The sequence below is a fragment of the Salvelinus namaycush genome, chromosome 5 (genome assembly GCF_016432855.1).
Source record: "Salvelinus namaycush isolate Seneca chromosome 5, SaNama_1.0, whole genome shotgun sequence".
Classification (NCBI taxonomy): Eukaryota; Metazoa; Chordata; class Actinopteri; order Salmoniformes; family Salmonidae; genus Salvelinus; species Salvelinus namaycush.
The window spans coordinates 9,657,633-9,729,721 of record NC_052311.1 but is presented as its reverse complement, the minus strand read 5'-3'; the positions used below and the strand labels follow the sequence as shown (position 1 = coordinate 9,729,721).

Genomic DNA, 72,089 nt, shown 5'->3' with positions numbered 1-72,089 from the left:
AATGACTGCCTCGCCTGGTTCACCAACTACTTTACAGACAGAGTTCAGTGTGTCAAATCGGAGGGCATGTTGTCCGGACCTCTGGCAGTCTCTATGGGGGTACCACGGGGTTCAATTCCCGGGCCAACTCTTTTCTCTGTATATATCAATGATGTCGCTCTTGCTGCGGGCGATTCCCTGATCCACCTCTACGCAGACGACACCATTCTGTATACTTCTGGCCCTTCCTTGGACACTGTGCTAACTAACCTCCAAACGAGCTTCAATGCCATACAACACTCCTTCTGTGGCCTCCAACTGCTCTTAAACGCTAGTAAAAACCAAATGCATGCTTTTCAACCGTTCGCTGCCCGCACCCGCCCGCCCGACTAGCATCACCACCCTGGACGGTTCCGACCTAGAATATGTGGACAACTATAAATACCTAGGTGTCTGGTTAGACTGTAAACTCTCCTTCCAGACTCATATTAAACATCTCCAATCCAAAATCAAATCTAGAATCAGCTTTCTATTTCGCAACAAAGACTCCTTCACTCACGCCGCCAAACTTACCCTCGTAAAACTGACTATCCTACCGATCCTCGACTTTGGCGATGTCATCTACAAAATAGCCTCCAATACTCTACTCAGCAAACTGGATGCAGTCTATCACAGTGCCATCCATTTTGTTCCCAAATCACCTTATACCACCCACCACTGCGACCTGTATGCTCTAGTCGGCTGGCCCTCGCTACATATTCGTCGCCAGACCCACTGGCTCCAGGTAATCTATAAGTCTATGCTAGGTAAAGCTCCGCCTTATCTCAGTTCACTGGTCACGATAACAACACCCACCCGTAGCACACGTTCCAGCAGGTATATCTCACTGATCATCCCCAAAGCCAACACCTCATTTGGCCGCCTTTCCTTCCAGTTCTCTGCTGCCAGTGACTGGAACGAATTGCAAAAATCGCTGAAGTTGGAGACTTTTATTTCCCTCACCAACTTTAAACATCAGCTATCTGAGCAGCTAACGGATCGCTGCAGCTGTACATAGTCCATCTATAAATAGCCCACCCAATCTACCTACCTCATCCCATACTGTTTTTATTTACTTTTCTGCTCTTTTGCACACCAGTATCTTTACTTGCACATCATCATCTGCTCATTTATCACTCCAGTGGTAATCTGCTAAATTGTAATTATTCGCTCCTATGGCCTATCTCCTCATGCCTTTTGCACACACTGTATATAGACTTTCTTTTTTCTACTGTGTCATTGACTTGTTTATTGTGTTATTGGCTTGTTTATTGTTTATTCCATGTGTAACTCTGTGTTGTTGTCTGTGTCACACTGCTTTGCTTTATCTTGGCCTGGTCGTAGTTGTAAATGAGAACTTGTTCTCAACTAGGCTACCTGGTTAAATAAAGGTGAAATAAAAAAATAAAAAATTGTATCTACATCTCCCCTTTATCCCATACAGTATCACCATGGGGTGGGCTGCCAGAAGGGTGACGGTTGCCATCCCACTTATGTCTACCCATCAGAGCTGAAACAGTTGATGCGCGCTGTGTTCCCAGAGGACGTCTGTGACTACCCTGACCCATGCCACGCACAGGTCAGACACAGAGGTTGAAGGTCAAATATGTATTTGAAGCAAACACCTTTGCTATGGGTTCTGCTCTTGACTTGGGTTGATATTCACACAAAGTTTATAATGGGTTGTATCAGTATTGATTGCCTTTACTATTTAAATGTTATTATACATTATAGAATTCGGCTTCTGGCTTCTAAAAGTGCTCTGTTGTGTTCTGAGTATAAACACTCTTCTTCATGACCTATGTGTATAGGTGGTGCAGGTGACTATGGAGGACCTTCAGGGAATTGAGTCCTCTTGACTGAAGAGGGCACTTACATAGTGACAGCATAGCTGCATAGCGACAGGCCTTGGTTTGTTTGTTAAGGGCCTTTAAAGTTGTTACCACAAGCACTGTTATTGAAGCATTTTATCCCTCATTTTCAGACATCCATGTACTATGTGTGTTTTCACTTTTGATGCATTTGATTCCAACAAAATAAAAAAAATAGGAAGTACTGTGGTTTTTAAGCAAATATTTACATATTACACATTGATCCGACTAAATAAACCAGTTTTAATGACATTTAACAAGATGAATACGTTTTTGTCAGGTCAAACAGAGAGATTTGATCCATCCTGATCTGTGATAATGTGATAATGATGTTAGTAGAGGACAACACTGAACTGGAGAAATATGTATTCAGTTACAGCTTGATGTCATGTTGGGTCCTCCTTGCCTGTCACACAGAGAGCATACTACTGTTTCAACGTAGTGAAATCATGTTTAAATACAACATGCAAACACAACTAACCACACAGGCATTATTACTTTATCTTTGGATAAGTTTTATATTTACCAATAGAGCAGTCAGCATTAGGGACATAGTAGTAATGTTCAGAAGTCTGTAAACAACTTGGGAGATAAAAATTTAAAATCAAGATGTGTTCTTTCAATTTCTCTATTCTTTCAATTACATAAAATGCTTTTTGATAAAAAATAGTGACGATAGATAGCAGGCTTTTATGTTGGGATATACTTGACTTCCTGTCTTGAGCACATATGTTAGCGTCTGTGTGCAAATCAAAACCAAACCTCCATCACTGTATATAAGACAAGTATGAGGAACTTGCTGTGGGTTTGAGGCTATTCCTCTAGCTACAAAATCTAATGTACGTTAATCAACATCATACTGACATTTCATATTTTTCAATTTCCAAGCCAATAGATGCAGCGATCACTAAATTCCACTATGTTTACCAATCAGTCTCAGACGAGGATCTTTTACGGTGCCCCTTTACGCTAAATTATTGGAGAGGTTAATAATGGAGAATACCCACTCAGGGATTTGATAAAAGGCATTTCACCATCATGCAAAAACACACACACACACACTACATGATTTGGAAAGGCACACACCCGTCTACGGTACACAATATGTACGATAACACTCATTTCAACCATCAGGCAAACCCAGGGGTTTCCCCTTTATGTCTATGGGATGTAGATGTGTATCACCTGGATAAGCCCTATGTGCCACAGTGCAGCGGTACGGGTTTGAGGAAACTCTTACTGAAGGTAATAAGCAGTGCAAGCCTACACGGTAGAGGTAGAAAATGAGAAAAGTGGAGCTCTATGGGGAAACACTGTTAAAAAAAAAAAAAAAACACAAAACAAATTGTACAATCTTTATTTTAAAACATAGAACACATCTGTAATAACAAATAAAAGTTGCAAAAAGGCAAGTGATGAAAAATGTAATAAAAAATACACTAGCAATTTCATGTTTCAGCAGAATGTGAGCATCATTAGTACATTTTTATGCTCTGCTTTCATAATGCAGGTTAATCGTGCGACTTATCTCCCCTCTTTCTCAGACCACTCCTGGTATCCTCCGGCATAGTTGACGGCCCTGAAACGAGATTAGGAAGATGTCATCATTTACACAAATTTCCCAAGGCATCAAACACAGTATACAGAGAAGTATTGTCAAAATGTACACTCATACTTTTGGAATCCAAGGCCTCGTGCCTTGTCTGTGGCCACGCCTCCTCGCCGGCCCATCTGACAGTGAAACACCAGCTCAGGGGTAACCAGGGAGGGTTTGGGCACCCCGTATTTGGCCTGGAACTCAGCAGGGTCCAGCGCTAGGGCACTCTCCACTGTGTCAACTGGGAGAGAAGACACAGGAAGTTTGCAATTCGACTCCATTTAGAACGCAATAAATATACCAAAATAGCTGGCGCAATGACAACAGTAAATCAAACCTTTCTTGCTTATATTTGGCTGAATTACACCCATATAAAATTGGGGTTCATTATGCTTCCAAAGGTTTGGACTCTGGAGAGCAAATTCCAATTGAACCTGAGAGTGTAATTTTACTACAGGACTCCAACTGAAGCTCACCTGGAATATGGATTGATCCTGGAATGTGCCCTCTGTCTACCTCCTCTTTTGTCCGTACATCAACCACCAGAAGACCCTTGTTGCTCTTGGTCAGGAGGACCTTAAAGTCAGAGTAGGAGATATCCTTATCTGTGGAGAGGTGATTCACAGCTAACTTCATGTTGCTTCCTGGCACTGACCATAACCTCTCTTTGAGGAAACAAACTTGTAAGAAAATAACATTTATTCTACTACAGAGTCAGACAGTGAGAATGCAGAAGTTGCCCAAAACAATTACTAGAAAAGTGCTGAGTCACTGTACCATGCCCAGCCACTTTCAAACCCCACATAGCCTATCAAATCAGCCTGGCGTTACACTGACAAAAATCAATGATTGAAATTTGATCCAATGTATTGTCGTATTATGATTCACAAAGACAGATGATCAGTAACGATCTAGCAGCACTGCGACCTACACAAAGAAGGTAAATGCAGAACACAATCGTGGCATTCGCACTTACCTGAGTTTGCCATCTTGTTTACTGGTGCGCATTTGAATGCAATAATGATTGTCATGTACCAGATTATTTCCTCATTCGTTCCAAGTTTGAGCGGTAACCATTGGACGAACTTCTTAAAAAGGAGGGACTTATGACAGTATTGTAGCTATAGCCAATCAAACCGATTCTTTATCTTCAACGGTTCATTTTACTCAAGTTTCAAAATAAAAGTTGCATTACTGTTATAGGACATCACTTTTATTGCTTCCAGCAATATTCATTAAGTTTCATCAACCAATTATGTTCCTTCCATTAAAAACAATTAGTAACACAAACTCAGGCAACATTATGTAAACACTTTTATTCTAAAAACAATTGCTTTTGTTATTCATAAATCAGTTTAATTTATTCTACACATGAATCCGACTGCCATAACTCTTCCCTGTCATGATCGAATGGTACACAAGCAGTGGCTACCCGTCATTCAGGGCAGGAGCTCCACCTGTTTTGAACCCCACATTTTTAGCAAAATAATTGACTTTCCTGTTTTGCATGTTATTTTAATTAATTAATACGTGTCACATATCAGTCTGCAAACAAGGTAAAAAAAAAAGATCTAGGATTGAGTTAATAAACTTGCATACAAACATGGTCTCTTTTTTGTTTTCTTGAGTAAGGCAGCTCCAAAATGCAGGTGTTTTAGTCTAGCTCAGTGCTTTCTGTGGTGGTGGGGCAAGCCAGCAGAAAATACGGAGCGTTGAGCCGTGATTGGCTCAGTGTTCTGTCACTCATGGGGAAACTACGTCACCGCCAAGTCTAAAGGTAGAGCTAGAAAATTCTAGCTCCTTGGGTGCTGCCATAGAGCTACATTAGAAGTGCCCATCCAAGAAGGCTCAAGGTCATTGGCCACAGTCATTGGCCAAAGTCATCCCCTTAAAATTAAGTCAAATCACGTTATATGTACAGTAGCTTTGATTGGACTGATCATGTCAACATCATACTTTCAAAATCTTAGGTAGCAGTCATCATCATGAATCAAGTTGATAACCTTCTCAACGGCCATTGGCAATTGGACATAAACATTACACAACAAGTTGGAAATCGCAAATTCAACTATGAGTGGTTTGGAAGGAATCAGTGACAGTGGCTAACGGCAAGCATTACAAAGCAATCACTAGCCTGCTATTCAGTAGAGTGGCTGTGATAAAATGATAAACATTCAACATTAGCCATGCTGTCAATGAAATCTGGAATTAAGGGGCTCTTTTCCAAGTTTAAAATGATAAACATTCAACATTGGCCATGCTGTCAATGAAGCATAATTTGTGCCACGCTCAAAACGTCTGTTAACTCGGATCTGCGAAAACTTGACTTCAGTGAAATCAAGACAACTGGGAAATCGGGAATAAACAAGCATCCGACTGGGAAAATACGTTTTGAATGGTCATCCAACTCAGAATTGTAAATCCGTCATCTTTCATGAACTTGAAAATCAATGACGTCATCATGATTCAACCTTATTTTTTTCAGAGTTGCCAGTAGTTTTGAAAGCATCATAAATCCAGAGAATGCCAGACTTTGATAGCAAAATTTGCCCACGAAGGACCGCCGCACCACCTTCCTGTTCAATTGGGCACAGTATACAAAAATGTATTGTATGCTGCTGGATAAATTATGTAATATGCCAGGGAGATATGTATACTGTAGCTAAGAAGGTAATACTAAGTGTATGTTTTGTAGTAAGATGTTAGTAGCCCATGTGCCTCACCCTAATAATTTGGTCCATTTACACCTCTTAATTTCGCCTACTGTTCTGGTGATGCACATGTAGCCTATAACCTATTTTAGAGAAATGTAATCATTGAATATTGTAAGAGCTTTCACTGTCTGCTTATACGCCCCCTATATTTATACTATGGTTCTGAATTGGTGTACAGGGAGAACACTGTCAGAACAGCCTATGTTCTGAATTCTGTCGCTGTACATTTCAAAAGTGCTAAACAAAGAGTTATATTAACTACGTCCGTCCCTAGCTCGCTCATTAATGTCTTAATCGAAATTACGGATTGCCTCTTATCCTCTTGTCATCCCCTTATGCCATAGTTTGTACATCTCAATTGTCATTAGAAACCGCATTTGTTTAAGCAAGTCAGCCATATCAGCTATGTTTTTTTTAAGTCAGTAAATGAGGCTGAATGAACTGTTTCGCTGCCAGACAAGGCTTCGCTGATAGCCAGGTGTAGCAGTGATGAGATGTTGGGACAGCTTTATGTAGGCCCTAACAGTTTGTGGCACCGTTTGTCACCGTTATAGTGCAATTAATGTATTGTTCAGTGTTGTGTAGTGTAATGGCTTTGCTGGCATGCACATCCCATTTTTTTGCCCCACCAAGATTTACATGTTAAAATCACCACTGTACACAAGTTAATTTGCCAGCAAACAACCTGCAGTCTCTTTAGTCACAAAGCTTCTTAAGCTTTTGTTAGGGTTATTTAGTTCACAAAAGTCAAAAGTTATTATTTAATTTCCATATTCCTAAGTGCAGGATTCTGAACAACCTGAGCACTGTGCTGGTGAGTCACTGGTGAGGGAAGCCATTTTGTCGCTGTCCCATCCCAGTTACTTTACTCTTACATTCTCTGCTACACAGAATTGCATCACAGCGTTCCCTCCGTGCTGTAGGAGGGGTTCCCCAGCCCCTCTGCAGAGTTTTCCCCTGTTTTACACGTCTGTCGCCTCCAGAGGACCAGGGCGACCAAGGAGAGGAGCAGGAGAAATCCCAGACCCCCTCCGATGACCCCCGCCCTTAGGGCCAGGTTGGTGGCCTCAGGGGGGTCGTAGCGCAGGCAGGAGAGCTCAGAGGGGGCGCTGGTTCCCGCTATGTTCACTGCCTCCACACACACCTTGACACCTGCCTCTAGTTCCCCCAGCACCCCGCTCCGAGAATCACCCCGGAACTGGAGAGGCGCTCCCTTTCGATCTTCGATCACGACCCGGTATCCAGATACCACAGAGGCTGGAGCGCACCACCGTACCTCTGCCCCTCCATCAGTGCCTGGCACTAGCTTCTGGAGGTGTGGAGCGTGAGGGGGCTCGTCTACCCCGCTTAGCCCAGGGCAGAGGCACCCGGTCTGGGCAGAGAGCTGGGAGCAGGGTATCTGGTTGTCCTGGCAGGGGTGGTAGTCACAGGGCTTGGGCTGCATCGGAACCAGAGTAGAAGCTGATGAGGTTTTGCTGTAATTGGGAGGGGAATGGGAAGCATTCTCTTCAGTGTAGTCATCTTCGTCGTAGTCAAAGCCCACGCCAGTAACATATTGGATCTTGGGGTGTGTGACCGTCGGGGAGGTGGGGATGGCATGTGTGAGGAGGGGTCGGGTGTTGATGAGGTGGGTGGGAAGCAGGTCAGGGGTCAGTACTAGTAGAAGGAGCAGAGCTGCCCAATTCCAGCAGAATGACATCATCTCTGTGGGACAAAAATGGAAAGATTATAACCACAAGTAGGAATTAACTACCACATTATTACTGTGTGAACCCGTACAGGAGGAGACAACAGACAGAAAGATACAGAACAATAGTTTACTGTAGGACAACTGGTTCACAGAGAGATAATGTACTGTAGGAGAACCGGTTTACAGAGAGATAATGTACTGTGAAGACAACTGGTTCACGGAGAGTTAATGTACTGTAGGAAAATCGGTTCACAGAGAGATAATGTACTGTGAAGACAACTGGTTCACAGAGAGATAATGTACTGTGAAGACAACTGGTTCACAGAGAGATAATGTACTGTGAAGACAACTGGTTCACAGAGAGATAAACTAATAAGGCTGATTCTCAAGGAGTAAAAAAAAGTATCCACCAGCTAGTGCTCTCTTCTCAGTTGGCAGGGTGCCACACAAATCTGTTGGAACCCAAGCTGAACTCTCAACACATGCTAGTCCTCCTTTTAGCTTCCACATACTTTCATCCATAGAATAACACATCATCAATCTAAATTATTAAAGTTGTGTATGGCTTTATCTGAGTTGATGTTGACTATGTTAATCAATCATTCATCATATTGTCTCATTGTTGTGAGAAAGTGAGAAAGATTAGAACAGTCATGCTCTCAAATTTATCACCATAGCAACCAATTGAAAGAAAACTAAAACAAACCAATGCGAGTAGTGATCTTCTACTATACCTGAATGGAAGAATAATAGGATATCTAATGTCTCTTTCCACTCTTCACTCTTCTTTGTTCTTCTCTTAACTCACATTCTCTCTCTCTTTCTCTCCACATCAGCGTCTTCTTTTATTCTCACCAAACTTTCCCCTCCTTTTTAACACACCCTCATTTTCTCCCCTCTGTGCCCCTTTCTCTCTCTCTCTCTCTCTCTCTCTCTCTCTTTCTCTCTCTTTCGCTCTCTCTCTCTAGGTCTCCTTGGCTCTTTCAGGAGGGGGGAGGGTGTACTGTTCGTTTGTGTCCCTCCTTTCATACCAATTTACTCATCAGTAGCAGTAGGTAAGCTTGAGCTGGCTTGTTTGTGTGTATGTTTCTGTAGGTATATTGTGTGTTGGCTGTTCATGACATCATTGTATGACAAAGTGCCCATGTATTTCTATGTGTAATGTATGTGAATAGAACACGAGTTTGGCATCAGATCATATTAAAGCATGTGACCCACATACTCACATTCAGGTGTGTATGAGAGTGTCAGCGTGTGTGAGGGTGAATGCTTGTGTGTGTGTGTGTGTGTGTGTGTGTGTGTGTGTGTGTGTGTGTGTGTGTGTGTGTGTGTGTGTGTGTGTGTGTGTGTGTGTGTGTGTGTGTGTGTGTGAGAGAGAGAGAGAGAGAGAGAGAGGGAGTGAATGTTTGAGCATGCGTGTTTATTTTCACAATCCCCATGGTGTGCATTGTTGCAGACCTGAAGGAGAGGAGGAGGAGGACAGAGATTTGACTCCAGTCCTTATACGGAGGAGAGCTGGCAAGGTGGACAAGCTGGGACATGATAGAAGTAATAGCATCTGATTGAGTAAGACAGAGAGCGAGACAGGAAACCAGAATCAGAGCAGGAATCACCTAGCTTCCCCTTTGTCCCGTCCTACACCCCAAAACACAATACTTCCCCTTTGTCTCGTCCTACACCCCAAAACACAATACTTCCCCTTTGTCTTGTCCTACACCCCAAAACACAATACTTCCCCTTTGTCTCGTCCTACACCCCAAAACACAATACTTCCCCTTTGTCTTGTCCTACACCCCAAAACACAATACTTCCCCTTTGTCTCGTCCTACACCCCAAAACACAATACTTCCCCTTTGTCTTGTCCTACACCCCAAAACACAATACTTCCCCTTTGTCTTGTCCTACACCCCAAAACACAATACTTCCCCTTTGTCTTGTCCTACACCTCAAAACACAATACTTCCCCTTTGTCTTGTCCTACACCTCAAAACACAATACTTCCCCTTTGTCTTGTACTACACCCCAAATACTACTGCCACACAACACTTCACCATACCCTGAAGTGCTATTGTTATCTAGTACTACTACAATCCACAACATGACACTTCATCTTGACTATAAGTTGTCGTTACCTAATACTACCCCCAACATGTTACCTTAAGCCCAAAATATTACAAGTTGTAACTTTATTAGTGGGCGTTATGCAGGGGCTTATCTGAAGTTCAAGTAAATAATTGATGTATGAAGAAATGGAATGTATCAGTGGAGGCTCCTCAGAGGAGGAAAGGGAGGACCACCCTCCTCAGTTAATTTCATAAAAATGTACATCTTAAAGCATTTAAAAATGTATACTTTTTTGATAAAACTATACTAAATATAATCACATGTCACCAAAGAAGGTCTACAGTAGCCTGTACAGCACTCTGTAGGGTAGCACCATGGTGTAGCCGAAGGACTGCTAGCTTCGGTCCTCCTCTGGGTACATTGACTTCAATACAAAACCTAGGAGGCTCATGGTTCTCACCCCCTTCCAAAGACATACAAAGTAATTATGACAACTTCCAGAGGACGTCCTCCATCAGAGCTCTTGCAGCATGAAATTACATGTTGTCCACCCAATCAAAGGATCAGAGAATGAATTTAGTACTGAAAGCATAAGCTACAGCTAGCTAGCACTGCAGTGTATAAAATGTGGTGAGTTGTTGACTCAAAGAGATAGAAAGACAATAGTTGAACAGTTTTGAACAAATTAATTTCTTCCAAAATGAAGGAGAAGCAAGAGAGAAAGAGAGAGATTTAGTCTTTTTTTTCACTTTCAGTTTCACTTGCTTAGCTAGCAAATGCAGCTATCTAGTTTAGCCTACTGAAACACCCTGCTCAAACAGAGGGATGCTATGTTAGCTAGCTGGCTTTGATTTTCCAAAACAGCACTGGAACTCTTCCAAGTCAAGGTAAGCTTTTGGTATTACTCACTTATTGCCACCGGGGCCCACCAGTGTAACTGCTTACTGACTCTACACTTATGTTACTGCATGATTATAGCGAGTTTATCTAACGCGTTAGTTCTATTAGCTATGCTGACTATGACGTTAAGCTAATATGGTGACAACGATGTAGGCTGTGTGTAGCGGTTTGGCTTGGAAAGTTTTTTTCACCTGTTCACATACAGCTGATGTGTTGTGCATTGAAGTCCACAAGTGAAGGGAAGAGAAGGAATACAACGTGGCTGTTATGAGAGTGAACTGTTTTTACGGTGATCAGGGCTATATTCATTCCCTGATTCTGTTGAAAAACGTTTCTTAAACGAAAGCAAATGGAACAAAATGGTGATAAACATACCTGAATTTGTTCAATAGAAACTCTTGTTTCCAACTGTTGAACTAATGATTACACCCCTTATCAGCTAGATGCAGGCAAGAGTGGCGGTATTGAATGTCACTGTCTGTCACCTCAAATTTTTTTCTCAACCTGTATGCACCTATTTTGTAAACTTTCATTCATAGGCTAGGTTGTAGCAATCTCATGATGGGTATAGGAAAATTTGAGTATCATGTAGTAGCCTAAACCTATCGATGTTACATTGAACTGGGAGAATGGAATATGAATGAGTCATCCAATATGCTGTAATAGGAATAAGGTCATACTCATGAAAAAAAAATCTTAAACAGCACTGATCGCCAATGGAATGTATGTATCATGAAGTGAGACTATAGGTACTAACATGACATAACATAAATCATACTAACATGACATAACATAAATCATACTAACATGACATCACATAAATCATGCTAACATGACATCACATAAATCATGCTAACATGACATCACATAAATCATGCTAACATGACATCACATAAATTATGCTAACATGACATCACATAAATCATGCTAACATGACATCTCTCACTGACAAGAATGGAAGAACACTGACAACATACACAAACATACTTTACCTTCAGTATTTCCTCATGTTTGTTTTGTTGTTAACTTCTACTTGAGTCTGGTTCTAACCAGATGGAAACAGGGACCCGATGGAAACAAGGGAACAGATGGAAACAGAGAACCAGATGGAAACAGGAGAGCAGATGGAAACATGGAACCAGATGGAAACAGAGAGCAGATGGAAACAGAGAGCAGATGGAAACATGGGACTAGATGGAAACAGGAGAGCAGATGGAAACATGGGACCAGATGGAAACAGAGAACAGATGGAAACAGGGGCCCAGATGGAAACAGGAGAGCAGATGGAAACATGGGACTAGATGGAAACATGGGACCAGATGGAAACAGGGGCCCAGATGGAAACAGGCTACCAGATGGAAACAGGAGGCAGATGTGAACAGGAGCGCAGACGGAAACGTGGCACATGTCAGACAATATCTACCAGCAGGGATCACTGGATATGTGCATGTTGGTACTGCTAATGTAGCAGGCCTTGAACACTTCCTTAAAAACATAAACACTTATTCAGTCCATTTGTTTTCACATTGATGAATAGCCAACAAGTACTTTTAAGTGGATAATTTATCATGTACATTTCAATGAGTCTAGACTGTCAGGGACAATCATTGCTAGATGCTGTCTGGTCACGTACCCTGAGATGAAACCATGCATGTCCCCTCAGGAGACTGTCTAGCACAGTGTGTCACACAAAATATTGTTTTGTCTGAAAGTATTTTCCCCACTGCGTCACCGTGTGCCAATGACTACAGGTATGAGGGTGAGGGTGTCACCTTTCGATAGAAGAAGTTTGCTTCCAATGCAAACCACACCAGGATCACAGACATCAGCTATGGAATACAGACAGGGATTATTGATTTGTTTTTGATCTACTGACAGGCATAAACCAGTGAATTGAATTACATAGAACAAACTGTAACTTTCAGAACCCTGAGGGAAAAGAATGGGATGTGAGTCACAGCAGTATGATAATGGTTCTGCCAGCGCCACCCCACCCCCCACTGGCTGCTGCATGTTCAGGCATGCTGAACACTACTTACATTACCTCTCTCATCCTCTCTCTCTCTCACACTCACTCAACCTCTCTTTCTTATCCTCCCTCTCTCCCACTCACCCTCTTTCTCTTTCCCACTCACCCACGCTCTCACCCTCTATCTCCCACTCACCCCCTCTCTCTGCCACTTACCCCCTCTGTCACCCACTCACCCTCTCCCACCCTTTCTCAATCAGTTCCAGTCTGATCCAGACAGCATGCATCATTTAGCCCTGCTGACGTCTCAGTCTTTTCTCTGCTGGGAGACCACCCGACCCCAGTCCCTCAGTTCCTCTGTGTTCTTGAGCCTGGATCCCCCGCCTCCACCTCTCAGGGAAATTAAAGAATCCCAGAATCAACAGGAAATCATTGATCATCTTTCTCCTGGGCCCCCTGACCTTTGACCCCTTACATGTGTGAACTGCCGGAAAGTTCTAGAAACAGAACTCCTCAATCATCTATTTATAGGCCTCATTAAGGAGTGGGATGATGCTCCCACAGAGATACATCCTATAATATAGGGATCTATGATTATAAAACAAAGCCATCAGTGCATTGAGCCAGAGGGACTGTAAGATCAGGAGAGACAAAGGACGCTTATCTATAGCCATACACTGAGATAGGTCAACTGTTGCATGTTGGCCCCATCCAATGGTGAAAGTTAGCTATTGCGTCACAGCTGTGGCCTATGATTAGGGCTAGTTGTTTTTTTAGTTTTTTACTGTTATTTTCAGCATTGTCCACTAGGATTGCTGCAGGTAGAAAATCCTAGGAAATCCTTTGTAATTGACACAAGCTGTCTTCAATCAATCAATCAATCAATGTCTGGTTGTGTGAGTATTTGGTGGGGAGGTGTAGCTCTAATAATTTTAATTGCACAAAGCCTATTATTTGGTAGGGAATACCATTTGTAGATCACTGATTCTACACCTCACTTTGCTCAAGCTGATCCTCTCCAATGGACTTGGAAGTTGTAGCTAAAAATATGTCAAATAGGGTAAGTTTAGAGCCACAATGAGCAGTAGAAACAATAACAAAGCGTACTCCCCGCACCTGTTTCAGTAAAAAGCTGAGGGATAGGGCTGGAGAAATGTAACCACTCTCAAATTCATAGATAGCTATGGATGCAAGGACGGACCATCCATGATTTCAAAATTATAGTTTACTTTTAACCATGTTTTGAGGCTGTATAATGTTTGTTTACATTTACTTTGAAAAACAAGCTTATTTTGGGTTCTGATGGTGTATGACCGTTGAACTAAGCTCATGAGACATTTCTAAGTTATATTCTTGAAGAATTTGGGGTACTTATCATTAATTTATTAGTCCAAAAATGGATATAGCAACTGCTAATTGCCCACTTCAAGGGAAGAGTCAATGAAACCAACTATGGAAGTATGTTGTAGCGAAATCGAGGCCTCGAGCCCAGATCTATTGACTGTCAAGCCAACACATTAACCATTACGCCAAGAGGTTTGACAGGGGCTACCTCTTTAAATGCAGTCATAGAAGAAGCCTGCTTTACAAGTCTCAATTTCCGTCACTAGACCTAAATCGCACGTTTTAACAGCATTTTATTCTGGTCTAAAGTGCAGATGTATGGGATGTGATGGATACTGTGCATATTTTCCCTTAACACAGAGGCCGCACAGGGTTGTGTGCTTAATCCCCTCCTGTACTCCCTGTTCACCCACGACTGTGTGACCACGCACGACTCCAACATCATTATCAAGTTCGCTGACGACACGACGGTGGTAGGCCTGATCATCACTCATCGGCGACGATGAGTCAGCCTACAGGGAGGAGGTCAGTGACCTGACAGTGTGATGCCGGAGCATCAACCTCTCCCTCAACGTCAGCAAGACCAAGGAGCTGATCATGGACTACAGGACACAGGGGGGCGAGCACGCCCCCATCTACATTGACGGGGCGGCAGTGGAGCAGGTAGACAGCTTCAAGTTCCTCAGTGTCCAAATCACTAAAGACTTAAAATGGTTAAATCACACACGCACAGTCGTGAAGAAGGCGCGACAGTGCCTCTTCCCCCTCAGGAGATTGAAAAAGTCTGTCATGGGCCCGCAAATTTTGTTGTGATGGCGCCGGAGGGGAAGGCTGCTGTCTTATCGGCTCTTAACCAACCATGCTATTTTGTTAGTTTTTTAGCTTTGTTCGTAACTTGTTTTGTACATAATGTTGCTGCTACCATCTCTTTTGACTGAAAAGAGCTTCTGGACATCAGAACTGCGATTTCTCAATTCAAACTGGACGAAGAGTTCTTCTTCAGTGAGTCGGACGGGAGGGATATACTACAGACACCTGACCAGGCCCAGATCCCCGTTATTCGCTGGTGAAGGAAACGCAGATTTCGCGGAAAGAGATCAGGGTGCCTTGTGAGGATTACGCGATGAGTGGCTAATCTGCCCATGCCTTCTGTCCTGCTGGCTAACGTTCAATCGCTGGAAAATAAATGGAACGAACTGAAAGCATGTTAATCATACCAACTGGACATTAAAAACTGTAATATCTTATGTTTCACCGAGTCGTGGCTGAACGACGACATTAAGAACATACAGCTGGCGGGTTATACACTCTATCGGCAAGACAGAACAGCAGCCTCTGGTAAGACACGGGGCGGGGGCCTATGCATTTATGTAAACAACAGCTGGTGCACGATATCTAAGGAAGTTTCGAGGTTTTGCTCGCCTGAGGTAGAGTATCTCATGATAAACTGTAGACCACACTATCTACCTAGAGAGTTTTCATTTGTATTTTTCATAGCTGTACTACCACAGACCGATGCTGGCACTAAAACCGCACTCAATGAGCTGTATACCGCCATAAGCAAACAGGAAAACGCTCATCCAGAGGCGGCGCTCCTAGTGTCTGGGAACTTTAATGCAGGGAAACTTAAATCAGTTTTACCTAATTTCTATCAGCATGTTAGAGGGAAAAAATTCTAGACCACCTTTACTCCACACGCAGAAATGCGTACAAAGCTTTCCCTCGCCCTCCATTTGGCAAATCTGACCATAAATCTATCCTCCTGATTACTGCTTACAAGCAAAAATTAAAGCAGGAAGCACCAGTGACTCGGTCTATAAAAACGTGGTTAGATGAAGCAGATGCTGAACTACAGGACTGTTTTGCGAGCACAGACTGGAATATGTTCCGGGATTCTTCCGATCTCATTGAGGAGTACACCACATCAGTCACTGGCTTTATCAATAAGTGCATCGAGGACGTCGTCCCCACAGTGACTGTACGTACATATCCCAACCAGAAGCCATGGATGACAGGGAACATTCGCACTGAGCTAAATGTTAGAGCTGCCACTTTCAAGGAGCAGGACTCTAACCCGGAAGCCTATAAGAAATCCCGCTATGCCCTCCAATGAACCATCAAACAAGCAAAGCATCAATACAGGACTAAGATCAAATCGTACTACCCCGGCTCCGATGCTCGTCGGATGTGGCTGGGCCTGCAAACTATTACAGACTACAAAGGGAAGCACACCCGAGAGCTGCCCAGTGACACGAGCCTACCAGATGAGCTAAATAACTTCTATGCTCGCTTCGAGGCAAGTAACACTGAAACATGCATGAGAGCATCAGCTGTTCCGGATGACTGTGTGATCACGCTCTCCGCAGCCGATGTAAGACGTTTAAACAGGTCAACATTCACAAGGCCGCAGAGCCAGATGGATTACCAGGACGTGTACTCCGAGCATGCGCTGACCAACTGGCAAGTGTCTTCACTGACATTTTCAACCTCTCCCTGTCTGAGTCTGTAATTCCAACATGTTTCAAGCAGACCACCATAGTCCCTGTGCCCAAGAACACTAAGGTAACCTGCCTAAAGGACTACCGACCCGTAGCACTCATGTCTGTAGCCATGAAATGCTTTGAAAGGCAGGTCATGGCTCACATTAACATCATTATCCCAGAAACCCTAGACCCACTCCAATTTGCATACCGCACAAACAGATCCACAGATGATGCAATCTCTATTGCACTCCACACTGCCCTTTCACACCTGGACAAAAGGAACACCTATGTGAGAATGATATTCATTGACTACAGCTCAGTGTTCAACACCAATAGTACCCTCAAAGCTCATCACTAAGCTAAGGACACTGGGACTAAACACCTCCCTCTGCACCTTGATCCTGGACTTCCTGACTTGCCGCCCCCAGGTGGTAAGAGTAGGTAACAACACATCCGCCACGCTGATCCTCAACACAGGGGCCACTCCAGGGTTGCGTGCTCAGTCCCCTCCTGTACTCCCTGTTCACTCATGACTGCACGGCCAGGCACGACTCCAACACCATCATTAAGTTTGCTGATGACACAACAGTGGTAGGCCTGATCACCGACAACGATGAGACAGATGAGACTACAGGAAAAGGAGGACCAAGCACGCCCCTATTCTCATCGACTGGGCTGCAGTAGAGCAGGTTGAGAGCTTCAAGTTCCTTGGCGTCCACATCACCAACAAACTAACATGGTCCAAGCACACCAAGACAGTCGTGAAGAGGGCACGACAAAACCTATTCCCCCTCAGGAGACTGAAAAGATTTGGCATGAGTCCTCAGATCCTCAAAAGGTTTTACAGCTGCACCATCGAGAGCATCCTGACGGGTTGCATCACTGCCTGGTATGGCAACTGCTCAGCCTCCAACCGCAAGACACTACAGAGGGTAGTGCGTACGGCCCAGTACATCACCGGGGCCAAGCTTCCTGCCATCCAGGACCTCTATACCAGGTGGTGTCAGAGGAAGGCCCTAAAAATTGTCAGACTCCAGGCACCCTAGTCATTGACTGTTCTCTCTGCTACCGCACGGCAAGCGGTACCGGAGCGCCAAGTCTAGGTCCAAGAGGCTCCTAAATAGCTTCTACCCCCAAACCATAAGACTCCTGAACAGCTAATCAAATGGCTACCCAGACTATTTGCATTGCCCCCCCCCTCCCCCGAACGCTGCTGCTCCTCTCTGTTATTATCTATGCATAGTCCCTTCTATAGCTCTACCTACCTGTACATATTACCTCAACTACCTCGACACCGGTACCCTCGCACATTGACTCTGTACCGGTACCCCATGTATATAGCCCCGCTATTGTTATTTACTGCTGCTCTTTCATTATTTGTTATTCTTATCTCTTACTCTTTTTTTAGGTGTTTTCTTAAAACTGCATTGTTGGTTAAGGTCTTGTAAGTAAGCATTTTACTGTTGTATGTGGCCAATAAAATTTGATTTGATTAGATTTGAAATCCTGAAAAGGTCACACAGCTGTAACATTGAGAGCATTTAGACTGTTTGCATCACTGCTTGGTATGGCAATAGCACCGCCCTCGATTGCATGGCGCTACAGAGGGTTGTGCGGACAGCGCAGTACATTACTGGGGCCGAGCTCCCTGCATCCAGGACCTCTATATCAGGCTGTGTGAAAAGAAGAGCCGGAAAATCGTAAAAGACCCCAACCACCCAAGCCATAGACTATTCTCTCTGCTGCCGCATGGCAAGAGGTACCGGTGCGTCAAGTCTGACACCAACAGGCTCTTGTACAGCTTCTATCCCCAAGCAATACGACTGAAAAATAGCTAACAAAATAGCTACATGGACCGAGTTACCTTGTATCTTTATTGACCTTTTATTTCAGTATTTGCACTGTCTCTATGTGTAGGCCCTATGCACACTCATAGGGCCCTACACACTCACACACATTGTCACTCCAACACACACAAACACTCCATAATTTGCTCACTCACACATAATATGCACATACATTTATACTGACTCTACACACCTGCACTTATATCCTGTGGCCTAGTCTCCTTACCCCTATACATATCTACCTCCATCACTCCAGTATCCCTGCCATGTAAATATGGTATTGGAACTGACTTTTTAAATATTTCCTGTATATAGAATGCTTACTTACTTATAGTTTATTGTGAATTTCACATTTCTTATTCTTATTTTCTAGTAATACAATGCTATTGTTTATTGTATTTTGGGGCTTTGAGTTTGCAAGAAAGGCATTTCATTGTACTTGTGCGTGTGACATTAAAACTTGAAACTTGATAAAATAGGCTGCATCATGGCTGAGTGAAGTTAAATCAGTTGCGATTTACCCGATCCAAAATTGCGCCTAGAAATTGTTACATTGACACTTTTTCGCGGGAAACTGTAGCCTTCGACAATTGCAACATTGTAACAATAGACCAACGTTGCTATATTTTGATGGAAAATGCTGGCCCATTCCATCAACATCATTCATTCAGTTGCGGCTGCGCCTTCCAATATAGTTCGAGTAGTGTATGGCAGAGACAGCAGAAGGGGTGGGGCGACATTCGAGTCTTTCCGTAATCTCGTACTGCAGGAATCTTTAATCCATCCCTGAGCTCGGTCATTGGTGACGGAGGTCGTGGAGGCGGGGGCAATTGTTGAATGAATGTTATTTTCTGTGTTGACACCGTGGTCCTGAAAACCCCGGTTCGAGAGATTCACATATTCCAATGTAACATTAAACCCATGAAAGAGGAGGAGCCGACACTCATTTGTTTACAGATTAGGCTACACGATGTGGACAGCGGTGACTCTGTGCAGCGCGAGGACAAGATTGAGTTGAGGTTGGCGAGCAGCAGACGTTTTCACAGGTTGATTTACATTTTTTACGGAGCAGGAAAGCAAAAGTGAAATATTTTCTGGCGTCATCATTTCCCCTGTAAATAGGCTTCGTGGACACCTGCTTTATACCATGATAAATAAATAAGACGTGCCTGTCCTTTCATTATACAACCGATTTTATAGCAGCACTTCGGATACTGAACTTGGTGCTGTGACTTGACTTTGCCTACAATTACTGGAAGAGCAGAGCAGAAAGAATCCTACTTTTTATTTTCTATAGACAGTCCTTGTCAATCAATAGGCTACTGTCGCTGTCTGATGCATGAGCGATGCACTCAGAACACAACAGTAACCCCTCTACTGGACAGGATAAAATGGGGGTCAACGGGAAAGGAGAAAATCGGACCGAGGAGGAAGTATCGAGCGGCGAGCCGCCGACCGAAAACTGTGATGAGGCTACAGCTGACTCTGAAATTGAGCAGAACGGTGGTTCTCCCCAAGACCAAGAGAACCAGCAAGCACAGAAGAACCAGGGACAGGACCTGGGAGATAACGAATGCAAGATCCCACATGAGGACAGTACTATCCAGCTCATCGAGGCTGGATGTCTCGATTGTAAACCCGGTGTGTCCCCGGATTCTCAGTCCCCGGCACCGATGCCAGGGCAGAGCCCCGGGTTCGTCCCACCCGAGGGCGGGTTCGGCTGGTTAGTTGTTTTCGCTGCTACCTGGTGTAATGGATCCATCTTCGGGATACAGAACTCCTTTGGTATCCTCCACATGATGCTGGTGAAAGACCACGCAGACCCCAATGACAAAACGTCGCAGTTTAAAGTAGGTGAGTCTGTCCTGTAACTGTTGCACCTGTTAAAGTTAGTCTACTGATGGTGACTTACTGTCGAAGGTAAGCGAGAAGGGTCAAATTAACCCAGTCATACTGAACGAAAATATAAATGCAACAATTTCATCAATTTTGGCCAATTGCATGCTCGCTCAAAATTTTAGACATCTGTGGCATTGTGTTGTGTGACAAAACTGCACATTTTAGAGTGGCGTTTTATTGTCCCCAGCACAGCACAGCTTCTTGATATGCCACACCTGTCAGGTGGATGGATTATTTTAGCGAAGGAGAAATGCTCACTAACAGGGATGTAAACAAATTTGTGCGCAAAATTTGAGATACATTTTGTGCATATGGAACATTTCTTGAATCTTTTATTTCAGCTCATGGAACATGAGACCAACACTTTAACATGTTGTGTTTATATTTTTGTTCAGTATAGAAGAATGCCCAGCATTGTCTCAAGAAGATATTGAAGTAAAACATGAATGACATTTTTGATTATTGATCATATCCGTCTTTGCTCTTCAGATGTGTCAGAGAATTTAGGCTACTACTTCAGTCTCAGCATCATGTGTCTGAAGACTCTTCAGCCTTCTACAGTCTACTTTAGCCTACTTCAAGTTAATGTATAGACTATACCCAGGCCATATAGCACCAGAGTTGCCTTACATTAACTTTCTGGTCACGGCTCTAATTCTTTCATACTGCTGGATAACATGCGTCCTTATGTTCTCCGCTCATGTTGTTAATTTATTTTCCATGTGACAAAGGCACTAGTGTGTGCCACTATATTGTGGCCTCAATCTTCACCCCCAATCTGTTTAGGATTACTATCAGGCTTTGCTTTTATAACACACACACACACACACACACAGCTCTTTGCCTCACTACATCAAGGCCGTCACAAAGCGTGTCAGAGTAAGAGTGCTGATCTAGGATCAGGTCCCATCCTGTTCATGAGATCTAATTCATTATAATCTTTAAGGGAAAACTGAGGCTATTAGTGTATACAGGCCCTGATGCAGGCCAGGGATGATCTACAGTATAAGGGGTAGCTCTTTAGTGTATACAGGCCCTGATGCAGGCCAGGGATGATCTACAGTATAAGGGGTAACTCTTTAGTGTATACAGGCCCTGATGCAGGCCAGGGATGATCTACAGTATAAGGGGTAACTCTTTAGTGTATACAGGCCCTGATGCAGGCCAGGGATGATCTACAGTATAAGGGGTAACTCTTTAGTGTATACAGGCCCTGATGCAGGCCAGGGATGATCTACAGTATAAGGGGTAACTCTTTAGTGTATACAGGCCCTGATGCAGGCCAGGGATGATCTACAGTATAAGGGGTAACTCTTTAGTGTATACAGGCCCTGATGCAGGCCAGGGATGATCTACAGTATAAGGGGTAACTCTTTAGTGTATACAGGCCCTGATGCAGGCCAGGTACGTGCGGTTAGTTTGCACTTCTATAAATGTTTCACAGTGGGTGAGGAGGGATGAGGGACAGGCATTGTGGTATAGGTGAGGCTATAGTCTGTCCACGGCTCAGTTATCATTGAGCTGCAGCTCAGTTAGTGTTTCAATGTTTAACTGCTTAGGTGCCACCACAGACACTCACCATGAGACCTTGAGTTGTCTCAACCACTTATATTGTTAGGATTTAACGTTTGTGGCTTTAGGGTGAAACATGTTTGTGGCTTTAGGGTGAAGCATGTTTGTGGCTTTAGGGTGAAGCATGTTTGTGGCTTTAGGGTGAAGCATGTTTGTGGCTTTAGGATAAAACATGTTTGTGGCTTTAGGGTGAAACATGTTTGTGGCTTTAGGGTGAAACATGTTTGTGGCTTTAGGATAAAACATGTTTGTGGCTTTAGGATGAAACATGTTTGTGGCTAAAAAGAAAGCCAATTGTCTTTTCTCTAACGCTCTCTCATTTCTCAGAAAGGGTCTGACGATGGCCTAGGTTAATTTTTAGGACCGAGATATGTTTACCTCTGTATACATTCTTGCTATGGAAGTGTACATGTTCTCAGGATTTCAACTGAAACTTTTAGGCCATCATCCAGGGGAGAGGTCTTTCCTCTCTCCCAAAACAACGACCCCAGTTTAATCGGATGACGAGTGTCAAGACATCTCCCTCTCTTATTTTACTTTCGTTAAGACTTTAAATGTTTGGGTCCAGTCAGGAACCTGATTTCTAATCTTGAAAAAGGCGTCCACTGTTCTCATATCAAAAGGAATTAGACTAGTGAGCTGTAGTCAGATCCCCCAGCTCCACTAGCTCGCCCCGGGAAACAGTACGGTGCAGAAGGGGCTTCTGAGGGGAGGACGGCTCATAATAATGTCTGGAACGGAGCAAATGGAATGGCATCAAACACAAAGAAACCATGTGTTTGATGTTGTTGATACCATTCCACCTATTCCACTCCAGCCATTACCACATGCCCATCCTCCCCAATTAAGGTGCCACCAACCTCCTGTGGGGCTTATTGATTGCCTGGCACAGAATCACATCTCTCAGCTGAGCCCACCCTGAGTGCAGTGCCCAGGGCAGTACCCACTCCAAATACCTCTCTAGAGTGAGACATGAAGGATAATTTACATTGATGTGAAATCAGTGCCCAGTTAGATCCCAGGCCCAGTTAAAAAAATATCCACACTAAGACACACTAGTTCTCCTCATAAGAGCTATGAGGAGGGAAATGAGGTACCAATCACTTCCCAGTGGTGCTTGTTTTGATCAATGATTCCGGATCTCTACAAAACAGACATCATGTCATGTTTAGATTATTACTATGTAATTACACAGGTACAAATAATGGCCTGAGATTATCTGGGGGTATCAACAACAGTAGGTTAAGTGTGTAGAAGGATCCACATGTCAAGATGGAAGAAATCCTTTCATCAAAACAATAGTTTCATGATCTGAACCAGGTGGGTGAGAGGGGAATCAACAAAGGAGTGCCTGAGGCGGCGAGTTATGAAGGTATCACGGTGAAGCGAAGGGAGTGAGGGAGGGACATGTAAGAAAAGAGAATGAGGGGTGGAAAGAGTGAGGGAACATCCAGTTCCATGAAGTTAACACCGTTTGCATCCCAAATGCAGGTTGGCATTTATTGTCATGAATCTTGCCCTGGAGGCAGCTCTGAAGAGTGTTCACTAGCTGGCACAGCCACAAAGTCATAAAATCTGATTTTAAACCTAACCCTAACCACACAGCTAACCCTAACCTCAGGCACATTTTTGGTTTCATAAATTTTTACCATATAGCACATTGCTAATTTCTGCCTCCAGGGCAAGATTAATGCTAATTTATATCAATATGTGTCCTAAATGGCACCATATTACCTTTGTGATACAATACTTTAGACCAGGGCTAATAGGGCTCAAGTCAAAGGTAGGGCACTGAATAGGGAATAGTGTTTCATTTGGGACGTACCCACTGTAAATCTGAGAGCATTGTCTTGGTGAATGCAGAATGGTGGAAACTTTGCTTTCACTTATCAAATCGCAAACTGACCAGTGATTAATTACCTGAAGGAGAGAAGGACGGGTTAGGAGAGAAGGAAGGAAAGGGGAGTGAGGGGAGGAAAGAGATTGAGAGGGTGATGGACATACAGTATGGGGTGAGTGATCCCAGGTCAGGGAGTTGCTAAAAGAGATACAGACTTAGGCCTTGTGACTCACAAGGCTTGGAATGGCTATGGGTTCCAGTGAAATAGAGAGTCAGGGATTTATTGAGGGGGTGTGTGTCCTGTTATTGTAGCTTTCTGGATTCTAAAAGAACTGTTATGGCCATGCTCATAAGGGTTATTTACTGTTAGCACCTTATGTCTTTATTCAACCACCAGAAATTAATTTTATGTTGGCTGTATTTGGGGAGTTGATGCCCTTGAGATGTCCTACGGCCTGAAACATGAATAGAGAGCAAACATGACAGTCTGGCGCCATTCATTTACAGAAAAACAAACAAGAATCCTCTTACTCCATCTGTCTGGACCTGCTGGCTCAGCGCATTTTACTACATTTTATTTGCCATGAAAAAGAAATAGCTCATCTGGCTTACAGACTGAGGGAAACGTTTAAAATGCCTCAGATATCTGGCGCATGTTGACCAAGATTTAAACACTTAATGCTTAAAATATCGACACTAGTTTGTACATAACATTCCTGCGTACAGTACACTACAGCAGTGGTTCCCAACCAGGGGTACTAGGACCCCTGGGGGTACTTGGCCTATCCACAGGGGGTACTTGAAAAGACTCCTGAGTCCATAGGGTTAGTGGTAAAATGCACATGAGGGGGTACTTCAGGGGTACTCTGGACAGAGCAAAATTCAGTTGGTGGTCCAGTAACCAAAAAAGGTTGTGAACCACTGCACTACAGCACAGTATTATGGTCAGTTAAATAGGAATAGAATACAGTTGTATGCAGTAGTGGAACTATCCCTAAAATTGGCAGTTGGTCCATCATTTCAAAAAGAAATCTATTCAACAGCCATCTGTATGCGGTCTCCAATCCTTCTAGGCCGTAGAAATATTCCCCTCGATGCTCCTTTTGAACCCGATTGAAGGTTCTGTTTATGATTTATATGTTCATTGGGACCTGACAAACATATTCCACTTAAAGGAAATTAGATTTCAGATTTCATCTCCATTTTGTATGTATAGTTATCATTTGTTTCCATTATTGAACAAGATACTGTTGTTAAAGTACTGTTCGATAGACTAGCGTCCTGTCCAGGGGGTTTAGCTATACATCAAGCTGCCTCATGCGAGCAAAATAAAAAATAACAGGCTCCTGAGCCTTATGGCCCGTTCTTACCATGCCTGATCATTTACCCATGAGTAATTAGCTTGTTCCGATACTTCACCCTCTCTGTAGTCTCTCTAGACTAGAGCAGCGACCAGCTACATTATAAATCCTAACAACTTGCAGCTTAAGGAATAATGTAGTGTGTTTGGCATTCCAGAAGGCTGTGGAATAGAATAGATCTCAATTGGATCAGGGCCCTTTGTCCAGTCCACTCCCTCCACATTTTAGACCCAATCAAATACTTGTTGTGTTTGTACTTTAGGCCTCTTAATTGTGCACAGAAGCTGCAAGGTAGTTTCACTCCTCATAGTGTATTTAGGCCCATTGAACAACCTGTTTCTGAGTTTACTATACTGTAACTGTGCTTATACTCCAGGCCTAGGACTGCTTTTTGTGTGTTGAAGCTAAGCTAAGCAACAGATTAGACCCATTGAGCAATTTGTTTAAAAAGCACACTTTAGTGTGCAGCTGTGCATATAGCCTACTCATGCATACAGAAAATAGTGTGTATACCCAGCAAACCAAAATTGGTTCTGTGAACATTCCCAGAACATTCATTAGGTTGTCCAAAAAGTTATAAAACACAAAAGCTGTCCAGTTGTGCTGAAGATTATACCATTTTTGTATAAAGCATTTGTCTGATGTTGCAAGAATATTCCCAGAACACATTCTGTTATTACATTACCTGGAAATCTAATAAGAACCTTATGAGAATGTTCTGTGGTGGTTGTGCACAACATTTTAGTAAATGTTAGGAGAACATTCCAATGATATTTCATAAAACAACAAAAATGTTTTTGGGATGTTATCCAGGGGTTAGAACCAGTTCAGGGAACAGAACTGGTTCCAGAAACAGAACTGAAAACTGGAAAATAATGTACATTTTCAAGGAACAGAAATGGAACCAGGAACGAAAGTGATCCATACTGTTCCAGAACAGAACCATTATTTTAAAAGCATGGCAACAGGTTAATAACATAATTTTATATTCCAGGCATATTTTTCTAGTCCCACAAAAGAACACAACAAAGCACCTATGCAAAGCCCTCACTCTGTCACTCAGAAACGTATTCCAGTGTTTGCCTGCAAGCTGAAAATCTTTGCCTGTGTGTTTATGCTTCTCCCCCTTCCGAAGCATACAATAGGCTACTGTACTGACGTTACAAGGTTGATTCAGAAGATGGGAAGAGATATTTTTAATTAGCTAGAGAAGAATGGATAAACTTTTTCAATGCTAGTTAAGGGTACTATAGGCCTAGTGATCACGTTTCACATTGGATTTATTAACTACAAAAAGGTTTGACATGTTTTTAATTCTCTGCCTGCTCTATCCACACTGATTGGTGAAGTAATTTATTGAGCTTAATGTAAAAAAAACGAACAAAAAAAAACTTGATTTCAAAGGTTAAAAATGGAACAGAAGTTAACAACAATATAAACATATGTTTTTTTGTTTCGAACTGGCTCAGACCTTTCTTTAGCTGGTCGGAACAGTGGAATGGAATGTAAAAAATAGGGGTTCTGTCAAGAACAAACAATTGGAAAATACACTACATGACCAAAAGTATGTGGACACATGCTCATTGAACATCTCATTCCAAAATCATGGGCATTAATATGGAGTTGGTCCCCCTTTTGCTGCTATAACAGCCTCCTTTCTTCTGGGATGGCTTTCCACTAGATGTTGGAACATTGCTGCGGGGACTTGCTTCCATTGAGCCACAAGAGCATTAGTGAGGTTGGGCACTGATGTTGGGCGATTAGGCCTGGCTTGCAGTCGTTGTTTCAATTCATCCCAAAGGTGTTCGATGGGGTTGAGGTCAGGGCTCTGTGCAAGCCAGTCAAGTTCTTCCACACCGATCTCTACAAACCTTTTCTGTATGGACCTCGCTTTGTGCACGTGGGCATTGTCATGCTGGTACAGGAATGGGCCTTCCCCAAACTGTTGCCACAGTTGGAAGCACAGAATCGTCTAAAATGACAATGTTTTTGATTTAGAGTTAAGATTTCCCTTCATTGGAACTAAGAGACCTAGCTCAGACCATGAAAAACAGCAACAGACCATTATTCCTCCTCCACAAAACTTTACAATTGGCACTATACATTGGGGCAGGTAGCGTTCTCCTGGCATCCGCCATACTCAGATTTAGTCCGTCGGACTGCCAGATGGTGAAGTGTGATTCACCACTCCAGAGAACGCGTTTCCACTGCTCCAGAGTCCAATGGTGGCAAGCTTTACACCACTCCAGCCGATTCTTGGCATTGCGCATGGTGATCTTAGGCTTGTGTGCAGCTGCTCGGCCATGGAAACCCATTTCATAAAGCTCCCGACGAACAGTTATTGTGCTGTCTTTGCTTCCAGAGGCAGTTTGTAACTCTGTAGTGAGTGTTGCAACCGAGGACAGATTTTTACGTGCTACGCGCTTCAGCACTCGGCAGTCCTGTTCTGTGAGCTGGTGTGGCCTACCACTTTGCGGCTAAGCCGTTGTTGCTCCTAGACATTTCCACTTCACAATAAAAGCACATACAGTAGACCAGGTCAGCTCTAGCAGGGCAGAAATTTGACAAACTGACTTGTTGGAAAGGTGGCATCCTATGATGGTGCCACGCTGAAAGCCACGGAGCACTTCAGTAAGGCCATTCTACTGCTAATGTTTGTCTATGGAGATGGCGTGGCTGTGTGCTTGATTTTATACACCTGTCAGCAACGGGTGTGGCTGAAAACCGAATCCACTAAATTGAAGGGGTGTCCACATACTTTTGATGATGTAGTGTAATTTTGGTTCCAACCCTTGATGTTATCATCCTAATGTTGGATAAAACCCTAACTAGAACTTAATGGGAATGTTAGCTAATGTCCTGGGAATGTTCCCGGTTTGCTGGGACCAGTTAATGCCTTGAGCAGAAGCTGCAAGGTAGCTTACGTCCTCACATTGCATTAAGGCCAATTGAACAACACATTGAACAACCTGTTTACACTATACTGCAACTATGCTAAGCCTAGTAGGACTGCTTTTTCAACGAGGGGGAGAGAACAGTGTTGCACAAAGGATAATAAGAAAGTGGACTCTTTGTTTTCAGTTTAGCCGAGCAGCAATACTCTGATCATTTAAATTCAACAATTGCGAATGCTATTATTTACATCACAGTTGTAATAATGAATATGATATCATGAGATGTTCATTATTTAGTAGTTAGTTATAGGATTCTAATAGAATAACAATGTATTGCTGTTTGCTGCTCCACTTTCATTCCTTTCATCATTGTTTTCTCTTGTCTTTTGTGAGTGTGTTCAGATACCCATAATGCATACCAAAAGTAGTGCACTAAATAGGGAATACGGTGTCATTTGGAACTGTGATTCTCTTAATGAGGCCTCGTAAACAATGTTGTCATCACCGGCTTATCTCACACAATTAGTGTCTTCCGTGGGGTCACTGTCTCTTTAAATAGCTAACAGCCTCCCCCCTGGCATCTGAGGAACAATCATGCAGTCAGGGGCCTGAGAGGAGGGAAGGGGGGAGAGAAGGAGAGCCTGTCACTATACGTCTGTCACTGCTACTGGATCATGCTACTAGAAAGTGTTTCTCTCTCCCTCTGTGTGTTTCCTCTCCCCCTCTCTCACTCTCTTTCTTTCTTGTTTTGAAGCGTTCATACCTAATTCTTTATGAGTGCACTCTGGCTGTTTTATTATTAAGACCCTGGGCTGCTGGGAGAGAAGTGGGGGATGAGGGGAGAGAGGTGGAGGGATGGGGTGATGAGATGGAGGGGTGGAAGGTGGGCGAGTGAAGATGTTGAGAAGATTATAGGGCTCAGGCTGGATGGAATGAAGGGCTGTGGAGTTGGTCAAGCAACAAGGGTTTCTACTATATGCTTTCTGTGCCTGCCTCTGAAATGGCACCCTATTCCCTATATAGTGCACTACTTTTGACCAGGGCCTTGGTCAAAAGTAGCACACTATAATAGTGATTAGGGTGCATCTTCAAATGCAGTCTGTCTTTATTCCTCCACTGGTCCGTTCTGCATGGTTTGCTTCCTTTTGGCTGATGTGAGTTAGTTAGCCATTTGTCTTAAAACAAACACCAACTAACTGGACGTTTTATTGTAAAACAGCATGTTGTATGAATAATAGTCTTTCTTCTCATGTTCTATCATCAGTAACCCCAGAGAGGTCTAACATTTATATTTTTATCAACTGTACTTTCTCCAAGTCTCCTACATTGTAACAAGTTAACTGATCTATATTTTACTTTAACCTGGGTCGCGGTCCAGTGTCACCTGTCATATCGACAAATATCCAGCTGTCATGTTTGCTTACTGCTTTGGCCGGGGAAGAAGAAACATTGAATGGCTGCCAAGGGCAATATGGGGTCTGCTCAGATTTCACATCATCCCGACTGTCCGTTCTAATGTGCAACCAGTGGGCATGTTCAGTGACCCAGGACACGTTCCAAATAGCACCCTATTCCCGATATGGTGGACTACTTCTGACCAGAGTCCTATGGGCCCTGGTCAAAAGTAATGTACTATATAGGGAATAGGGTGCCTTTTGGGATGCAGTCCCTTTCTGTTGGACCCAGAACAGACTGGAGACATTAAAGCTACCTTTGGCCCTTAAGACCCAGGGATGGTTTGCCCTGGAGGGTAAAGCATGTCTCTGCACAGTAGTCTGAACACATTAACCCCACTGGGCACAGTAGCACCGCATGTTATTATCATTGACCAATTGTTATTTTCTAAGTTAAATAAGGAGGGTGGTGTACAGCATGTTTCTATTCAGGTCAGGTTAACCCTGCTGGGTACAGTAGTACAGCATGGACCTGGATCTCTATTCATGGCTGAGTTTGCTGTCTTAGCTAATAATAATAATGGATTTTATTTTATGTAGTGCTTTTCATTACAAACAGAATCTCAAAGGTGATTTAAAAAAACATGGTTATTTTTAGAGCTGGGACGATAAACCGAAAATTATCGACACCGATCACTTATTGCAGGCATTTTGGTGATATTGTTCATTTAAGATAAGTAGCCTATACTAGAGAAATATCTAGTTTGAATTGAAATAAGTTTGCTAATATGGGGGATTGTCAGTGGTGGAAAAAGTAACCAAATGTCATACTTGAGTAAAAGTAAAGATACTTTAATAGAGACTCAAGCAAAAGTGAAAGTCTCCCGGTAAAATACTACATGAGTAAGTCTAAAGGTATTTCATTTGAAATATGCTCAAGTATCAAAAGTAAATGTAATTGCTAAAATATACTTAAGTATCAAAAGAAAGTATAAATCATAAAAAATTCCTTATATAAAGCAAACCAGACGGCACCATTTTCTTGTTTATTTATTTATTTATTTACTGATAGCCAGGGGCACACTCCAACACCCCGATATAATTTACAAATGAAGCATGTGTGTTGAGTGAGTGTGCCAGATCAGAGGCAGTAGGGATGACCAGGGATGTTCTCTTGATAAGTCTGTGAATTGGACCATTTTCCTGTCCTGCTTAGCATTCAGAATACTTTTGCGTGTCAGGGAAAATGTATGGAGTAAAAAGTACATTATTTTCTTAAGGAATGTAGTGAAGTAAAATTTGTACAAAATATAAATAGTAAAGTAAACTACAGATACACAAACTACTTAAGTAATATTTTAAAGTAACATTTTTAATAGGACAATTGATGGCCACAACAATTCAAACTAATAGTAGTTGTTTAAAGGAGAATTTAAAAAAAACTGTGGTGCACTTTGTTATACATTTATCGTTCTATTTATCCTTATTGCATCAATTCAGGCAATTTATCACAATATGGATTTTTGTCAATATCGCTCAGCTCTAGTTGGAATACAGTACAGGTTACATAAGGTGGGATACAACATGTTTATATTCAGGTCAGGTTAACCATACTGGCAAAGTTTGAGTTGTATTCATTTTTACAGGGACAGTGCACATTAATCAACGTTTCAGTAAAAGTGCCGGTTTTAGCCAGCCGGCTAATTTTCAACCGCAGTCCCTGGGCAGGTTATTAAAAACAATTACACTATAGACAATCATTGAGCAGTGAGCACACGCAGAGCAACATAGGACAAGCAAGACGTAGCATACAGACAGAGCAACATAGGACAAGCAAGACGTAGCATACAGACAGAGCAACATAGGACAAGCAAGACGTAGCATACAGACAGAGCAACATGGCACAAAAAGCAACAAGACAAAATCCATAAAAGCAACAAAGTGTTTCCACACCTCACAAGCTACAGACAACAGACAACATGGAAAGCGGCAATACACAGCTAGGGATTATGTTCACAAATCTGATTGACCTTTAGCCATGTCTTTATGTTTTTTGTGAAAGTGTGATAGATGGTGCAGTTATGTGTGTCTGATGGCAGTGTATTCCAGACATGGGAAGCTCTCACAGAGAAAGCGGATTTACTAAAGGTGCTTTTCCTTAAGGGAACTATACATTCACCTCTCATGGCAGACCTTGTGGATCTGCTGCCATATGTTTGGGTTTTCTGTTTAACAAAAATACTGAGTGGAGGGGGAACCAGGCCATTTAGGATCTTGAATACAAGACATGCGTCGGTGTATTGCACAAGATTTTCCCAACTCAGGAGCTCATGCTTTCTGAGGATGTAACAGTAATGATGGCTATTGGGCTTCCTATCAATCCCTTTGAGAGCCTGTTTGTAGACAGACTGAATGGGTTTTAATGTTGTACAGCAAGCTTGGGCCCAACTAGTCAAGCAGTATGTTAAGTGGGGGAGTATCATAGATTTGAAGTACAGTTTTGCTACCTCTGTAGTCAAACAATTTTGTATAAATCGGAAATTAGCTAGGTTGAATTTGGTTATTTGAATTACCTTTTTCACCTGCTTTTTAAAAGAGAGGTTGGAATCAAGTATGATGCCAATGTACTTAAAATCAGATACCACCTGGAGCTTCTCCCCTGACATATAGACATCTGGCTCAGTAGCATCTGTTTCCCTCTTTGTGAAAAACATGCAGACAGTTTTTTTCACATTGAGATGCAAACACGAGTCACTGAGCCACTTTGTAACCTGGACCATTACAGTAGTGAGTTCTTGTGCAGCTTGTTGTTTGCTCTTTGCATGCACATATATCACTGTATCATCTGCATACATTTGAACTTCAGACCCAGTACAGACAGAAGGCAGATCATTAATGTACAGGCTGAACAGGAGGGGCCCCAGTATTGACCTTTGGGGCACGCCCACATCATAGCTAAGAGTGGTCAACAGCTCATTGCTCACTCTGACACACTGAGTTCTGCCTTCAAGGTATGATTTCATCCATCTCAAGGCATCGGGGGAAAAGTTGAACATGGACAATTTTGTGATGAGAATCTCATGGTTAACAGTATCAAAAGCCTTCCTTCGGTCCACAAACACAGCCCCAACAACGCCCCCTTTGTCCATCTTGGACTTCACATTTTCCAGAAGAAAGCAGTTGGCCGTTTCTGTGGAGTGTTTCGCTCTGAAGCCAAACTGCATGGAGTGTAATGTGAAGGGGCTGTTGTTGAGGTGGGCAATCAGCTGTTCTGCTACACACTTTTCAACAACCTTCGACACCACAGGTAGTATACTAATGGGCCTGTAGTTACTCACATCAGCAGGGTCACCCGATTTAAAGATGGCCGTTATTATGTCGGACTTCCATACCCTTGGAAACACCCCCAGACCAATAGATGTGTTGGTAGTACAGCATGTAGTACATCATGTTCTGTTATTATTATCCCAGATCAGTGGTTATTAAACAGGTTACATAAGGTGGGGTACAGCATGTTCTGTTATTATTATCCCAGATCAGTGGTTATTAAACAGGTTACATAAGGTGGGGTACAGCATGTTCTGTTATTATTATCCCAGATCAGTGGTTATTAAACAGGTTACACAAGGTGGGGTACAGCATGTTTCTACATGCAGATAAGCCATATTGAGAAGCCTACTGCATGTTTTATACAGGTCAACTAAGGATTCTGCATGTTTCTATGCAGTGCAGGTAACCCTACTGTGCACAGATGTACAGCATGCTATTATTATAGATCAATGGTTATTCTACAGGTTATATAATGAGGGTACAACATATTATTATAGATCAATGGTTATTCTACAGGTTATATAATGAGGGTACAACATATTATTATAGATCAATGGTTATTCTACAGGTTGTATAATGAGGGTACAACATATTATTATAGATCAATGGTTATTCTACAGGTTATATAATGAGGGTACAACATATTATTATAGATCAATGGTTATTCTACAGGTTATATAATGAGGGTACAACATATTATTATAGATCAATGGTTATTCTACAGGTTGTATAATGAGGGTCAGCATGATATTATTATAGATCAATGGTTATTCTACAGGTTATATAATGAGGGTCAGCATGATATTATTATAGATCAATGGTTATTCTACAGGTTGTATAATGAGGGTACAACATATTATTATAGATCAATGGTTATTCTACAGGTTATATAATGAGGGTCAGCATGATATTATTATAGATCAATGGTTATTCTACAGGTTGTATAATGAGGGTCAGCATGATATTATTATAGATCAATGGTTATTCTACAGGTTATATAATGAGGGTCAGCATGATATTATTATAGATCAATGGTTATTCTACAGGTTGTATAATGAGGGTACAACATATTATTATAGATCAATGGTTATTCTACTGGTTATACACTGCTCAAAAAAATAAAGGGAACACTTAAACAACACAATGTAACTCCAAGTCAATCACACTTCTGTGAAATCAAACTGTCCACTTAGGAAGCAACACTGATTGACAATAAATTTCACATGCTGTTGTGCAAATGGAATAGACAAAAGGTGGAAATTATAGGCAATTAGCAAGACACCCCCAAAAAAGGAGTGATTCTGCAGGGGGTGATCACAGACCACTTCTCAGTTCCTATGCTTCCTGGCTGATGTTTTGGTCACTTTTGAATGCTGGCGGTGCTCTCACTCTAGTGGTAGCATGAGACGGAGTCTACAACCCACACAAGTGGCTCAGGTAGTGCAGTTCATCCAGGATGGCACATCAATGCGAGCTGTGGCAAAAAGGTTTGCTGTGTTTGTCAGCGTAGTGTCCAGAGCATGGAGGCGCTACCAGGAGACAGGCCAGTACATCAGGAGACGTGGAGGAGGCCGTAGGAGGGCAACAACCCAGCAGCAGGACCGCTACCTCTGCCTTTGTGCAAGGAGGTGCACTGCCAGCGCCCTGCAAAATGACCTCCAGCAGGCCACAAATGTGCATGTGTCTGCTCAAACGGTCAGAAACAGACTCCATGAGGGTGGTATGAGGGCCCGACGTCCACAGGTGGGGGTTGTGCTTACAGCCCAACACCGTGCAGGACGTTTGGCATTTGCCAGAGAACACCAAGATTGGCAAATTCGCCACTGGCGCCCTGTGCTCTTCACAGATGAAAGCAGGTTCACACTGAGCACATGAGCACATGTGACAGACGTGACAGAGTCTGGAGACGCCGTGGAGAACGTTCTGCTGCCTGCAACATCCTCCAGCATGACCGGTTTGGCAATGGGTCAGTCATGGTGTGGGGTGGCATTTCTTTGTGGGGCCGCACAGCCCTCCATGTGCTCGCCAGAGGTAGCCTGACTGCCAATAGGTACCGAGATGAGATCCTCAGACCCCTTGTGAGACCATATGCTGACACATGCACATTTGTGGCCTGCTGGAGGTCATTTTGCAGGGCTCTGGCAGTGCACCTCCTTGCACAAAGGCGGAGGTAGCGGTCCTGCTGCTGGGTTGTTGCCCTCCTACGGCCTCCTCCACGTCTCCTGATGTACTGGCCTGTCTCCTGGTAGCGCCTCCATGCTCTGGACACTACGCTGACAGACACAGCAAACCTTTTTGCCACAGCTCGCATTGATGTGCCATCCTGGATGAACTGCACTACCTGAGCCACTTGTGTGGGTTGTAGACTCCGTCTCATGCTACCACTAGAGTGAGAGCACCGCCAGCATTCAAAAGTGACCAAAACATCAGCCAGGAAGCATAGGAACTGAGAAGTGGTCTGTGGTCACCACCTGCAGAATCACTCCTTTTTTGGGGGTGTCTTGCTAATTGCCTATAATTTCCACCTTTTGTCTATTCCATTTGCACAACAGCATGTGAAATGTATTGTCAATCAGTGTTGCTTCCTAAGTGGACAGTTTGATTTCACAGAAGTGTGATTGACTTGGAGTTACATTGTGTTGTTTAAGTGTTCCCTTTATTTTTTTGAGCAGTGTATAATGAGGGTACAACATATTATTATAGATCAATGGTTATTCTACAGGTTGTATAATGAGGGTCAGCATGATATTATTATAGATCAATGGTTATTCTACAGGTTATATAATGAGGGTCAGCATGATATTATTATAGATCAATGGTTATTCTACTGGTTGTATAATGAGGGTCAGCATGATATTATTATAGATCAATGGTTATTCTACAGGTTGTATAATGAGGGTCAGCATGATATTATTATAGATCAATGGTTATTCTACAGGTTATATAATGAGGGTACAACATATTATTATAGATCAATGGTTATTCTACAGGTTATATAATGAGGGTCAGCATGATATTATTATAGATCAATGGTTATTCTACAGGTTATATAATGAGGGTACAACATATTATTATAGATCAATGGTTATTCTACAGGTTATATAATGAGGGTCAGCATGATATTATTATAGATCAATGGTTATTCTACTGGTTGTATAATGAGGGTCAGCATGATATTATTATAGATCAATGGTTATTCTACAGGTTATATAATGAGGGTCAGCATGATATTATTATAGATCAATGGTTATTCTACTGGTTGTATAATGAGGGTCAGCATGATATTATTATAGATCAATGGTTATTCTACAGGTTATATAATGAGGGTCAGCATGATATTATTATAGATCAATGGTTATTATACTGGTTGTATAATGAGGGTCAGCATGATATTATTATAGATCAATGGTTATTCTACAGGTTATATAATGAGGGTACAACATATTATTATAGATCAATGGTTATTCTACAGGTTGTATAATGAGGGTCAGCATGATATTATTATAGATCAATGGTTATTTTATAGGTTGTATAATGAGGGTACAGCATTTTTCTACATACAGATGAGCCCTATTGAGAAGCCTACTGCATGTTTTATACAGGATATCAGTTACAGCATGTGTATAAATAGGTGAACCTTACTGCTGTGGTCATGAGCACCATGTCGAAATTAACAGGTTAGATCGCGCTGACGTGTTCTTCTGCAGTACACACACGTGGGCTTCTGGAGGTTGTCAACGGGTTCGTTGTGAAAGTTTGAGGTTGTACACGGGTTGTAAATATGTTGCGGACAGGGCATAGACAAGTAGCAGACATGTTGTACTTTAGATAGACTGTCCAGACATCACAGACCTTCAGAAAGTATTCAGACCCCTTGACTTTTCCCACATTTTGTTATGTTACAGCCTTATTCTAAAATAGATTAGATGTTTTTTTCCCCCTCATCAATCTACACACAATACCCCATAATGACAAAGCAAAAACCGTTTTTTATTCATTTTTGAAAATGTATAAAAAAAACTGTATTCAGACCCTTTACTGAGGACTTTGTTGAAGCACCTTTGGCAGTGATTACAGCCTTGAGTCTTCTTGGGTAGGACGCTACAAGCTTGACACACCTGTGTTTGGGGAGTTTCTCCCATTCTTCTCTACAGATCCTCTTAAGCTCTGTCAGGTTGGATGGGGAGCGTTGCTGCACATCTATTTTCAGGTCTCTCCAGAGATGTTCGATCAGGTTCAAGTCCGGGCTCTGGCTGGGTCACTCAAGGACATTCAGAGACTTATCCCGAAGCCACTCCTGCGTTGTCTTGGCTGTGTGCTTAGGGTCGTTGTCCTGTTGGAAGCCGAACCTTCACCCCAGTCTGAGGTCCTGAGTGCTCTGGAGCAGGTTTTCATCAAGGATCTCTCTGTACTTTGCTCTGTTAATCTTTCCCTCGATCCTGACTAGTCTCCCAATCCCTGCCACTGAAAAACATCCCCACAGCATGATGCTGCCACCACCATTTATTTTTTTATTTCACCTTTATTTAACCAGGAAGGCCAGTTGAGAACAAGTTCTCATTTACAACTGCGACCTGGCCAAGATAAAGCAAAGCAGTGCGACACAAACAACAACACAGAGTTACACATGGGATAAACAAAAGTACAGTCAATAACACAATAGAAACATCTATATGCAGTGTGTGCAAATGGCGTGAGGTGGTAAGGCAATAAATAGGGCATAGTAGCAAAGTAATTACAATTTAGCAAATTAACACTGGAGTGATAGATGTGCAGATGATGATGTGCAAGTAGAAATATTGGTGTGCATAAAAGTAAATAAAAACAATATGGGGATGAGGTAGGTAGTTGGATTGGTTATTTACAGGTGGGCTGTGTCCAGCTGCAGCGATCGGTAAGCTGGTCAGATAGCTGATGCTTAAAGTTACTGAGGCAGATATAAGTCTCCAACTTCAGCGATTTTTGCAATTCGTTCCAGTCATTGGCAGCAAAGAACTGGAAGGAAAGGCGGCCAAAGGAGGTGTTGGCTTTGGGGATGACCAGTGAGATATACCTGCTGGAGCACATGCTACGGGTGGGTGTTGTTATGGTGACCAGTGAGCTGAGATAAGGCAGAGCTTTACCTAGCAAAGACTTATAGATGACCTGGAGCCAGTGGGTCTGGCGACGAATATGTAGCGAGGGCCAGCCGACGAGAGCATACAGGTCGCAGTGGTGGGTAGTATATGGGGCTTTGGTGACAAAACAGATGGCACTGTGATAGACTGCATCCAGTTTGCTGAGTAGAGTGTTGGAGGCTATTTTGTAGATGACATCGCCGAAGTCGAGGATTGGTTGGATAGTCAGTTTTACGAGTGTATGTTTGGCAGCGTGAGTGAAGGAGGCTTTGTTGCGAAATAGGAAGCTGATTCTAGATTTAATTTTGGATTGGAGATGCTTAATATGAGTCTGGAAGGAGAGTTTACAGTCTAACCAGACACCTAGGTATTTGTAATTGTCCACATATTCTAAGTCAGAACCGTCCAGTAGTAGTGATGCTAGTCGGGCGGGCGGGTGCGGGCAGAGATCGGTTGAAGAGCATGCATTTAGTTTTACTCACATTTAAGATCAGTTGGAGGCCACAGATGGAGTGTTGTATGGCATTGAATCTCGTTTGGAGGTTAGTTAACACAGTGTCCAAAGAAGGGCCAGATGTATACAGAATGGTGTTGTCTGCGTAGAGGTGGATCAAGGAATCACCCTCAGCAAGAGCGACATCATTGATATATACAGAGAAAAGAGTCGGCCCGAGGTTTTGAACCCTGTGGTACCGTACCCCCATCAAGACTACCAGAGGTGTGGACAAGAGGCCCTCCGATTTGACACACTGAACTCTATCTGAGAAGTAGTTGGTGAACCAGGCGAGGCAGTCATTTGAGAAACAAAGGCTGTTGAGTCTGCTGATAAGAATGCGATGATTGACAAAGTCGAAAGCCTTGGCCAGGTCGATGAAAACGGCTGCACCGTACTGTCTTTTATCAATGGTGGTTATGAAATCGTTTAGTACCTTGAGCGTGGCTGAGTTGCACCCGTGACCGGCTCGGAAACCGGATTGCACAGCGGAGAAGGTACGGTGGGATTCGAAATGGTCAGTGATCTGTTTGTTAACTTCTCTGGGATATGTGGGACGCTAACGTCCCACTTGGCCAAAAGCCAGAGAAAATGCAGAGCGCCAAATTCAAATAAATTACTATAAAAATCAAACTTTCATTAAATCACACATGAAAGATACCAAATTAAAGCTACACTTGTTGTGAATCCAGCCAACATGTCAGAATTCAAAAATAGTATTTTCGGCGTAAGCAAACAATGCTATTATCTGAGGATAGCAACAGAGTAAACAAAGAGAGAGAAGCATATTTCAACCCTGCAGGCGCGACACAAAACGCAGAAATAAAAATATAATTCATGCCTTACCTTTGACGAGCTTCTGTTGTTGGCCCCATAAACATCACAAATGGTCCTTTTGTTCGATTAATTCCGTCGATATATATCCAAAATGTCCATTTATTTGGCGTGTTTGATCCAGAAAAACACTGGTTCCAACTTGTGCAACGTGACTACAAAATATCTCAAAAGTTACCTGTAAACTTTGCCAAAACATTTCAAACTACTTTTGTAATACAACTTTAGGTATTGTTTTATGTAAATAATCGATAAAATTGAAGACGGGATGATCTGTGTTCAATACAGGATTAAAACAAACTGTAGCTAGCTTTCTGGTCACGCGCCTCTATCTAACAGTACACTTCAAGTGACCCTCGTTCAAGATGGCCGTACTTCTTCATTACACAAAGTAAAAAAACAATTTCTAAAGACTGTTGACATCCATCGGAAGCGGTAGGAACTGCAAGAAGGTCAATTAGAAATCTGGATTCCCAATGAAAACCCATTGAAAAGAGAGTGACCTCAATTTTTTTTATCTGAATGGTTTGTCCTCGGGGTTTCGCCTGCTAAATAAGTTCTGTTATACTCACAGACATGATTCAAACAGTTTTAGAAACTTCAGAGTGTTTTCTATCCAAATCTACTAATAATATGCATATCTTATCTTCTGGGGATGAGTAGCTGGCAGTTGAATTTGGGTATGCTTTTCATCAAATGCTGCCCCCTATCCTAGAGAAGTTAACTTGGCTTTCAAAGACTTTAGAAAGGCAGGGCAGGATGGATATAGGTCTGTAACAGTTTGGGTCTAGAGTGTCACCCCTTTGAAGAGGGGCTTTCCAGCTTTCCAAACTTTAGAAATAATTGGAAAAAATCAAGGGGTTTGAATACTTTCCGAATGCACCTTACCTTTTGAGTGTGTCAATATTGAAAATAACCATGAGTTCATGTGTGTATTATATTAACCATTTTCTCTGTCCCCCATCCCCTCTCCACATGCCCTCCTTTTTTCTTACCTGTCCCATCTCCCACAACCTTCAATCTCCCTCCTTCCTTCCCTCCCTCCCTCCCACCCTCCCTCCACCCCTACCTCTTCCCGACCTGTCTCTACCTCCCTCCCTCCAGCCTGGGTGGGAGCCCTGGCGATGGGCATGATCTTCTTCTGTTCCCCGGTGGTCTCCATGTTCACGGATCACTTCGGCTGCAGGAAGACAGCTGTGGGCGGGGCCACCGTGGCCTTCATCGGACTCCTCAGCACTGCCTTTGCAACGTAAGAGAACCTTCTGTTCTAGAGCCCTTCTGGAACCCTCCAAACATTCTAGAATCATTAGAACACTCCTCACCTTCTATAACTATTATAACCCATCTACTCTAAAGCCCTTCTAGAACCCTTCACAATCTTTAGAACTCTCCTTGAATGTTTTGCCAATCCTTTTGCATTTACACGTCCTGCCCTCAGTGACCTGATAATTACACATTCATGCTAAGGTGTCACAGGCTCTGTTCCATATTGACACAAAGTTACTACTTATAAGGAAGTCATTTATTTGATATATATTCTAGGTGCTATGTTATGCTAGTGTGGGTAGTGTGGAACATCGCACAGTACTGAGAATGCTACCTCTTCACCCATTATAATTAAAACTAGTTTTGCATTGTTTACTTGCAGTTCAAGTCGGAAGTTTACATACACTTGGGTTGGAGTCATTAAAACTTGTTTTTCAACCACTCCACAAATTTCTTGTTTTAACAAACTATAGTTTTGGCAAATCTACTTTGTGCATGACACAAGTCATTTTTCCAACAATTGTTTACAGACAGATTATTTCACTTATAATTGACTGTATCACAATTCCAGTGGGGCAGAAGTTTACATACACTAAGTTGACTGTGCCTCAAAACAGCTTGGAAAATTCCAGAAAATGATGTCATGGCTTTAGAAGCTTCTGATAGGCTAATTGACATCATTTGAGTCAATTGGAGGTGTACCTGTGGATGTATTTCAAGGCCTACCTTCAAACGCAGTGCCTCTTTGCTTGACATCATGGGAAAATCAAAAGAAATCAGCCAAGACCCCAGAAAAAAATTTGTAGACCTCCACAAGTCTGTTTCATCCTTGGGAGCAATTTCCAAATGCCTGAAGGTACCACGTCCATCTGTACAAACAATAGTATGCAAGTATAAACACCATGGGACCAGGCAGCCGTCATACTGCTCAGGAAGGAGACGAGTTCTGTCTCCTAGAGATGATCGTACTTTGGTGCAAAAAGTGCAAATCATTCCCAGAACAACAGCAAAGGACCTTGTGAAGATGCTGGAGGAAACAGGTACAGAAGTATCTATTACCACAGTAAAACAAGTCCTATATCGACATAACCTAAAAGGCCGCTCAGCAAGGAAGAAGCCACTGCTCCAAAACCGCCATAAAAAAGCCAGACTACGGTTTGCAACTGCACATGGGGACAAATATCATACTTTTTGGAGAAATGTCCTCTGGTCTGATGAAACAAAAATAGAACTGTTTGGCCATAATGACCATCGTTATGTTTGGAGGAAAAAGGGGGAGGTTTGCAAGCCGAAGAACACCATCCCAACTGTGAAGCACGGGGGTGGCAGCATCATGTTGTGGGGGTGCTTTGCTGCAGGAGGGACTGGTGCACTTCACAAAATAGATGGCATCATGAGGATGGAAAATGATGTGGATATATTGAAGCAACATTTCAAGACTTGAGTCAGGAAGTTAAAGCTTGGTCACAAATGGGTCTTCCAAATGGATAATGACACCAAGCATTCTTCTAAAGTTGTGGCAAAATGGCTGAAGGACAACAAAGTCAAGGTGTTGGAGTGGCCATCACAAAGCCCTGACCTCAATCCCATAGAATATCTGTTGGCAGAACTGAAAAAGCGTGTGCGAGCAAGGAGGCCTACAAACCTGACTCAGTTACACCAGCTCTGTCAGGAGGAATGGGCCAAAATTCACCCAACTTATTGTGGGAAGCTTGTGGAAGGCTACCCGAAACGTTTGACCCAAGTTAAACAATTTAAAGGCAATGCTACCAAATACTAATTGAGTGTATGGAAACTTCTGACCCACTGGGAATGTGATGAAAGAAATAAAAGCTGAAATAAATCATTCTCTCTACTATTATTCTGACATTTCACATTCTCAAAATAAAGTGGTGATCCTAACTGACCTAAGATGGAATTTTTACGAGGATTAAATGTCAGGAATTGTGAAAAACTGAGTTCAAATGTATTTGGCTAAGGTGTATGTAAACTTCAGACTTCAACTGTACCTCTACCCCTGCCCGCCCAGGTCCCTCAGCCTGCGGTATTTCACCTATGGGATCCTGTTTGGCTGTGGCTCGTCCTTTGCCTTCCAGCCCTCCCTGGTGATTCTGGGCCACTACTTCCGGCGGCGGCTGGGCCTGGCCAACGGCGTGGTGACGGCTGGCAGCAGCCTGTTCTCCATGGGCCTCCCAGTGCTGCTCACCAAGGTGGTGGAGCCGCTGGGCCTCAGCAGAACCTTCCAGATCCTCAGCCTCTTCATGCTGGTACTGTTGTGATGTGTTCAGTGATCATCCATGACACTTCCTTTTTGTTTACATCTTACAGACTTTTTTTGAATGATGTGACTCGTTGAAGTAAACGTTAAATTCGACTTTGAACAAGTGTTTTTTTTGTTCTCATCAACAAAACAGGTCCAGGCCCTGCTGGCCCTGACCTTCAGACCCCTGCTGCCCCAGAGAGCTCCAATGGGACCACCAGGACCAGGGGGCCCCGTCGGGTCAACACCTCAGCAAGGAGCCACTGCCCGGGGCAGCCACTGGAGCAGGGCCCTGACCCAGGTCAGGAAGGCCTTTAACCTGAAGGTGTTCCACATCGTCACCTACCGGGTGTGGGCTTTCGGGGTTGCTACGGCCGTGCTGGGTTACTTTGTGCCCTACATCCACTTGGTAAGGGCTCAGGGACCATCAATATAATTTCTTGAAGATTTTACCATGTTCTTGATATTGTGTTGTATTTAGGGCACCGTTTTCAGAGACACCTGTGCTGTGAGTGAAATTATAATGATGGAATTATAATAATCTGCAGCACAATCTATGATGTGTAACCTTGCCATTTCCATTTAGAATGTTGCTGTTTTTGCGAGGGGAAATAATGCCGCCCTTACTGCTTTTAGTGTCACCTTGATTGGCATGTTACTGTATGTTGGAAAACTAAACTTTCCAACCAAAAGTTCACCAAGTCAACTTCAGAGGAAATCTGTAATATTGTTGTGTGTGTTAGGTTACGTTGGGTTAGGTTGTCATATTGTGTCAGACCCACCTATCTAAAATAAGTAGCTAGTGACATTGTTGCATGGTGATGTGAAGAGTATCAAGGAGACACCTTGTCACAGCAGTATGTTTATGAAAACTCCCAGAGGGATGAGGAAGGAGGACAGAAGGAAAAAAGGAGGGAGGGAAGGAGTAGAAAGAAGGGAAAGAGATGGGGAGGTAGGGAGGGAAGAGAAGGGGGGCGGTAGATGTGTAGTGTGACGTTCTGCTACATCTTAGATGTTTAGGCAGCCTCCCCACTGCCTGTCCTGTTTTCTCAGGCCCCAGAGCCAGTCCCAGATGTAAACAAAGCCACCGGCTTTTGTTGTGTGAGCGCCCATGCTGCTAAACTGACTCAGGAAGCTCTTTGCTTTAGGTCAGCCCTAAACATGGGTATCCTATGGCCCTTGATGTTATTATGGTGCCATGTAGTGCAGTATCAAAGCAGAGGAAACATTTCACATGAACTTGATAGGGGAGAGAAGCTTCTGGTCAGGAAAGGACTTCAGAGGGTTTTGTGTTTTGGATCAGATTCAGGTGTTGGGTGGAGAGGAGAGGAGAGAAGGGAAATTATTCACCTATAGCTCCGCCCCTTCCTGCTTCACTGTTTATGGGTCTTCTGAGAGGAGGACGTGGATGAAAACATTTGTTATTCCAAAGAATGGTTATGGAAGTTTGGAATGTTATAAGGAGAACAAATTCCAGTTTCTAACACGACTCAGGATGAGACCCAAATGCAGACACAGGAGGCAGACCGTTTGAATTTCAGATGTTTATTACAAAACAGGGGGCAGACAAACGGAAGGTCCAGGGCAGGCAGAGGTCAGTAATCTAAGGCAGCATCAATCAGAGACAGAACGGCAGGCAGGCTCAGGGTCGGGGCAGGCAGAATGGTCAGAAACAGGAGGACTAGAAAACAGAAACTAGAGATACGGGAAGCACGCTGGTAAGATTTGACAAGACAAGATGAACTGGCAACAGACCAACAGAAAAAGCAGGTATAAGTACACAGGATAATGGGGGTAAATGGGAGACACCTGATGGGGGGTGGAGACAAGCACACGACGGGTGTGACAGTTTCTCCATTGAAATCCCATCACCAAGATTAAAATCAATGTCCTCTATGTAAGGTGAATTCAACATGGGAATAACACACATGAAAGAATCCATGATCACATGCAAGAAATTACTACGCCTTTGAGGCGTAATTCAGTGTTTTTTTTTTGTTGCTGTTTTGTTTGGCTGCTTCCAACCCCACAGTGTTTGTATGTTTCCAGGGGGCTTGGTTTGAAAGCAACAAGACACCTTTCCGTCATCTTCAATTTAAGCCTTCTAGAAAGTGTGTGCCCTCTGGCCTGGAGGGAAGCAAAAGTAATTCACCTACCTAAGAATAGTAAAGCCCCCTTAACTGGCTCAAATAGCCAACCAATCAGCCTGTTACCAACCCTTAGTAAACTTTTGTTGAAAAAAATGTGTTTAACCAGATACAATGCTTTTTAACAGTAAACAAATTGTCAACAGACTTTCAGCACGCGTATTGGGAAGGACATTCAACAAGCACAGCACTTACACAAATGACTGATGATTGGCTGAGAGAAATTGATGGTAAAAAGATTGTGGGCGCTCTTTTGTTAGACTTCAGTGTGGCTTTTGACATCATCGATCATAGTCTGTTGCTGTAAAAACGTATGTGTTAGGGCTTTACACACGCTTCTATATTGTGGATAAAGAGTTACCTGTCTAATTGAATGGAAGCCTCTCCAACAAAATCCAGGTAGAATCAGGAATTCCCAGGGCAGCTGTCTAGGCCCCTTACTTTTTTCAATCTTTACTAACGACATGCCACTGGCTATGAGTAAAGCCAGTGTGTCTATGTATGCGGATGACTCAACACTATACACGTCAGCTACCATAGTGACTGAAATGACAGCAACACTTAACAAAGAGCTGCAGTTAGTTTCAGAATGGGTGGCAAGGAATAAGTTAGTCCTAAATATTTTAAAAAAAATTAAGTATTGTATTTGGGACAAATCATTCACTAAACCTTAAACCTCAGCTTAATCTTGTAATGAATAATGTGGAAATTGAGCAAGTTGAGGAGTTTTAACTACCTGTAACCCTGGATTGTAAACTGTCATGGTCAGAACATATTGATACAACAGTAGCTAAGATGGGGAGAGGTCTGTCGATAATAAAGCGCTGCTCTACCTTAACAGCACTATCAACAAGGCAGGTCCTACAGGCCCTAGTTTTGTCGCACCTGGACTACTTTTCAGTCTTGTGGTCAGGTGCCACATAGAGGGACTTAGGAAAATTGCAATTGACTCAGAACAGGGCAGCACGGCTGGCCCTTGAATGTACACATAGATCTAACATTAATAATATGCATGTCAATCTCTCCTGGCTCAAAGTGGAGGAGAGATTGACTTCATCACTACTTGTATTTATGGGAGATATTGACATGTTGAATGCACTGAGCTGTTCGTTTGAACTACTGGCACACAGCTCGGACACCCATGCATACCCCACAAGACAGGCCACCGGAGATCTCTTCACAGTCTCCAAGTCCAGAACAGACTGGGAGGTGCACAGTACTACATAGATCCATGACTACATGGAACTCTATTCCACATCAAGTAACTGATGCAAGAAGTAGAATCAGATTTTAAAAACAGCTAAAAATACACCTTATGGAACAGTGGGGACTGTGATGCAACACAAACACAGACACATGCATACACACACACGATAACATACGCACTATACACACATGTACACATGTATGTTGTCTTATAGATATGTGGTAGTAGAGTAGAGGCCTGAGGGCACACACTTAGTGGGTTGTGAAATCTGTTATGAATGTATTGTAATGTTTTTTAAATGTATAACTGCCTTAATTTTGCTGGACCGCAGGAAGAGTAGCTGCTGCCTTGGTATCAGCTATTGGGGATCCATAATAAATTCAAATACAAATCTGAAAAGAAAATGGACGTGAAAGTATTCCGCTTGTTCTTTTCCACCAGATGAACTTTGTGAAAGAGCAGTTCAAGGAGACCCAGAAAGAGTGGATCTTGTTGGTGTGTATAGGAGCCTCATCTGGCGTGGGACGCCTCCTCTTCGGGAAAGTAGGAGACCTCATTCCCGGAGCTAAGAAGATCTGGATGCAGGTGAGGTAACCCTCTTCAGCATCTCATTGTCAGCTTAATTTGAACAAATTCAGATTTTAAATATGGGTTAGCACATCAGCCACATCCCCTTAGTTTTTTCCATGAATGATGATGGCTACTAAAAGCTTCAAATCTAATCTATTTCTGCTCAAATCCATTGGTCAAATACTTGTTGCGCTTCATTTAGTTTACCCGGTAAAATGGAACCAATAGAATTGGTTGAAAGTTTTTGACATGGATTTGACCCATTGGTTGCCATCTTGGTCGGTTACTTTGTAGTTTCTGTATGAAGTGGAAGAGTGTATAAGGGACAAGGTATTAGTCAGGAGAGATGTATTGGACAACATTAACCTAAGACTCCTAAGACTCTCTGACACGTTACACAATGACAGTTACTTTGGATAAAATCGTCTGCTAAATGGCATTCATTATTATGTGTTTACTATATTGTCCCTGCTCTTCTCTCCCCCAGTCTGTGTCGTTCATGGTGCTGGGGCTGATGTCCATGATGATCCCCCAGTGCACTGTGTTCGAGGGGCTGATTGTGGTGTGTGTGTTCCTGGGGCTGTGTGACGGCTGCTTCATCACCATCATGGCTCCTATAGCCTTCGAGCTGGTGGGCCCCATGCAGGCCTCCCAGGCTATAGGATACCTACTGGGACTCATGGCCCTGCCCATGACCGCAGGACCCCCCATCGCTGGTGACTACTATCGGTTCCTCAGTTTACTTAACACTGACCTCAAAGATTTTAAATGGCAGGTGATAAAGAGATGGTTGACTGCTATCTGACAGGCAATCGCTACTGAGTATCACCTCAACTTTGGAGTGGAAGCCAAGGTGATAAAAAGATGGTTGCTTTCTCTTCAACAGGAACCTATTCCTTCCAATCGAGAAAAGTCAATTCTGTAGCTAGCATAGTTACCATATAAGTCCTTTGAGGATACCCACATTCCATAGGGAATTCTAAACAGGGTAGGATTAGGATAATGTATTTTGTGTTTATCATGCCGTTGAGCTGACATGTCTCAGCCATATACATACGTATATTCACTGTGTTTATGTACATCATTGGTCTTGGCTCTGAATGTAGCTGGTCTACAGAGTAAATAGAATGAGGCTGCATCCCAAATGGAACCATATTTCCTATTTAGTGCACTCTTTTTCACAAGGGCCCATAGAGGTCTGGTCAAAAGTAGTGCACTATGTAGGGAATAGGGTGAAATTTGAGATGCACACTGAGTAAAGTGGCAGAGTTCCAGGGCTGGTGATTTGTTACAGAGGGAATAAGATACAGAGGGAGTAGTAGCCTCGGATAGCGGATAGTTTAGCGATGGGTTGTTGACACGATGGCTGCATTTTCTGGGGCTCTGCCACTCTCCACTGCCACCCTTCAGGCTCCACCGCCACTCCCCACATTCCTGTTCAGACCACCAGGGTGCTGTTCAGAGTGATGCAATGATTCAGATAGAAATGTATTACGTAGAACAAATATCATCAGTCATGTTGAATAGGAGTCATTTCATACATTATATTTCTATGTGCAACATTGAGAATAGTTTCCTCTGGCTGAATACACTCCAGAGGTCACAGTGAGGAGGAGGAGGAATCCTGCCCCATCAGCCTACAGCAGGAGCACCCAGACTGGACATAAGTCTGTCTGCTCGCCTCCCTGCAGACCTGAGTTCGAATAGTATTCGATTTTTAAAAAAAATACTTTGAGCTTTGCTTGAGTCTGCCCTGAGTGCCAGATGTGCGGAGTTTGCATGCTGCACTTTAGTGGACTATTCCGTTGGTTACATCACGCCAAGCAAGCTCAATCAAGCACGGATAAAGTATTTGAAAGATTCTTAATAATATTTGAACCCAGGTCTGTCTCCCGGCTTGTCCTCCTTCTCAGAGCCTCAGTGTTCTGTATTGACATTGCGTCCTGTGAGGCCTGGCTGAATCTCTCTCTGCTTAGTGCCAGATGTTGGATGAGTTATCTATCTCGTTTCCAGCTCTTGTTTATGGCAGGGCCACTTAGCTAGCTAGCTCCTTACTGAATATTTTGGCCAGTGTTCCCCATCACCGTGGACACACATTAGATGCACTTTACTGAGGATTTTCTTTTACAAAATGTTCCCCAATCTAGTGGTACTCATGGTTTCTATGGTTACCCTATAATAATAAAGCGTCTGACTGGAACCTCTTAGTCCACATTCACTCTTCACAGATACAGAGCAGCATTTAGGACTGACCGTATTGTTTCTTGGAAGAACAGGCAAACCACTAAACCGACTTAAACAACCTCTCACAGTTATTAGAGATGCTGATGCTGTACCACCTGACAGCCCTCGAGACTAATAAACTATGACTTATCTTCTTAGAGATGTTTATGACCGCTAATTATTAGTTCTGAGCTAGTTCCTGGAAGAAGAACAGACAAACAGGTAAAACAACTTGAATCACCAAGATAGTGGGTGAATCTCAAAGCACATTGGAGCAAAAGATCTAAAGCTCCTCCACTCAGATCTTCTCCACCAATGAATTTTGAGAAAGATGCGTTGAGAGTGGACACAAGGAATCAAGGAAATACAATTGATTCGCTCAGTGATTCTCTCTTGAATAGCGAGTAGTGGTTCCATACACTACATCTGAAACCTCTCCCTCCCTTGTCTCCCAGGACTCCTGCATGGCTACTGTGGTGATTACAACATGGCCTTCTACCTGGCAGGGGGCCCTCCCATCGTGGGGGGCATGGTGCTGTTCTTTGTGCCCCTGATACACCGACGGCAGCAGAGAGCCCTTGAGGGCCAGGGTGGGGGGCCGGAGGACCCCAGCACAGATCACATGCTGCCTCCGGCAGGAGGCCCCAAGGGCTGCTCTAACGGAGAAATGCTGCCTGGATACACCGACGTGGAGACACACATCTGAGTAGCACTACACTAAGGTATGAGAAGGGAGGTGTGTGTGTGTGTACACACATAGGCATGCATGCACACACACACACACACACACACACACAAACACACACAAAGATCCTAGATTGAAATGACGGTCATCTTCTCATGTTTTCCTTCTTCCTTCTCTCAGGGATTCTATTCACCAGCACCTGAGATCTGACCGTCCCTTGCACCTCCTCCCTTCCCCCGGTCCCTGACCCCCGGCCCCTAATCACGGACTACCTGCTGATGTACCTCTCAACCTCTGACACAGTTTCTATAGGAACCCTCCTCCTGTCTATAGGAAGCCCCCTCCTCTCTGAATGCCATTAGTTCCTTATAGTGATCCCTGTGGTCTAAGGAGAGAGGGGGAGAAGTTTTTTTGCCCTCTGAAGCAAAGGAGGAACACATCGCTGACCAACCTCCTTGAACGAAGAGACAATTGGCATTATCATAGGATCTGGGCGTCACACAATCCAAAACAGTGTTCTCTTTCCCTGTGGCTTTAAGCTCATCTAAAACGGGAATGCACACAATAGGTGTGTACCATTTAGAGCTGGCCGCCTGGAAGAAATCATTTTTTAAATCCTATAGCGTCTGGAATCAGAGTATGTAAATGATTTAATATGCTTCAGTAGGTTTTTAAATGACAGATTATTCAGAAAGATAAATAGTAGTAGAGTAATTGAATGGAGTACTTTGTTCTACTCTGTCTAGACCACAAGCATCTCACACTTTATTTCATATGTTCCTTCTGTCTCTAGGTGTTTCATTACATAGGTCTAGGGCATAATATAGGACATTGGAAAGATTTCAGTTATTATGACAACTTATTGCAGTTACATTTTACAAGTCTCAGTTTATTTTGTTTATGATAGACCAAGGAAGAACACATATCTGTTTCAGTTGTGTATTATACTATAGGTCTCCATGGTGATTCCCCCTTGGAAAAGCCACTAAAACAGTCACCTCAACCACATACGTACTTATGCAGTTTTTCCATATGTAACCCGTGCCATGATGGAGCTACAGATAGAGAGCCAGACCAGACTGAACAGATTATTTACCGGCTTCAGACTTTGTAGTCTTAAATCTATTTTTTTAACAGTTATATTTCTAAGACTTTAAGTCAATCAAATTTTAATTGAAATTAAATACACCTCTCTGAGATGTTTTGCCAAATTTTATTTACTCTGCAGATTTGTTTTTATTGTTTTAAGTTTCTAATGTTTTTTATTTGTTTTTACCGTCTGTTTCTTCCAATGGCATTGTGATCTTGTTATTCCCATGGGGGTGAATCCTGACTTCCAATGTGAGACTCCCATTGACATCAATGTATGGCTATGTGAAAATTCTACTTAAGTGAAAGTTTTACTTAATAAATGGAAGTTAGGATTCTCCCCATTGTCAGTCAAGAATTGAGCCATAGATCTCGATGGTCCGTGGTCTGAAATCTAGCGGTGCTAATAATGATAATGAATTATCCACTGATATACAGTTGTTGAGAAATAAGACTGGCAGTTTATTAGAAAGAAAAATAACCTTTAGTCTGCCAGATTTTTTGCGAACAATCAAAATCTATATTAAGGGCATTGAGCTTAATTTTGAATGGAAAGGCCATCGTTTTTGCTGTGTGTGTGTGTGTTTGTGTGTTAGTTAGGGCATTGGGCCACAGACCACAGAATGATTGCTATTACATACATGCACTCATTGGCTATATCCTTTTTTCAGCCTGATCCCCATCGGTCCACATCAAACATCTTTGTTGATGAGTTTGCTGCTTCTTATCTTCAGATGACAACATACTGTTTGTTGGGTTCATACGTCGTCACGGTAATAACCAGATACTGCCTCATGGAGATTCTCACTCTAGTAGAGAAATTCATTAAATTGCAGTTGCTGTTACGTTTCGTAAATGTTAAACGGACCACTTACCTCCTTGAGATTACATTTTCCGCACGACAGAATGGTTGAATAAGAGTGTCCCAAATGGCACCCTTTTCTCTATATAGTGCTCTATGGTCACTGGTCAAAAGTAGTGCACTATTAAGGAAATAGAATGCCATTTGGGACACATTCTAGGCCTAATAGAGGACAGAGAGGGAAACAGAGAGAGGACAAAGACGTCAATACCTCAGTAATCTAGTTAAATATGTTGGTATTCTTCAAATCATGACATCATACTTCCAAGTGAAATGAAATGGTTGCTATTTTTTTTTTCTACAGCTGTTAGCTTCAGCGCCACTGAGCTGAACATACTGCCAAAAACTTCCAAAAACCCTATTCTCAAACTACAATGCTTCACTCCAGTTATTAATATTCGTTAGTACTTGTGTGTGTGTGTGTGTGTGTCTGTCTGTGCGTTCACTGTGTGTGTGTCTATGTGTGTGTGTGCACTCAGATTTATGAGATTTACCTTCCCTCTCCCCCATCTGGCTGTGATCCATACTTTTAAACTCTTTATTTTTCCTTCCTGCTGCTCTAAATGTCATTCCCTCTGACAGTTCAGTCCCTGCCATATAATATAGATATGATCATTATGGTCCTTGCCTCCATTAAGGCTGCAGACTGAGTGGACTACTCTGACTGTTACCTCATTAAGTTCCTCCATCTCTTCTGTTGATCTCACCGCCATGCTGCTCCTATATCTCCTACAGCTGTTCTGAGAGCCCGCTAGCTCACCATGCATTATCATCCTTAGGCTATAGATCGAAAGAGGAAACCTTGTTTGATCAAGCAAGCTGTAATGCAAAATGTACTTTTTGATAATTCATTTTGATCGTTCTCCTACAGTTGGTCAGAGAGCTTGCTGGCTCTAGCCTGGTTAAACCAGATTGAACCATTGTGAGTGCAGCATTCAGTCTGGTCTACCAGGCTATGCTCCTGTCTCACCAAGCATCCTTATACTGTAGAGATGCAGAGTAAACTGTTCTGTTTGCTCGTTGTAAGCAAACACTACACAATGTACTTTTTATCATTCTCTTGTTTAGTTTGGCACGTGTCATTGTTCTGTTTGTGTTTTGATGAGATGGGCTATTGAGATATTTGATTTTTAACTACTGAGATAGAAACATATTTGGACAGGAGTGGTTAATGACTGATAGTGAAACATGCAGCCTTCATGGTGTTGTTTGCTTAACCAATGTTTGGCTAGTCAAAGTCCTGTTGTCTTTGCAGCCTTGGTGGCCCAGCGGGGACAGTGGTTTCTGAGTGGGCACTAGTGCAGATTGCACCCTAAATGTCTAGGCCCAGTACCAGTTCAAGGAACAGTCACAGATAGGGTCACATGTTACATAGGCTTACATGTACACTATGAGAGTAGAATATCATCATAAATCTACATATTTACACAGCTTAATAACTACATTTTTTATTTTATTATTTCCTAATATTGTTGATATTTTAATTGTATCTCAATTATATTTTAATTGTATATTCTGAACCCCAGTGATCTTTTGGGAGTTTTCACCCATTTTCTTTTGTCAAGATGTAATTTTTTTGTCCAATCCAGCCCAGTGTGTGTTAGACAGGGCTGTCAGATAAGGTCAGATGCAGTCCTCTTTTTATTACATCCTTGGGCTGGTGTACACCATGTCTCTGTCCCAAATGGAACCCTATTCCCTATATAGCGGGCTACATTTGACCAGAGCCCTATGGACCCTGGTATTTTTTTTAATACACTATATAGGGAATAGGGTGCCATTTTGGATGTATCCCTTGTCTTTATACTTCTGACCCCACTTATCTACCCTACCTACAGTCTCTTCTTCTATAGCTTTTGCTGTATCACCCATAGACTGTACACCACCCTGACTGTATCGCTCGTAGACTGGTCATCACCCTGACTGTATCGCTCGTAGACTGGTCATCACCCTGACTGTATCACGTGTAGACTGGTCATCACCCTGACTGTATCACGTGTAGACTGCACATCACCCTGACTGTGTCGCCCGTAGAATGTACATCATCCTTGCTGTATCTCCCGTAGACTGTACATCACTCTGACTTTATCACCTGTAGACTGCATCACCCGTAGACTGCATCACCCTGACTGCTGCTCTTGTTTAATCTTTTAACTCATCTCTCCCTCTTATCTTTTGCACATGTTTCTGCCTAAATTTTCATCGCAACTCTCACCTCAGATTTTCTACCAACTGTCAGCAATCTCTTCCTGAACCTGAACTTTTCAGATATATATTTTTAGTTGTATTTTTTCAAGAAATGTATAACAATAGGAATCACAAGATTTGAAATTAAGACTTATGCTGCTAGATAAACTTAATTTTTTGGGGTGAAGTTATTTTGGATCTGTAGTAAAACACAATTTGTTATTGTTTTCTATTAAACCAACAATAAATGTTTAATATGATGAGAACTGCATGAGTTTTCTTTGGCCAGCTGAGTAAAGCCATCCACTGCATTATACTGTATGTCTCTGGATATAACATACTGCCTGTAACACGTGTGTATGTGTGTGTGACTCATTGCGAAATTCACTGAGGCTGAGCATCATGGTGTATGTTAGCCGCCCCCAGACTAACTGCCGAGTTTGCATATGGTCTAGTTTAAAGGATGTGAAATTACGTTCGCTCTGACTAATTGGGAAACAGTGTATATGTTAGCCCTGTGACTAACTGCCATATTCTCATATGAACATGGTTTAGTTAGGTACGACAGTAGTTAATACCATAAATGTGTTATGTGATGTTAAATGTGATGTTGTTTTAGCTCGGTCTCAGTATGACTCCGGGAAATTAAATTATGCCTATGTTATCCGACCCCTGACTGCCATATATTTCCATATGAACACGGCTCAGTGCAGCCAGGCGTCAAGCTGTTGTCTGTGGCCCAAATGGCACCCTATTCCTTTATAGTGCACTACTTTTGACCAGGGCCCATAGTGTGACATTGGATTGCACATGTTCTCTCCTTCTGCTCCCCGCTCTCCCATTTGACCCACTTTACTCACTCAGCAGCCAATCGGCCAATCAAACATGAGTTAGCGAGCACGCTCCATTGAAAGCCCCAGAAAAGAACCAACAGAATTCTGTTCAGTTCTTAGAACTACCGGCAGCCAGGCATGTTGTACTACCCTGCTGCACCCCTCTCTGGTGGCTTACAATCAGGCAAAGCAGGTCTGAGCCTGGCCTGTACTGGGATGGATGGATGGATGAATAGCTTGAGTGAATGGGTTTTAAGTAGAACAGTGGTGGGGAGCAGGGGACTGTGTGAATAGACACAATGGGGTTGTTGCCAAAATGCTGCACAAATGTTTTTTTATTACTTTCTGTTGCTTTCTCCTGTGTGTGTGAATGGGGTTTTATATATATATATATATATATATATATATATATAATATATACAGAACAAAAATATAAACGCAACAATTTCAATTAATGTACTGAGTTACAGTTCATATAAGGAAATCAGTCAATTTAAATAAATTCATTAGGCCCTAATCTATGGATTTCACATGCCTGGGCAGGGGCGCAGCCATGGGTGGGCCTGGGAGGGCATAGGCCCACCCACTGGGGAGCCAATCAGAATGAGTTTTTCCCCACAAAAGGGCTTTATTACAGACAGAAATACTCCTCAGTTTTATCAGCTTTCTGGGTGGCTGGTCTCTGACGATCCCACAGGTGAAGAAGCATGATATGGAGGTCCTGCTACTTTGGAGGCGGTTTATGGTAGATAATTTAACATTAAATTCTCTGGCAACAGCACTGGTGGACATTCTTGCAGCCTTCATGCCAATTGCACTCTGGCTCAAAACTTGACGTCTGTGGCATTGTGTTGTGTGACAACTGCACATTTTAGTGGCCTTTTATTGTCCACAGCACAAGGTGCACCTGTGTAATGATCATGCTGTTTAATCCGCTTCTTGATATGCCACACCTGTCAGGTGGATGGATTATCTTGGCAAAGGAGAAATGCTCACTAACGGACGTAAAACAAAATTGTGCACAAAATTTGAAAGAAATAAGCTTTTTGTGAGTAAGGAACATTTCTGGGATCTTTTATTTCAGCTCATAAAACATGGGACCAACACTTTTTACATGTTGCGTTTATATTTTTGTTCAGTATAGATGGCTCTTGTAGGAAGAATAGGTTGGTTGGCCAGTAGGGACCCAGCAGTAGCTAACTGATGCACCAGCACAGCGTCTCCAGAAGAGGGAGCTGTCTCCGCTTCAGAACACGGTGAGTCATACAGTAGTCCTACTGAACACAACTAAACCCTATTTTTTTCTAGGGAGAACCCAAAAACGGCTAAACTTGACACATGTCATGTTCACTATGTAATGGAGCATGGAGAAATAAAATAAAACCCCACTATGCCTTAGTACAGTATTACCACACACAGATCAACTGAACCACCTCATTGCATAACCATACATTTTTTGCCACATTGTGAAATCTACCTTCAAGGTTTTGGCTAATTTTACGTACTTTGGAAACTACTACCAGACTACGCAGAATAATCAGTCACATGGAAATCCCATTACTTCCTTTACCATAAAGACCATCTGTAAATACTTAAATTACCGAAAGTAAAAACTTGTGTGTGCGCTTCAGGGTCCTTAGAGTTATTGTTGTGTGGACATGGGGTCTGTGGTTCCAGGAGGAAGAGATGTAAGAGAAATGATAACAGTGTGGCCATAGTAGTCCCCAGTGGTACGAGTCACACCTAGTAACTTCCTTCCTATTCTGAAACTTTTCTCTCACACCAATCTGACACTAGAGGACCTGGAGCTCCTTTGATGGTGTCACATGATCTATATTGTTGTTACAAACTAACTTACACACCCATAGGAAGGAGGGTTTGCCAAGTAATAACAGAGAGTCCAGTCATCATTACTTACATGACTAAGTAAAGTAAGTAAGCCTTGTCCGAACCACAAAGGCCCATAGGGGCAAGTTAGGGCCTATGTCCTGTTTCGGTAGCGTGAGGAAGCTTGATGTACAAGTACACCCCCTGGACAGGACGTTAGTATGATTAAGACCTATTAAGGTTTTATTGGAGCAAAAACCAGGTGAATATACATGATCCTGTTCCCATTGTGATAGAGATTGTGTTCTGTTATTGTTTGGTCAGGGATAAAGTGTGACATGTTGTGCTACTGTCTGTCTGTCATCCCACCAGGCACAGACGTCAGCTCAACGTCTAGTTTTGATTTATATTTGGTTGAGTTGTCAAGAAACAATAATTTGCCGTGAAATCAACAAAACATGTCACCATGTCATTGGATTTCGGTTAAAAGTTAGGTGAAAAAAAATTGGAAATGCCGTTACTTTCAAATCCAATCAGTTTTCCACATTGATTCAACGTCCTCATATTAGATTTTTGCAGTTGAAAGGACGTGGAAACAACGTTAATTCAACCAGTTTGTGGCCAGTGGGTTGTTTTTGCCAACATTTATCCAGCAGAGTTGTCTGTTTGTTCTCCCCATCCAAACCAAACAACATGGCTTTGTGGTCAACTTCCTCAGTGAGGGGCTGATAACGAGAAGATTTATGTGCCCAGTGTCCACAAACACACTGCTCACTGTACTCCCTTTCTCACACACACTGCGGTCTCTCTCTCTTCCTCTCTCTTTCTCTACATCTTTCTCTCTCACACTGCTGTATTTCTCTCTCTCTGTTTTTCTACTACACTGAACAAAAATATAAACGCAACAATTTCAAAGATTTTACTGAGTTACAGTTCATATAAGAAAATCAGTTAATTGAAATAAATTAGGCCCTGATCTATGGATTTCACATGACTTGGAATACAGATATGCTGATGGTCAGACACCTTAAAAAGGAGGTAGGGGCGTGGATCAGAACCAGTCAGTATCTGGGGTGACCACCATTTGCCTCATGCAGCGTGACACATCTCCTTCACATAGAGTTGATCAGGCTGTTGATTGTGGCCTGTGGAATGTTGTCCCACTCCTCTTCAATTGCTGTGCGAAGTCGCTGGATATTGGCGGGAACTGGAACATGCTGTCATACATCAATCCAGAGCATCCCAAACATGCTCAATGGATGACATGTCTGGTGAGTATGCAGGCCATGGAAGAACTGGGACATTTTCAGCTTCCAGGAATTGTGTACAGATCCTTGCGACATATTGAAACGTGGTGATGGCAGCGGATGAATGGCACGACAATGGATCTCGTCATGGTATCTATGTGCATTCAAATTGCCATCGATAAAATGCAATTGTGTTTGTTGTCGGTAGCTTATGCCTGCCCATACCCTTACCGCCCACCACCTTGGGGCACTGTTCACAACGTTGACATCCACAAACAGCTCGCCCATACGACGCCATACACGCTGCCATCTGCCCGGTACCGTTGAAACCGGGATTAATCCGTGAAGAGCACACTACTCCAGGATGCCAGTGGCCATCGAATGTGAGCATTATGATGCCGAACTGCAGTCACGTCAAGACCCTGGTGACGACGACGAGCACACAGATGAGCTTCCCTGAGACGGTTTCTGACAGTTTGTGCAGAAATCCTTCGGTTGTGTCCAAACCCACAGTTTCATCAGCTGTCTGGGTGGCTGGTCTCAGACACGTGAAGAAGCTAGATGCGGAGGTCCTGGGCTGGCGTGGTTACACGTGGTCTGCGGTTGTGAAGCCGGTTGGACATACTGTCAAATTCTCTAAAATTACATTGGAGGCAGTTTATGGTAGAGAAATTATCATTCAATTCTCTGACAACAGCTCTGGTGGACATTCCTGCAGTCAGCATGTCAATTGCACGCTCCCTAAAAACCTAAGATATCTGTGGCATTGTGTTGTTTGACAAAACTGCACATTTTAGTGGCCTTTTATTGTCCCCAGCACAAGGTGTACCTTTGTAATGATCATGCTTCTTGATATGCCATACCTGTCAGGTGGATGGATTATCTTGGAAAAGGAGAAATACTCACTAACAGGGATGTAAACTAATTTGAGTACAACATTTGAAATAAATAAACTTTTTGTGCGTATGGAACATTTCTAGGATTTTATTTCAGCTCATGGATTATGGGACCAACATTTTCCATGTTGCGTTTATATTTTTGTTCAGTATAGATTAGAGATTTCTGAAGAACCGTATTGTCATCTTTATATCGTTACTCTTCATTTTCTTTACGAGTGGAACAATGGCCATATCAATCACACTTGCCAAATAGCTTGAGAGACTGTGACAAGTGGATAAGACTGAATAACAGTCTGGAGAGACGGGAATGAAGTAAAGGAAGGTGAAACCACCCTCCCTAATCATAGAGAAACACAGAGCCATTGCCAGTATCCCCCTGGGCTGGAACAAAACAAAAACAAAGAGAGAACTGTTTGCTGTCATGGAGATGGTGAACAGGACAGGAAGAAAAAGAATGGGAGAATGGATGTGTGTGTGTGTGTGTGTGTGTGTGCGTGTCGCAACACTGACCTCTGAAACCAGGCAACAGTGACCTCTGTTTATTTAACAATATAAACTAAATCCCTCTCCCCTCAGTGCATATGATATATTGCATGTGCAGTACTGTATAGTATACTGTGCATACATCCATCCAGACAAATAATAACATTTAAATTGTACTATTTACATGTGGTTGATCACAGCTGGAATGTCAGAAGTCATAGTGTTAGTAGCAGTATACATTGTAAATGAGACGAACAAACTGTCCGTGAGTGTCAATCTTCATAAACTGACGTAATGTGTTGATAGTGGAGTGACCAGACCTAAGAGTCATTCTCAGCTGAAGCTCATCAATAGACAGTTACAACAGTATATCATATATGACCGTGAACCTAGCTAAACAAACCTTTTACCTAGATTCACTTACTCTGTTCATCCATCAATGACATGACTATTTCATGATCATCACATCACTGATATGCTCATTAAATATTCTCTAGGGAAGAGATGATGATGAGGTGGGCTTGAGTGTGGAGCTGCACAGTGGGGCCCCCTGCCCTGTCTCTGTTTCTCAGAGACGCTGCTGGGTGTCACAGCCCATGAACTCCAGGCGCAGGGCTATGTCGTTGACCCAGCCTCTGGGGTGGATCCGTATGAAGCGGGCAAATAGAGGAGGATCAAAGAGGTTCAGCATCTCCTCATCTGGCTCACTGTTCCCCAAGAAGATCTGGGAGGAAGGAGGAGGCAGAGTCAAACAGAGCTGGCTCACATAAATCACAGTTTGTAAACTCAAAGTTAAACATGTTACTATTTGCACTCTTTACAACATCAGGTTTTGTAAATCTGCCTGGTAACATTTTGCCTTAAATAATCTTAACTTCTCTGAGGTTTCAAATCACATTTGACCCTGCATGCTAAGGAAGATGTGTGTGTACTGAAACGTAGCCTGTGATAAATCTGAAGATAATGAGTGATGTGTGTGTGATACCTTCTCTCTTTGCGATTCCTCGTCAACCACGTTGGACCAGGAGTGACCTTCATCGCTAATGGTTACGGAGAACTCTGTCACCATCATTTGAGTCAGAATAGACCACGCCCCCTGAGTCACAACCCCTGTGATGCGTTTCATAACCAGGAAGTCCACCTGCAGCCACTCATGGGGGTTATTGACCTGGAGGAGAGAGGGAGGTAGGGGGGTGGGTTATAACAGGTGCAAAACGTTAAGAGATACTGTGCACAGCAGTGAGTCTAGGTCCAGATGCTGGTTTTGGCAGGAACAAGTATTAAAAACAAGATTTAAAACAGTTGAAACAAAGGACGGAAGAAAATAGAGACTGACACAGAAAAAAAAACTAATTTACAACACTTCTACCACAGCATGTGACCATTACAAGCAATTGTATCTCTTGATTGATTCCTAGAGTGTCTTCTAGGGAAAGAACATCAAGCTCAAAAAAGGTCACTCTTGCAATAGATATTGGTCACTGATTCTACATTATTTCTCCACCTATCCTTGACTATTCAGTTTCAGAGAACACTTGGCACAGTTGACCTCTATCTACCAATTACAAGTGTTGCTCACATACCAACCCTTAAAAGTAACACCAGTCTGATAAGTTGGAAAATCACCATTGTCCAGTGTTTTCAGAGGAAGGCAGTAAATGTGATTAGTTAAAGAAGGAGAGAGAGAGAGTTAAAGAAGGAGAGAGAGAGAGCTAAAGAAGGAGAGAGAGAGACAATACATTTTTTTTTCAATGACGGCCTAGTCCAACGCGGGTTAACTGCCTTGTTCAGGGGCAGAATGACAGATTCTTACCTTGTCAGCTCGGGGATCCGACCTTGCAACCTTTCGGTTACTAGTCCAACGCTCTAACCACTAGGCTAACCTGCCGCCCCAACAATGGAGAGGGGCCACGAGAAAGACAGAGTGAGAGACAGAACACCTACCTGGAGGTGACAGCATTCCCTCCCCAATATGCCCCCCTAGACACAACTATGACAAAACACCTACCTGGAGGTGACAGCATTCCCTCCCCAATATGCCCCCCTAGACACAACTATGACAGAACACCTACCTGGAGGTGACAGCATTCCCTCCCCAATATGCCCCCCTAGACATAACTATGACAAAACACCTACCTGGAGGTGACAGCATTCCCTCCCCAATATGCCCCCCTAGACATAACTATGACAAAACACCTACCTGGAGGTGACAGCATTCCCTCCCCAATATGCCCCCCCTAGACACAACTATGACAAAACACCTACCTGGAGGTGACAGCATTCCCTCCCCAATATGCCCCCCTAGACACAACTATGACAAAACACCTACCTGGAGGTGACAGCATTCCCTCCCCAATATGTCCCCCTAGACATAACTATGACAAAACACCTACCTGGAGGTGACAGCATTCCCTCCCCAATATGTCCCCCTAGACACAACTATGACAGAACACCTACCTGGAGGTGACCGCATTCCCTCCCCCATATGCCCCCCTAGACACAACTATGACAAAACACCTACCTGGAGGTGACAGCATTCCCTCCCCAATATGCCCCCCTAGACACAACTATGACAAAACACCTACCTGGAGGTGACCGCATTCCCTCCCCAATATGCCCCCCTAGACACAACTATGACAGAACACCTACCTGGAGGTGACAGCATTCCCTCCCCAATATGCCCCCCTAGACATAACTATGACAGAACACCTACCTGGAGGTGACAGCATTCCCTCCCCAATATGCCCCCCTAGACATAACTATGACAGAACACCTACCTGGAGGTGACAGCATTCCCTCCCCAATATGCCCCCCTAGACACAACTATGACAGAACACCTACCTGGAGGTGACAGCATTCCCTCCCCAATATGCCCCCCTAGACACAACTATGACAAAACACCTACCTGGAGGTGACAGCATTCCCTCCCCAATATGTCCCCCTAGACACAACTATGACAGAACACCTACCTGGAGGCGACAGCATTCCCTCCCCAATATGCCCCCCTAGACACAACTATGACAGAACACCTACCTGGAGGTGACAGCATTCCCTCCCCAATATGCCCCCCTAGACACAACTATGACAGAACACCTACCTGGAGGTGACAGCATTCCCTCCCCAATATGCCCCCCTAGACACAACTATGACAGAACACCTACCTGGAGGTGACAGCATTCCCTCCCCAATATGCCCCCCTAGACATAACTATGACAGAACACCTACCTGGAGGTGACAGCATTCCCTCCCCAATATGCCCCCCTAGACACAACTATGACAAAACACCTACCTGGAGGCGACAGCATTCCCTCCCCAATATGCCCCCCTAGACACAACTATGACAAAACACCTACCTGGAGGTGACAGCATTCCCTCCCCAATATGCCCCCCCTAGACACAACTATGACAAAACACCTACCTGGAGGCGACAGCATTCCCTCCCCAATATGCCCCCCTAGACACAACTATGACAAAACACCTACCTGGAGGCGACAGCATTCCCTCCCCAATATGCCCCCCCTAGACACAACTATGACAAAACACCTACCTGGAGGTGACAGCATTCCCTCCCCAATATGCCCCCCTAGACACAACTATGACAAAACACCTACCTGGAGGTGACAGCATTCCCTCCCCAATATGCCCCCCCTAGACACAACTATGACAAAACACCTACCTGGAGGCGACAGCATTCCCTCCCCAATATGCCCCCCTAGACACAACTATGACAAAACACCTACCTGGAGGCGACAGCATTCCCTCCCCAATATGCCCCCCTAGACACAACTATGACAAAACAACCTACAGAAACTCTTGCAGCTCCGTCGCACGCTGGGTCTGTACATAGTCGATGGTTGGCTTCAAGAGGACTCCTACGGTAGGTACGCCTACAACTCATCCCTTAGTTTATCACAGACCTCAACCCAGAGTCTCTCAAAGCATTCACAGTCATCTCACTGACATCCCTATCAGATCACAGCAAAATCACACTTTACTTGAAGAGAGAAATACTCAACCATGAGGCATCAAAGCCAAAGGAACTGCATAATAGTAAGAAACACTATAGATTGAAGGAATGTAGTGTGGAAACCTACCAAAAAACAGTTGGGCAACAACAAATTCAATCCCTTTCAGACAACTTCCTGGACGTAATGTTTCACTGTAATAGTGAAGGTGTAAACTTGTCAGTAGAAAACCTAAACAGTATATTTGACCTTTCAGCTTCTCTATCAAATCAAAAAGTATCAAGCAGAGACGCTAAGAAAATGAACAACAATCACAAATAGTTTGATTAAGAATGCAAAACCCCGAGAAAGGAATTAAGGAACCTATCCAACCAAAAACACAGAGACCCAGAAAACCTGAGCCTACGCCTTAACTATGGTGAATCACTAAAACAATACAGAAATACCCTAAGAAATCAGCTCAATGTAATTGAAGAATCCCTAGAATCGAACCGAATGTATGGATAAAGCACATCTTTTCGGCTCTATAACAAAGAGCAAACAGAAAAAACATATACAGTGGCAAGAAAAAGTATGTTGAACCCTTTGGAATTACCTGTATTTCTGCATATATTAGTCATACAATTTGATCTCATCTTCATCTAAGTCACAACAATAGACAAACATAGTGTGCTTAAACTAATAACACACAAATTATTGTATTTTTCTTGTCTATATTGAATACATAATTTAAACATTCCCAGTGTAGGTTAGAAAAGTACAGTATGTGAACCCCAAAGCCAATGACTTCTCCAAAAGATAATTGGAGTCAGGAGTCAGCTAACCTGGAGTCCAATCAATGAGACGAGATTGGAGATGTTGGTTAGAGCTGCCTTGCCCTATATGAAACACTCACAAAATTTGAGTTTGCTATTCTCAAGAAGCATTGCCTGATGTGAACCATGCCTCAAACAAAAGAGATCTCAGAAGACCTAAGATTAAGAATTGTTGACTTGCATAAAGCTAGAAAGGGTTACAAAGGTGTCTCTAAAAGCTGTCGCATGCTGTTGCTACTCTCCCTAGGTGTGGCTGTCCTGCAAGATGACTGCAAGAGCACAGCGCAGAATGCTCAATGAGGTTAAGAAGAATCCTAGAGTGTCAGCTAAAGATTTACATAAATCTCTGGAACATGCTAACATCTCTATTACGTAAAACACTAAACAAGAATGGTGTTCATGGGAGGACACCACGGAAGAAGCCACTGCTGTCCAAAAAAAACATTGCTGCACGTCTGAAGTCTGCAAAAGTGCACCTGGATGTTCCACAGCGGTACTGGCAAAATATTCTGTGGACAGAGGAAACTACAGTTGAGTTGTTTGGAAGGAACACACAACATTATGTGTGGAGAAAAAAAAAGGACCAGCACACCAACATCAAAACCTCATCCCAACTGTAAAGTATGGTGGAGGGAGCGTCATGGTTTGGGGCTGCTTTGCTGCCTCAGGGCCTGGACAACTTGCTATCATCGACGGAAAATTAATTCCCAAGTTTATCAAGACCTTTTGCAGGAGAATGTAAGGCTATCTGTCCGCCAATTGAAGCTCAACAGAAGTTGGGTGATGCAACAGGACAACGACCCAAAACACAGAAGTAAATCAACAACAGAATGGCTTCAACAGAAGAAAATACGCCTTCTGGAGTGGCCCAGTCAGAGTCCTGACCTCAACCCAATTGAGATGCCGTGGCATGACCTCAAGATAGCAGAACTGAAACAGTTTTGTAAAGAGGAATGGTCCAAAATTCCTCCTGACCGTTGTGCAGGTCTGATCCGCAACTACAGAAAACGTTTGGTTGTTATTGCTGCCAAAGGAGGGTCAACCAGTTATTAAATCCAAGGGTTCACATACTTTTTCCACCCTGCACTGTGAATGTTTACACGGTGTGTTCAATGAACACATGAACAGGTTTAATTGTTTGTGTGTTATTAGTTTAAGCAGACTGTGTTTGTCTTTTGTTGTGACCTAGATGAAGATCAGATCAAATTTTATGACCAATTTATGCAGAAATCCAGGTATTTCCAAAGGGTTCACATACTTTTTCTTGCCACTGTACATGATCAACTACAAACCCTACAAATCAGCTATTAAAGATGACCAGAACCCACTGGCTTCTCAAAGTACATTGAATGAACTACAGGACAAAATACAAACCCTCCAACCCAAAAAGTCCTGTGGTGTTGATGGTATCCTAAATGAAATGATAAAACATACAGACCACGAATATATTATATTTAAACTCTTTAACATCATCCTCAGCTCTGGCATTTTCCCCAATATTTGGAACCAATGACTGATTACCCCAATCCACAAAAGTGGAGACAAATATGACCCTATTAGTTAGAGAGGAATATGCGTCAAAAGCAATCTCAGAAAAATTGTCTGCTGCAGACTCCAACATTTCCTCAGTCAGTGAAAACAATGTCCTGAGAAAATGTCAAATTGTCTTCTTACCAAAATACCATATGACAGACCACGTATACACCCTGCAAACCCTTATTGACAAGTATTATCATGCTTTGTTGATTTCAAAAAAGCTTTTGACTCAATTTCACATGAGTGTCTGCTATACAAATTGATGGAAAGCGGTGTTCGGGCAAAAACATATGACATTATAAAATCCATGTACACAAACAAAAGTGTGCATTTAAAATTGGCAATAAACACACAGATGTATTTCCAAAGGGCTATGGGGTGAGATAGGGATGCAGCTTGTAAATACAACCAATATTTATCTGTTTATTTATCTTCCCATGCTATTCGTACTACAACTATTTGCACATTGCTAAAACATTGATATGATATGGACTTTCTACTAGTCTTTTGAAGAAAGTAATATAGCTAATATAATTTATATCTGGTATATAACTGATAATATAATACAGTAACAGAGGGAGGGGATGGCAGGAAAGTGTGTGTGGTTTGACTTTGTGTGTGTGTGTGTTGTGAATGTGTGTACCTTGGGGCGCCATGCGTTGGCGCTGCCGTCCTGGCGGAGGCGTGCGAGGGCGGGGCTCCAAGAGAGCCTCCAGGTCTGCAGGAAGGAGGAGGCTCTGAAGCTGCTGTCTGGGACCGACCTCCTCTGGAGACCCAGGGGGAAGGAGCAGCCTGACACACACGCACACGCACACGCACACACACAAAGATCCTAGATTGAAATTGCAGGCATCTTCTCATGTTTTCCTTCTTCCTTCTCTCAGGGATTCTATTCACCAGCACCTGAGATCTGACCGTCCCTTGCACCTCCTCCCTGGCCCCTAACCACGGACTACCTGCTGATATACCTCTCAACATACACCACCACTAAACGTAATCTGAGCTGTTACAAGCTGTTACAAAGGTGTTCCTAACTGCCACAGGGACTCACTGTTGAGGTCACAGCCCAGCAGCTCCATGCGAAGAGCAGGGTTCCTCTGGATGGTGACAGGCTGCAGTCTGATGTAGCGCCCCAGGATTGGGGGAAACAGATGGTTCTCCTTCACCTTTGAGCCATCCAGGTTACCGTTAAATATCTGAAATAAACAGAAGTCAATAGTAAGTACAAGAAGTAGCATTGTAGTATTTGTGTTCATGTTCATGTTAAATTGGTGTGTGCCCCCTTTAAGAGCGCTAACAGGAGGGAGAAACAGAACATACAATTTAACAGTACAGGACAAAATGTAAATAAACAAGCCCAGGGTTCACATATTCCTCACACTGGATTCCCCTCTTATTACTAAGCCATCAGAGTCTAAGCCCCATCTAAGCCTACTTAAGCAATAAGGCACGAGGGGGTGTGGTATATGACCAATATACCACGGCTAAGGGCTGTTCTTACGCATGATGCATCGCGGAGTGCCTGGACACAGCCCTTAGCCGTGGTATATTGGCCATATACCACAAACCCCCGAGGTGCCTTTTTGTAATTATAAACTGGTTACCAATGTAATTAGAGCAGTAAAAATACATGTTTTGACATACACGTGGTATATGGAATGATATACCACGGCTGTCAGCCAATCAGCATTCAGGGCTCGAACCACCCAGTTTATAATAATCTACATGGAATTGTTTTAAGAAGGTCATACCAAGGATCGTTTAGCTATTTGATTTGGAATTTTAAGACCCCTTGAAGTAGCCCATACAAATGCGTAGAATAACAGATTCACTACATTGAACAACAGATAGTCCCCCCAAAAAAATCTAAATGAAGTTTGTTCTGAAGTGTCTGTCCTACATCTGAGAGATGTAAGAAATATGTAAGAAATATCAGGAAACTTTTTTGGGGGGTATTTAATATATTTTTGGCATTAAACAGTCTCCATATATTTACAATCTTTTTTTTAAACTGGTACCTGGGGACCTTCAGATGAGTCTTGTGAGGCCTGTGGGCATCCTAGTGCAGAACAACCAACATGTACATGTTCGTGAGAGTCTCATCTTTCCACAGAGGTGCATCACATATTAGTGTGTAGCACAAACGGTTCGGACGCTACAGACAGAAGTTGGTAGATCGACTGTACCAACTTCAGACGAGTGGAGTTCGTAGAGCAAAACAGAGAATAAAATCGTGTTCGTGAGAGTCTCATCTTTCCATAGAGGGGTCATAATAGGTTGCAGGCCAAACCGTTCGGATGCTACAGATGATTTTGTGAGAAGACCGATTTCCGGGATGTCTCATGGTCTGACAAACACCGCTCTAGCTCTGTCACCTTTCACCGCAGATGTGGAAGTGACGGCATTTATTTATTATAATTTTTTTTTCACCTTTATTTAACCAGGAAGGCCAGTTGAGAACAAGTTCTCATTTACAACTGCGACCTGGCCAAGATAAAGCAAAGCAGTGCGACACAAACAACAACACAGAGTTACACATGGAATAAACAAACATACAGTCAATAACACAATAGAAAAGTCTATATACAGTGTGTGCGAATGAAGTAAGATTAGGGAGGTAAGGCAATGAATAGGCCATAGTGGCAAAATAATTAAAATTTAGCAATTAAACACTGGAGTGATAGATGTGCAGAAGATGAGTGTGCAAGTAGAGATACTGTGGTGCAAAGGAGCAAAAAAAAAAAAAAATAACAATATGGGGATGAGGTAGTTGGGTGGGCTATTTACAGATGGGCTATGTACAGGTGCAATGATCTGTAAGCTGCTCTGACAGATGATGCTTAAAGTTAGTGAGGGAGATATGAGTCTCCAGCTTCAGTGACTTTTGCAGTTCATTCCAGTCATTGGCAGCAGAGAACTGGAAGGAAAGCGGCCAAAGGAGTAATTGGCTTTGGGGGTGACCAGTGAAATATACCTGCTGGAGCGCGTGCTACGGGTGGGTGCTGCGATCCGTTGAAGAGCATGCATTTAGTTTTACTTGCATTTAAGAGCAGTTGGGGGCCATGGAAGGAGTGTTGTATGGCATTGAAGCTCGTCTGGAGGTTAGTTAACACAGTGTCCAAAGAAGGGCCAGAAGTATACAGAATGGTGTCGTCTGCATAGAGGTGGATCAGAGAATCACCAGCAGCAAGAGCGACATCATTGATGTATACAGAGAAAAGAGTCGGCCTGAGAATTTAACCATATGGCACCCCCATAGAGACTGCCAGAGGTCCGGACAACAGGCCCTCCGATTTGACACACTGAACTCTGTCTGAGAAGTAGCTGGTGAACCAGGCGAGGCAGTCCTTTGAGAAACCAAGGCTGTTTAGTCTGCCGATAAGAATGCGATGATTGACAGAGTCGAAAGCCTTAGCCAGGTTGATGAATACGGCTGCACAGTATTGTCTTTTATCGATGGCGGTTATAATGTCGTTTAGGACCTTGAGCGTGGCTGAGGTGCACCCATGACCAGCTCGGAAACCATATTGCATAGCGGAGAAGGTACAGTGGGATTGGAAATGGTCGATGATCTGTTTGTTAACTTGGCTGCCTTAGAAAGGCAGGGTAGGATAGATATAGGTTTGTAACAGTTTGGGTCTAGGGTGTCACCCCCTTTGAAGAGTGGGATGACTGCGGCAGCTTTCCAATCTTTGGGGATCTCAGACGATACAAAAGAGAGGTTCAACAGGCTAGTAATAGGGGTTGCAACAATTGTGGCAGATAATTTTAGAAAGAGAGGGTCCCGATTGTCTTGCCCAGCTGATTTGTAGGGGTCCAGATTTTGCAGCTCTTTCAGAACATCATCTATCTGGATTTGGGTGAAGGAGAAGCGGGGGGGTTTGGGCAAGTTGCTGTGGGGGGTGCAGAACTGTTGACCGGGGTAGGGGTAGCCAGGTGGAAAGCATGGCCAGCCATAGAAAAATGCTTATTGAAATTCTTGATTATGGTAGATTCATCGGTAGTGACAGTGTTTCCTGGCCTCAGTGCAGTAGTCAGCTGGGAGGAGGTGCTCTTATTCTCCATGGACTTTAACTTTTGGAAGTTTGTGCTACAGGATGCAAATTTCTGTTTGAAAAAGTTAGCCTTTGCTTTCCTATCTGGCTGTGTATATTGGTTCCTAACTTCCCTGAAATGTTGCATATCGCGGGGGCTATTCGATGCTAATGCAGTACGCCACAGGATGTTTTCGTGCTGGTCAAGGGCAGTCAGGTCTGGAGTGAACCAAGGGCTATATCTGTTCCTGGTTCTACATTTTTTGAATGGGGCATGCTTATTTAAGATGGTGAGGAAAGCACATTTAAAGAATAACCAGGCATCCTCTACTGACGGAATGGGGTCAATATCTTTCCAGGATACCTGGGCCAGGTTGATTAGAAGGCCTGCTCGCTGAAGTGTTTTAGGGAGCGTTTGACAGTGATGGGGGGTGGTCGTTTGACCGTGGACCCATTACGGACGCAGGCAATGAGGCAGTGATCGCTGAGATCCTGGTTGAAGACAGCAGAGGTGTATTCCGAGACATAGGCGGATGTGATGTATTGAGACGCATCCATTGCAAAAAAAACAGATATCTCTTTTTATGGGAATTTTTGTATTATGCTAATTGAATATTTGCACTGGGGCAGACATCAACCTTAGGGGGCTAAGAACAGCTACACCACAGTAATGCATAGAATTACTCAGAAATATTTTAAGCATTGATGACATTTACAGTAACAAAAGGATACATGCACCTGCTCTCACTACCTGCTCTCACTACCTGCTCTCACTATCTGCTCTCCCTACCTGCTCTCACTGACTGCTGGTTTGTGTGGTACACAATTAAGCTCATGCTTTGTGGGTACAGTACTAGCCAGTAGGTACTGGTACAGATGGTTAAGGTACATGTAAGATACTGACGTAGGATGGCGTGGTACTGTTCCCCCTGTAGTTAGTCCAGGTCTCCTGGTCTAGGCTGTAGGAGAGGGTGAAGTGCACGATGAAGTAGTCCTTCAGGCCCAGAGAGGCTCTGGCACCTTGGGTCTGAATCCCATGGAGCAGAGTGGGTCTCTGGAGGTCCACCTACATAGGAGACACAACAGGAGACCAGAGTTGGGGCTAGGTCCATTTCAATTCAGTCAATTCAGGAAGTGAACTGAGGAAAACATAAATCTACTGAATTTAAATGGAATGGACCCCAACCATGCAAAAGACAGGGGCAGCTAAACCAGATGGCCTTTCAATCTACAAGGATCTTTCATAGAACAACAGGAAGTTTAGTGTTGAACCTGGATCCATGATTTCTGATTCGTGCCCATCCAGGCGTTGACAGAACCAGATAGCTCCAGCCTCGCCAGCCTGGCCTCCCAGTTACCTGGCAACACATATATGCATTCAATCCCACTGGCTAACTCTATGCAGGCCTAACACAGAGTAGAGTATACTGTGTTTTCATAAACAGTATGTCACCGATTCATCATGGTAACATTTCTCCATTCTAGAGGCTTACTTATGCGTATACTGTGTATGAGCCAACTTCCTGACTTCAAATAAATTAATAATAATAATTTATTGGATTTTTATAACGCTTTTCAAGCGTTTAAAGTGCTTTTACATAGCAAGGGGCAACTCACCTCTTCCACCACCAATGTGAAGCAATCTTTTTTCTGTCAAAACGCTTGCCACACATCAGCTATCATGATGGAGAGGTGCGTAGTAACATTCTTGTGTTAACATTCTTGCATTGCTGAAACTTGCTTACCTATGTGGTCTGATGCCGTGATCTGGGAATCGTCTATTCTTCCCGACCTCAACCCCAGAGGCTGCATGCATCCTGCCAGGTAATCTCAGAAAATTACATTCTATTTTTTTTATTGTCCACATTTCACAAAAAATAACCAACAATGTCATTCTAAGACATTCCAAATAACATATTTCACACTTCTGTCTCAGTCTACTGAGTAAAGCTGTTGTGAGGTAACTATGTGTGGTACCTACATGGGTTGTGAGGTGTGGTACCTACATGGGTTGTGAGGTGTGGTACCTACATGGGTTGTATGGTGTGGTACCTACATGGGTTGTGAGGTGTGGTACCTACATGGGTTGTGAGGTGTGGTACCTACATGGGTTGTGAGGTGTGGTACCTACATGGGTTGTGAGGTGTGGTACCTACATGGGGTGTGAGGTGTGGTACCTACATGGGTTGTGAGGTGTGGTACCTACATGGGTTGTGAGGTGTGGTACCTACATGGGTTGTGAGGTGTGGTACCTACATGGGTTGTGAGGTGTGGTACCTACATGGGTTGTATGGTGTGGTACCTACATGGGTTGTGAGGTGTGGTACCTACATGGGTTGTGAGGTGTGGTACCTACATGGGTTGTGAGGTGTGGTACCTACATGGGTTGTGAGGTGTGGTACCTACATGGGTTGGGAGGTGTGGTACCTACATGGGTTGTATGGTGTGGTACCTACATGGGTTGTGAGGTGTGGTACCTACATGGGTTGTGAGGTGTGGTACCTACATGGGTTGTGAGGTGTGGTACCTACATGGGTTGTGAGGTGTGGTACCTACATGGGTTGGGAGGTGTGGTAGGCTACTTACGTGGGTTGTAGACCAGTAGTTTAGCCCTCATGCCGGCCAGCTGGTGCTCTCCAACTGTACACTCCACCATCCAGGTCCCCACCGTGGCCGGCCTCATCTCCACTGTGCCAAACACACCTGGAGAGGGGGACAGAGAC

At 43.2% G+C, this 72,089-nt stretch overlaps 4 protein-coding genes across 4 annotated transcripts in view; 1 reads left to right on the top strand and 3 right to left on the bottom strand.

Annotated features, from left to right (window-relative positions):
- Positions 1–3,230: 3,230 nt before the first annotated feature.
- si:dkey-34l15.1 (thiosulfate:glutathione sulfurtransferase) lies at positions 3,231–4,558 on the bottom strand. Its single transcript, XM_038993549.1, has 4 exons — positions 4,463–4,558; positions 3,963–4,091; positions 3,565–3,727; positions 3,231–3,468 (listed from the first exon to the last, which is right to left on the bottom strand). The coding sequence occupies exons 1-4, from the start codon at positions 4,515–4,517 to the stop codon at positions 3,414–3,416; spliced, it is 402 nt and encodes a 133-aa protein (XP_038849477.1). The 5' UTR covers positions 4,518–4,558; the 3' UTR covers positions 3,231–3,413.
- Positions 4,559–7,098: 2,540 nt separating this feature from the next.
- LOC120047928 (LRRN4 C-terminal-like protein) lies at positions 7,099–7,899 on the bottom strand. The gene has a single exon (XM_038993548.1). It carries the CDS (start codon positions 7,897–7,899, stop codon positions 7,099–7,101), a length of 801 nt encoding a protein of 266 aa, XP_038849476.1.
- An 11,473-nt stretch (positions 7,900–19,372) lies between these two features.
- LOC120047927 (monocarboxylate transporter 8-like) lies at positions 19,373–53,993 on the top strand. Its single transcript, XM_038993547.1, has 8 exons — positions 19,373–20,351; positions 40,336–40,480; positions 42,527–42,764; positions 42,912–43,166; positions 46,553–46,696; positions 47,169–47,397; positions 49,360–49,626; positions 49,770–53,993. The coding sequence occupies exons 1-7, from the start codon at positions 19,844–19,846 to the stop codon at positions 49,608–49,610; spliced, it is 1,770 nt and encodes a 589-aa protein (XP_038849475.1). The 5' UTR covers positions 19,373–19,843; the 3' UTR covers positions 49,611–49,626; positions 49,770–53,993.
- Positions 53,994–59,057: 5,064 nt separating this feature from the next.
- Positions 59,058–72,089, bottom strand: part of LOC120046923 (coagulation factor VIII-like) — a 25,570-nt gene continuing 12,538 nt past the window's right edge. The window contains exons 19-26 of the mRNA XM_038992471.1: positions 71,953–72,069; positions 71,112–71,183; positions 70,639–70,724; positions 70,271–70,432; positions 66,384–66,528; positions 65,976–66,124; positions 60,002–60,184; positions 59,058–59,740 (exon numbers count right to left, since the gene is read on the bottom strand). Coding sequence (XP_038848399.1) covers positions 59,585–59,740; positions 60,002–60,184; positions 65,976–66,124; positions 66,384–66,528; positions 70,271–70,432; positions 70,639–70,724; positions 71,112–71,183; positions 71,953–72,069 — 1,070 coding nt within the window. The 3' untranslated portion in view covers positions 59,058–59,584. The remainder of the gene's footprint in view (positions 59,741–60,001; positions 60,185–65,975; positions 66,125–66,383; positions 66,529–70,270; positions 70,433–70,638; positions 70,725–71,111; positions 71,184–71,952; positions 72,070–72,089) is intronic.

Excerpts from the sequence above, each read along its gene's own strand:
- LOC120047928 (XM_038993548.1), bottom strand. The coding sequence starts at position 7,899 with ATGTCATTCTGCTGGAATTGGGCAGCTCTGCTCCTTCTACTAGTACTG.
- LOC120047927 (XM_038993547.1), top strand. The coding sequence starts at position 19,844 with ATGCACTCAGAACACAACAGTAACCCCTCTACTGGACAGGATAAAATG. Across the intron at positions 42,765-42,911 it reads TCCTCAGCCTCTTCATGCTG|GTCCAGGCCCTGCTGGCCCT; the intron begins GTACTGTTGTGA and ends TCAACAAAACAG. Across the intron at positions 47,398-49,359 it reads CGCAGGACCCCCCATCGCTG|GACTCCTGCATGGCTACTGT; the intron begins GTGACTACTATC and ends CTTGTCTCCCAG.
- si:dkey-34l15.1 (XM_038993549.1), bottom strand. The coding sequence starts at position 4,517 with ATGACAATCATTATTGCATTCAAATGCGCACCAGTAAACAAGATGGCA. Across the intron at positions 3,728-3,962 it reads AGGATCAATCCATATTCCAG|TTGACACAGTGGAGAGTGCC; the intron begins GTGAGCTTCAGT and ends CTTCTCTCCCAG. Across the intron at positions 3,469-3,564 it reads CGAGGCCTTGGATTCCAAAA|GGCCGTCAACTATGCCGGAG; the intron begins GTATGAGTGTAC and ends ATCTCGTTTCAG.